General features: G+C 47.7%; 3 protein-coding genes across 5 annotated transcripts in view; all 3 read right to left on the bottom strand.

The window, feature by feature from the left end:
- LOC112883892 (iron-sulfur cluster co-chaperone protein HscB, mitochondrial) overlaps positions 1-405 on the bottom strand; it is a 6,234-nt gene extending 5,829 nt beyond the window's left edge. For all 3 annotated transcript variants that reach the window (XR_003226988.1, XR_003226987.1, XM_025949152.1), the window contains exon 1: positions 1-405. This exon is cut by the window's left edge and continues 184 nt beyond it. Coding sequence is in view for 1 of the 3 variants with exons in the window: in XM_025949152.1 (XP_025804937.1) it covers positions 1-124 (124 nt within the window). In the remaining 2 variants the exon portion in view is untranslated.
- Positions 406-32,977: 32,572 nt separating this feature from the next.
- LOC112886991 lies at positions 32,978-38,672 on the bottom strand. The gene is made up of 3 exons (XM_025953054.1): positions 38,368-38,672; positions 33,848-35,906; positions 32,978-33,588 (listed from the first exon to the last, which is right to left on the bottom strand). Exons 1-3 carry the CDS (start codon positions 38,625-38,627, stop codon positions 33,142-33,144), a joined length of 2,766 nt encoding a protein of 921 aa, XP_025808839.1. The 5' UTR covers positions 38,628-38,672; the 3' UTR covers positions 32,978-33,141.
- Positions 38,673-39,855: 1,183 nt separating this feature from the next.
- LOC112885504 lies at positions 39,856-57,701 on the bottom strand. The gene is made up of 5 exons (XM_025951109.1): positions 57,332-57,701; positions 57,141-57,250; positions 56,863-57,064; positions 56,713-56,799; positions 39,856-40,071 (listed from the first exon to the last, which is right to left on the bottom strand). Exons 2-5 carry the CDS (start codon positions 57,230-57,232, stop codon positions 39,856-39,858), a joined length of 597 nt encoding a protein of 198 aa, XP_025806894.1. The 5' UTR covers positions 57,233-57,250; positions 57,332-57,701.
- Positions 57,702-72,089: the final 14,388 nt, after the last annotated feature.

The following is a 72,089-nucleotide window of genomic DNA, read 5'->3' on the forward strand; positions in this document are numbered from 1 at the left end:
AGGAGGAAGAGGGGGTAGAGGAAGATGGGGCGGCGGGTACAAGGGGCGCCGGGGGTCGCCGCACGCGACGGGAACAGGCGGCGGCGAGGTGGCGACGGAGCAGTCCGGCTCCGCGGCGCCACATGGTCTTCTCGCGGCGTGGGTTCTGCCTCTGGGCGGCTGCGGCTGGGCCCGGAGGTGGTGGTGGTGCTCGGACCGCGGTCTCCGCTAGTGAGGTGGACCCGACGCCGGCCGGAGGTCGTCGGCGCTCGCTCGGGTGCTGACGCGATATGGTATTTTGGGGGGCTGCGGCGGCTGGAGTTGGAGAACGGGCGTGCGCCGGCGGGCGGCGTGCGTCGCCGCGACGGGTGGCTGCGGGCTTGGAGGAGTCGAGACTCGAGAAGGAGAGCGGCGGCGGCGTTGAGGCTAGGCCAGTTTGTCAGCCTGTTGGGCCTCGATTTCTTCTGGTTGGGCCTTCGATTGTTCACCAGTAAATCAAATTTTGCTCAGTTTTCTTTTTCTTCGGCTTGATTTGGACATGTGATTATTTCTTTTTTTTTGAGGGAAAGAATATGTCTTTATAACTTGCAGCAAATTGCATATTTAGCCCACAATTGGAATTTGGCATTTAGTAAAGCAAATATGCGGCTGACTTCCAACGCTCTTGTAGAAATATTGTCATCTAGACTAGAAGGTGTACCGATGGTTAAGAAAATGCTTCCAATAAAATTTTACTAATAATGTGTTAGTGGAATCTACCAATATCAATTATTCTACTGGAGAGTGTAAGATTCGCAATCGTGAAGCTATGCCTTCCTCGATAAAATTTCACAGAAGGCAATGGATCGAAATAATCTAATAAAGCTACAAAATGCGTCGTCCAATGTCTTGTTAGCTTCAAGATGGTGTTTCCACCTTCATTCTTTAATATTGTATGGTGTTTCCACCTTTATTTTTTAATATTATGACATATCTCCTGTTCATATTTTGAAAGAGATAACCATTCTAGACCTTGTATTTCTAAATAATATGTTCCCTTTTGAGAGGTTCATGGCAATCCTAAAGAAGTACGTTTGCAATCATTCTCGCCTAGAAGGATGCATCGCTAAGGGCTAAAAAATAGAGGAGGTCATTTTGTGTTGACTTTATTGATGATCTTAGTCCAATCGGGTCCCCATGTCATGCCATGAGAGAGACTGAAGGGAAAGGGCACACTAGAAAAGAAATCTAATATGAACAATCATGACAATGAAATCGGCAAAGCAAAATTACGATTCTACAGAATTCATCCCTAGTGGGTCCATATATGGAGGAGAATATGAATATTGTACGGTCTGAAAGCCTGGCCAAGTCTGAGGCTAGGATCACACATCATCATATAGATACCTTTGCTGTTTGGGTCAGATAAAAATTCATGGTTGACGACACAATTGATGAACAACTACAATGGTTGGCTAGAGGACCATCGATCATAATCATGCAATACCAAGGGTATGAGATAAATGGGTATACATTTTACACGAGAGCCCAAGACGAAAAGAGCACGAACCTGTGGTAGAACCAACCTGAATTATACCAGCTCAAGTACGCGAGTCCACTCCAGAGGGCTCCGACGTACTTCAAACGGTATAATCCTTTGGCCTGTTGGGTAGCGTCCCGATAAACCACCGATACAGGATCAAATAAGGTTACCTCACACGAAGGTGAGTCCAGAGATACAGTCACCATCATATTTTACATCACAGGGAATTACATTACAAGAGTTTCTAAAAGTAGTACGAAATTTCAAACATTAGAGAAATTATTACAAACTGTTAAAGCTATGGATTTTGGCAGCGGAAAATATACGCGATGATTTACAACACGTCATCAAGACGGATGTCATGCTAAGCCCGGGCACAACATCACTTGGTATCACCAATGTTGGCCGGGAACGGATCCCATTCCACGGACCAACCATCTGGAAGAGCACGGGGCCAAGGCAGAGGAAGAGTAGATGTCTTCAAGGACATTACCTAAAAAGCATATAACTAGCAAGACTGAGTATACTAATACTCAGCAAGGCTTACCTGGGATTGGGTATACTTTAGCCCGTAACTAGACTCATGAAGGCATTGCAAAGGTTCTGGGTTATTTTTAGCTGAAAAGAAACTAAGAGTATAACCTACTTTCAAGTTTTAGCTTTCAGATTCTAGCTTGATTAGCCATTCTAGATAAGCACCTATACTAAACAAGCAAGATAGATATTATCATCCATCAAGATTATTCCATCAACAATTACATTTTTTACTCTATGTAGCAGAAGGAATAAGCAGTCTCAATCCTCGTGAGAAGCGGACGATTCTGAATCGAATTTAACCTTGCAAGGTAAACCTAACACACACGCTTGGAACATCCAAAGATCGTTCCGAAGCAACCGTTTGCCTTTCATTCCGGGTCGTGGAGCAGGTCCACCACAAGCGACTGTAGGACCGTACGCACACCAATTATGCAGGACATACGTTTGTAGCGTGACTACATGATCCCGTATTCCTGTCTGCCATGCAGAACGTACTCCCGCACGTCGGTGCGTGGGAAAAACCAAATTACGAGTGGTGGGAGGTATGTCCACTTGCCGGGTCGATTGGTTACTAGGCTTACCGCTTACCATATTTCGCGGTATGTGGTTAGTGCTTTCAAACGCTTAGCCACCACTACCACACATTTCGACCTTAACCACTTTTTAACAAAATAGACAGGGTAAAACTTTAGGTCATGATACAGCACATGACCCTGTCCATCATCCTTATAGTGGTTGCAGAATTGTAAACAAGCAACTCCTATATCGCGCAAGTGACAGGAAATCACCCGACTTTTACCGGTCCTATTTAGCAGAGCATCTAAGCGATAAGGACTCGGGTACAATACATTGGATTCCTAAGATCTTATGCAACTAGGGTTTCATTGCAACTCCTAGACGTAATGCAAGATATATATTATAATAATGAAATTGTAGTAATTTGAAATATTAGGATGTGCATCGGGGCTTGCCTTTACTGGTGGGACTGAAGTCAGGGATGTTAGTACTATTATCTTCCGAACTTGGTTTGGGGCTTCAGATAATCCCCTGGTGACGTTCCCCTGGTCTTGAGGAATATTCTCCGCAGACTCCTGGGAGATCTTGTAGGTACCGTTTGCGGAAGTAATTGTATCTACATGCAATGCAACATTACATTTAAGTGTGCACATAAAACTATCTTAATTCACGATAAAGTTGCAATCCAACACTCATTTAACACACTACTCACATAACACTCAAAAAGATCAGAAACTAACTTGGGTAGAGCTTTAGTTGGACAACTGATTAAGATTGGCTATTTGTTGACGACTACAGCAGAGTCGATTGGAAACAACCGGGGTTCAGCCAATAGAATTGGCAAAGGAGGGAGCTATCTACTTTGCCTTAGGAAATCGGCTGATTTCCGTTTGAAGGAGAACTTGGCAGAAACAGTCTCTGTATATAAGCAGAAGAGGTTAGCCGATTTGAGTTCACCTGGGGTCAAATCGGCTGATATGGGTAGGAATGTTAAAAGTACAGTACTTTAAGAACAGACAAAGGAAGGATCTTGCCGATTGGATTATCAGCATGTTTTTTGTCTAACTGATAGTTGGTGCATTGGTCTCAGTCTTAACCAATGAGGATGCATCAGGTTTAGCCGATTGATGTGCTTTGGTCGTGCCTAACAGAGGCGTGTCTACTGTGTTAGCTTACTGATCTAGGGTTGTGTACTTTGGCCTGTGTAGCCGATTGATAGGTGCACCGGTTTCCTATTTGATCGATGAAACCATCGATTACTTTAGCAGAGGGATGATTCCTAAAGCAGCTGTCTTAACTGAGATGTGCTTAAGTGTTATTCTAGGTAACTAGATGTGGTTGTATTGGCTCAATTACGTCAACACAACAATTGAGTGACGTATAGCCGATGGGGTTATCTAAGTTAGACCTGTTACAAGAACTAGGTGTAACAGAACACTAATATCGAACTAGATTGATGAGACCGTAAGTGCAGAATTACACTGAAGAGGATGTAGCTGATGGGTCGGTGCTGATAGAGATATGTTCTACAGATATGCAGCCGATTGGAGTGTGGTTGAGGGTATGTGACCGAAAGATATATAGCCGATTTCCTAGCTGATAAATCGGCTGATAGAAGTGTGTGGATAAGGATGGAAAAACTAAGAATTGATCGGCCATATTTGACCGATAGGGAAAACAACTAGAATCGGCTTGGATCGGCCGATAGCAAGAACTATAAGATCGTGTGTGCATCTCCGATACATCAACTATGTGCAGCCGATGTAGGACAGAACAAAAGAATTGTATTGGCAGTAGCCGATATTAAAAAGGTAATAACCGTATCAGCTAACCAGCCGATGGTAGAAGCATATCAAAAGAAATGCATCGGCTGACAGCTGTTACCCAGAAACATCATAGACTCAAAGGAAATGGATGCTTAGCGGCTGAGCTGATAGCCGACGCTGAAGCATAGCTGCAGAGATGTATTGGCTAAGCAGCAGATACACACGAACTAACAAGGATCCTTATACGAAAAGGACCTTAAGGAAACGGCAATCAAAATAAGGACAAAGTCTTGATGGCAGGGATATGAGCACTCGTGTGAAAGGATTAACTAAATATCACACATCTCCATTTGAGATATACATCCTATGATTTACCTTTCAGCTATAACACATGCATACAATATAAGGTTCAATAAAGCACTCATTCCCTAATATTTAACCTAGACCACAAATCAAAGACTTTCAGTTCAAGAGCACAACATAAAACTTATAGATGTTCACTGATTTGAAATAAAGAAAGCTCTGGAAAATTTACAGAGAACACCCTAGAACTTTCTAAATCGAAGCAATTAAGTCCCTGGTCGGGGAAAACAGAGAATAGGAAGAAAACGACGATGTTCCGGCAAAGGGCTCGCCGGCATTTGGAAGATTTAGTGGATTAGGGCAAACCTTGGGGTAACCTTAGTTGTGGAGGAGAACAGGTGAAAAGTGAATTCCCGCGGTGAACAGGATTAGCGACGAGAAGAGCTCGACGGTGGCGAGGTTCCATGGGTGACGAAGAAGCTCGCCACGAAGGGTTGTAGTGGGTGAAGAATGGCCGGAGGGATATTCCTCACGGTGACCCATGGCGATGATAGTTTGCTTTGCCACCGCGATGATGTTTTAGCGAAGGGATCCGAAGAGGCTCGATAAGAGGGTCCAGGAGTTTCTTCGAGGTGTTGTGGTCTTGCTTGGGCAATCGACAAGGGGTAGGAGCTGCTGGATGTCGTGGACTTATGGGAGAAGATGATGGAGCTGGATTGGTTCGCTATGCTGACTCCTCCGCGAACATCAGAGTCCTCCTGCTCACGGGCTGAGCCTCCTCTGCTCACGCACGTGTGCTGCAGAAACACGGTCGGCACACTCGCGTAGCCTCCTGCAGGATCATCGCGCCTGGTCGCATCTCCTGCGCACTGCTCCCGTTCTGCTCTCACACCACTGGCCCTTAACCTGCTCGCGCGTGGCCTGCTGCACATGCCTGCGGAATCGAGCCGAGCCGGCCACTGGCAAAACACTTCTGCTCGCACTCGCGAACGCGCCGGTTCAATTCCGCTCGGACCTCCTGGTTCTCCAACTCCGCCGTCCTCTCCACCTGTTGTGACGCCATCAGGGCCGGCCTACCACCGCCGCTGGTCTTGCGTTGCGCGTCGAACCCGCGCCGCGTTGCTCCTACCCTGACCTCCGCATGGATGAAGGGAGCTTGCCATGGCTCCCCCGAGCTCGTCGCACCCGGTTGCCGCCTTCGCTTTGCCGCCTTCCTTCCGGCTCGTCACGCCATAACCGCTCCTCCGCCTCCGCGAGGACCGAGGTCTTCTCGCACCTGGCCACCTCCAAATCCTCCACGAGCAGTTCGCCGTGCCGCCAGATCTCAACCACTGCTTTCTCCTCAACGGCCTCCGACGTCCACCACGCGCGGCTCTACTGCCCCCTGGGCGGGTCCGCCCCGAACCGTCGCGCTGTAGCATCTCCACATCCGCGCGCGCGCCTGCACACTGCCGCCGGTCCCGAGCTCCGCTCCAGCGCCCGCGCAGCGTCGCACTTGCCGCAGCTCCTTCACACGGGGGCCTCATTGTCTCCCTGCTGGTCCACGCCGAGCCGCCAGTACTGCGCCGCACCTCCTCCCGCGCTCGCGCGCCTACGCGCCATCGCCTGCCACGGCCTCGCTCTGGCGCCGCACGCGCCGTGCGCCTCGTGCCCGCTTACGCCGCCTGCTCGCGCGCCTTGCCGCCAGCCACTCGCCCCCGCTCGGCGCCGCCCGAGCCGCTCGCTCGCACCTGCTGCCGCGCCGCTCCCGCTCGCGCCACCCGAGCCGCTCGCCCGCGCAGCGCCCGCTCGCCCGCGCCGCGCGCCTCCGCTCGCGAGCCGCCGCCGCCCGCGCGCCGCGCCCGCTCCGGCCCCGCACGCCCGCCCCGCACGCTAGCCCGCGCCCGCTCGCGCCGCGCCTGCGCCGAGTCGCGCCGCCGCCTTGCGCACGCTCGAGCCGTTCTGCTCGGGGCCGCCGCGCCTGCGTGCCTGGATCCGAGCAGAGGGAGAGGGAGGGAGGAAGGAAGGAAGGACTCGGATGGAGCCGCCGCCGGTGGGGAAAAAGAATGGCAGAGAGAGGAAAAATAGAGGAGGAAGAGAAAAAGAACTTCCCAAGGACTTATGCGTAAATTCAGAAAATTGCAGGGACCTTTCTGTAAAGCATAAATTTCTCATTAATCTAAAACCCTAATGAAGAAATGCCCAAAATGAAAGTTGGAGAGTTTTTCAAACTCTACAACATTGCTTTAGGGCTCAAATTCAAAAACTCAAAACTTATATCTTTACACGTGAAATTTTGAATAAAGGTTGGATTTGAATTACTTTTGTCCTAAAGAGTATAACTTCATAATATTTAGGACCTAAATGCAAGCCTTTATGACATGTCATGATGACGGGATAGACACGTCATAATGATTGGATAGACATGTCATGATGACTTGCACCTTTTACACTTTAGCCCAGAGTAACTTTGAAAATTACTTTTGTAATTCAAATACTTGCATAAAAGGACTTGTACTTTTATAAAATTACATAATTACCCTTAATTTCACAACTTTACCCAAACTTTTACACAATTCAATATATACATTTCAAATGAAACTTTTTGGATAAATGTATATATTTTACAGAGGATAAAGTAAGAAAAACATGTTTGCAAAACCACCCTTCACTTATTTCGAAATTACCTCCTATCCAATTACATTTTGCAAAAACAACCCTAGTTTTTCCATAATTACAAAAATACCCCTTTTACTTGCACTTTAATTTTTCAAAAACTTCACATAAACATACACAAGCCTTACACTAACAAGCACATACTTCACACTAACAAATTATATGCCTAGTTTACAAGTACTTGAGCTGTCACAGCCTTTCCCCCTAAAAAGAATCTCGTCCCGAGATTCAGGATGAAAGACTCTTAACGGGAGAGAAGCAAATCACCCATCAAAAGTGGCAAGAAACAATCACACCAGAGAAGATTGACGTTGATGGTTAAAGCTATTGGAATATGACAAGATGAGTATAACGAGAGCATGGATAGATTGTACATGGTTGAGTTTGACGAGAAAAGAAAGAGAGGGTGATCAAGTTCTCATAGAGTTGAGATCACAACATGAGGACAATAAATGTCAGCGACATTCATCACAAAACTTATGGATAGCAAGTGGGGATAGTTCAGGAGATTGATAAGTGATGTTTGAAACACCCCTGCTCAGAGTTTATTACCTGAATGATTTGGATGATGTTGATTGCAAAACATGCCTATTTATACTGATGCAATCAAGGGATAATGACAAAATGCTCCAATTCAGAGTGCAATGCTCGATATATAACCATGAATGTGATGCACTGTTGAGATGTATGATTACTATGATGGTGCAACATGAGGATGGAGGATTCCATACACGACCAAAATGGTGAATATGACACAATGTAATTACCATGATGCAATGTTTACACCATGATGCAAGGATGACGATGCTTGCAATGTATGCATGTAAGAAATGCATAAAGTATGATGCATACCCTCATGAGTTAGTGACGCACATGACTCGCACCCTGCAAACGTTCTCTCGTAACTAACACCTGGGTAGTTCTATATCCTTGAGTGAGGATCAAAAGTTAGGACACTAGTAAGGTTGCATAAAAAGAGATTGCAGTGGGATACGTCACATACACCTAGGCACCAGTGCGCCCGTAATGGCTCAATCATGTGGCTGCAACACATATGAGGCCTTAGGTTCCGACACGGCATTATGGTTATATGATTAAACACCACCACAAAAGAGGAATAACAACCCTGTAGTGCCAACAGCAATAAGATATGCTGACTCCTCCGCGAACCTCGGAGTCCTCCTGCTCACGAGCTGAGCCTCCTCTGCTCACGCACGTGTGCTGCAGAAACACGGTCGGCACGCCCGCGTAGCCTCCTGCAGGATCATCGCGCCTGGTCGCATCTCCTGCGCACTGCTCCCGTTCTGCTCTCACACCACTGGCCCTTAACCTGCTCGCGCGTGGCCTGCTGCCTTACATGCGCACATGCCTGCGGAATCAAGCCGAGCCGGACACTGGCAAAACACTTCCGCTCGCACTCGCGAACGCGCCGGTTCAATTCCGCTCGGACCTCCGCGTTCTGCAACTCCGCCATCCTCTCCACCTGTTGTGACGCCATCAGGGCCGGCCTACCACCGCCGCTGGTCTTCCGCTGCGCGTCGAACTTGCGCCGCGTTGCTCCTGCCCTGACCTCCGCATGGATGAAGGGAGCTCGCTGTGTCTGGCTGCACCGTGGCTCCCCTGAGCTCGTCGCATCCGGTCGCCGCCTTCGCTTTGCCGCCTTCCTTCCGGCTCGTCACGCCATAACCGCTCCTCCGCCTCCGCGAGGACCGAGGTCTTTTCGCACCTGGCCACCTCCAAATCCTCCACGAGCAGTTCGCAGTGCCGCCTGATCTCGTTCGCTGCTTTCTCCTCAACGGCCTCCGACGTCCACCACGTGCGGCTCTACTGCCCCCCTGGGCGGATCCGCCCCGAACTGTCGCGCTGCAGCATCTCCGCATCCACGCGCGCGCCTGCACGCTGCCGCCGGTCCCGAGCTCCGCTCCAGCGCCTGCGCCGCGTCGCACGTGCCGTAGCTCCTTCACACGGGGGCCTCATTGTCTCCCTGCTGGTCCACGCCGAGCCGCCAGTACTGCGCCGCACCTCCTCCAACGCTCGCGCGCCTGCGCGCCATCGCCTGCCACGGCCTCGCTCTGGCGCCGCACGCGCCGCGCGTCCCGTGCCAGCTTACGCCGCCTGCTCGCGCGCCTGGCCGCCAGCCACTCGCCCCCGCTCGGCGCCACCCGAGCCGCTCGCCCGCACCTGCTGCCGCGCCGCTCCTGCTCGCGCCACCCGAGCCGCTCGCCCGCGCAGCGCCCGCTCGCCCGCGCCGCGCGCCTCCGCTCGCGAGCCGCAGCCGCCCACGCGCCGCGCCCGCTCCGGCGCCGCACGCGCGCCCCGCATGCCAGCCCGCGCCCGCGTGCCTGGATCCGAGCAGAGGAGGGAGGAAGGAAGGAAGGAAGGACTCGGATGGAGCCGCCGCCGGTGGGGAAAAAAGAATGGCATAGAGAGGAAAAACAGAGAAGGAAGAGAAAAAGAACTTCCCAAGGACTTATGCGTAAATTCAGAAAATTGCAGGGACCTTTCTGTAAAGCATAAATTTCTCATTAATCTAAAATCCTAATGAAGAAATGCCCAAAACAAAAGTTGGAAAGTTTTTCAAACTCTACAACATTGCTTTAGGGCTCAACTTCAAAAACTCAAAACTTATATCTTTACACGTGAAATTTTGAACAAAGGTTGGATTTGAATTACTTTTGTCCTAAAGAGTATAACGTCATAATATTTAGGACCTAAATGCAAGCCTTTATGACATGTCATGACGATGGGATAGACACGTCATAATAATTGGATAGACATGTCATGATGACTTGCACCTTTTACACTTTAGCCCAGAGTAACTTTGAAAATTACTTTTGTAATTCAAATACTTGCATAAAAGGACTTGTACTTTTATAAAATTACATAATTACACTTAATTTCACAACTTTACCCAAACTTTTACACAATTCAATATATACATTTCAAATGAAACTTTTTGGATAAATGTATATATTTTACAGAGGATAAAGTAAGAAAAATATGTTTGCAAAACCACCCTTCACTTATTTCAAAATTACCTCTTATCCAATTACATTTTGCAAAAACAGCCCTAGTTTTTCCATAATTATAAAAATACCCCTTTTACTTGCACTTTAATTTTTCAAAAACTTCACATAAACATACACAAGCCTTACACTAACAAGCACATACTTCGCACTAACAAATTATATGCCTAGCTTACAAGTATTTGAGCTGTCACAGAACCAAAATAGTGGTGTGCGTATAGATGCAATAGGCAATGATAGCAAAAAGGACAGCTATTATGGTGTCACAGAGGAGATATGGGAACTAGACTATGGACCTTGAACATTTCTTTGTTTCGCTGCCAATGGATGAATTGAGCTGGAGGAGGCATCATGATAGACCGATATGGGATGGCAATAATGGACTTCAAAAAGACTGGATATAAAGACGAGCCATTCGTCCTAGCCAAGGACGTGACACTAGTGTTCTATACGAAGGACATGTCAAGCAAACCTAAGAAGGACATGTCAAGCAAATCCAAGAATGATGAGCCAAAACACCATATGATTCTTTCAGGAAAAAGAAAAATCATTAGAGTTGAGGATATTTCGGACAAGTTAGAAGATTTTGAACAGTTCGATGAACTTCCTCCATTCTCAGTTGACCCCAGCATCCTGTTATCCAAAGATGACACTCCTTACTTACGCCACGATCACAACCAAGGGACGTTTACCAAAAGGAAGATTATCAATATTCAATTAAATAATGATGAGTAGTTTTGTGTAACTATTATGTTCTATTTGGTAATTTATGTAATGTATGTTGTGGTATCTCTCGAATAACGATACTATTCGGACAATTTGGATTCAATATGTTGAATTAACTGCATAAAACTATATTTCATGTGACCAAGTGATGTAAAGTACAATAATACTATAATTTTGTATGGTCAAAATATTATATATTTCCATTTTTTGTGCCTATATTTAATTTATTACACAAAAAACACATTTAAAACATTTATAAAAGATAATTTGGACTCAATAACTGCATAGAACTATATTTCGTGTGATGAAGTGGTGTAAAGTACAATACTATAATTTTGGATGATCAAAATATTATATATTTGCATTTTTGTGCCTTTAGTTAAAGTTAATTTATTAGACATAAAAAGTATTTAAAACACCTATAAAAGAAAAAATGATACAAATAGGATTTTGGTTGTTTAGTATCCGGCCTAGCCTCCGCCTCCCGCTCGCCACGCGCCATCCACGCCATCGCTCGACCTCTCGCCTGCCGCACCGCATATAGACCGTAAATTAACTAGTTCTCAAGCATTGAGTAGCATAGTACCTCATTAATGTTGCTCAACGTAAATTTATCTATATAGGCACTGAATTAATACGTGGGATATGGAAGCCTCTACAGAGCTTGAACCGCGCAAAGGATTATTCTTCTTACAAGCTGCTCCCTACTATTTGCACATGTCAAACATCATTAATCCAAAAATGATATGATTAATCTCTACTACTTGTTTTACCTATGCACACATCCAGGTCACGCCCGGTGAAGAAGCTTGTGCTAGCTAGTTCCATAGTTCGTATCTCTGAGAACATGCTTGTCGAATGATAGATTGAATTGGAAAAGTGCAAAACATGTTAGAAGTAGGCATGGCATGTATATGTTGTATATAGAGGCTGAAACCTAGTCTATTACCATTACATCTAACATTGAAGATCTGTGATTAGAGATGAGTAGTGACCCATGCTAGAGTGTAGCACGGAGAGCAAGTTGTGTTGAGTAGTTTGTCATCCTAAACAACAACATGGTTGCCTGTGAAGCCTCATGTTTCACATCGCTATTCTTTTGTTTTGATTTCTTTTGATTCCCTTCTTTAGTATTAGATGCTATCTTTTCATCACGATACTAAAGCAGTACTTTTGGGGGCCTGTGAAGCATCATGTTTCTGCAAAGTCTAAAATCCCCAACATTTTTGGTCATAGATAGAGAAGAGAAGAGATAGGTATTCCAGCCGCTATGGGTAGTAGTAGGACTAGTGATATGTTTACCAATCTCCATTGTCAAGCCTCTTCCTCCTTGTCGTCTAAAGTACTGATCTTGCTCCTCGCATCTTTGTGTACCAATAAAGGGTTTGTTTGGATAACCCAATTACCTCCTAATTCATGTAGATTGAAGTGCAAATGAACTAATTTATTTCCAAGTCATTATGTATGGGTTCGAGAGAATTATCTCCTATATTTAGAAAAAAGTCTAAGTGTCCTTTTTCATGCTTGGACATACTACATCTAACATGCCACCATGGAGGAGCGGGGAGAGAAGATGCTAGCGAACTTGTGTGATGGTGGAAAAGTGAAATCAGAGACGAACGGATACAGATATCAAAGTTTGAGTGGATTGGAAGGCATGTCAGATGCCAACTCCACTACCCTGCCACAGGAGAGAAAGAGCTCCTTAGATTTGGCCACCATTGTAAGGAAAATGTGTCCATTTGTCCGTTAATTGTAATTTTGGTAATTAGGTGACAACAGTCATTGGAACTATTGAGTTTGTGAGCATATATTTGTAGACTTTTAGGTCCCATGTATGAAGTGATCCAAAACAAGTGATTCATATCATAGCAAATACAGGTCATAACAAAAATCCCGAGATGATGTCTAACTGACCGGAGATGTTGTCCAAAGTACCGTATGAACCGTTACCCTTCAAATTACATGCAGCAGATCAATGAGTTGAAGCAGAAGCTTAAATTCGTCTCATTTGAAGGCAGCGGACTAATGAGCATTCGTCTCATACCACTACCGGAGACAGGTTCTTTGCCGAGCGTCCGCCGCACTCGGCAAACAACAGAATGCACTCGGCAAAGGCTTTGCCAAGTGCCGCACTCGGCAAAGAGGGCTCGGCAAAAAAATCATCGGCAAAGGCTTCTTTACTGAGTGCTTTCTGTCGGGCACAGCCGAGTACCGCTCTCGACAAAGAAAAGGTGCCGTGACGGCACCATTTGCCGAGTGCCCGCGATAAGGCACTCGGCAAATCCGGTAAAAAATATTAAAAAACAGCTCGCCGTCGGTGCCTCTTGCGCCGCTCGCCGTCGCCGTCGAAGGGCCACCGCTGCTCTCCGTCGCCGTCGTCTGCCCGGGTAGAGCCGCTCAAACCCTAGGGTGCCACCGCGAGGCTGCTCGACGGCGGCGCGTCCACACTTCGGTGGACGCGCGTGCCGGTGAGAGGATTCGCCGGTGGCGCCGTCATTCGCGTCACCGTGCCGTGCCGAGGAAGGAGCTCATAGAGGAAGGAGCTCGCCGAGGGCACCGTGCCGTGCCGAGGAAGGAGCTCGCCGAGGGCGGTGCCCAGGAAGGAGCTCGCCGAGGATGAAGCCGTGGGGGTGGTCGCGCACCAGCAGCGTCGTGGAGCTGCTGCCATGGGCGGACGCAGCAGGGGGGCAGCCGGGGCGAGCGCACCCCCTACACGGGTACGCCCCGTCGCACCACCTCCCGCTGGAACGTGTATTTGCCCTGGAGACTCGTACGGCTCCTGCTGCTTTGTTTGTTGGGTCATAAAAATTGTATTATTGCTTGTTGGGCCACAGGCCAAGCCCCAAAAGGCACTAGCCACGATCAGCCCAGCGGCCAGCCGCGTATAAGCGTATTCGATCCGTATTCAGCCACGATCGCATGATTGATAGCAACTTAGTGAAACACAGGTATATTATATTTTTCCATTGTTTGCCACTATACATACCATTTTAAATAAACTTAATTTTTGTCCACTAGCGCCCCCTCAATTTTGTTCCTGCATCCGCCACTGGCTGCTGCTACTTGCCGGAGCCGGAGCTGTGCATCGGGAGGAGCCTCCGCGCGGTTGCTTCATCGTTGTCCTCCCTGCGTGAGAGAGGAACGGGAGTCTTGTGTGTGTGTGAGAGAGATAAGGACGGAGCAGGAGATAAGAACGAGAGAAGAGACTTGTGAGAGAGAAAAAAATAAACGAGTGGTTGTGCTTCAATGAGAGAGGTGAGATATTTTAGGAGATGAGAGAGATGAGCAGCCCGTGCGCCTCATTTCAAAAAAAATTTCTGGCCGGGCGATGTCCAGCACACGGCCACTCGGCAAATCTAACGGCCGTGAGTTACCGTTTTGTTGCTGACGGCTCTTTGCCGAGTGTCCCTCTTTGCCGAGTGTCCGGCACTAGGCAAATTAAATTTTTACCGAGTGTCGATGTTTGCTGAGTGTCTGGCACTAGGCAAAATATTGTTTGCCGAGTGTTTTGTTTTACCGATATATTGCACTCGGCAAAGATATTTGCCCTCGGCAAAGACTTAGTCTCTGGTAGTGTACCCTACTCAGTAGGATCCAGATGGTTTGGTTCAGGCTTTAGTACCGGATGATTCGATACTATATGAAGAGGTAGCAGATTAAGTGCTAGACTATTACGCAGAGATAGGGATGGCAATCGGGTCCACGGGTTCGGGCGCCCGTCGGGTTTCAGACCTGACGGGGTGGGTTTGGGTGCTGTTTTGCACCCATGGGTCCGCCCGAACCCGACCCGTCTAAATTCGGGCGTGGGTTCGGGTTTTAAATCGGATCCATGGATGCCTATCGGGCGCCCGAAAAGAAGCCTTTTAGAAGTTTTGATCCAGCCCAACAAGAGTAACCTTGACCCCGGCCTACCCTCTTCCCCCAATTCCCCATCCCTCACGCCTCTGTACTCCTGTCTCCAGACTCCAGCAGGCAGATGCCGCCGCCCGCCAGCCCCCAGCCGCCACCGCCCAGGCGCGCCGTGCGCACTAGCTTCGGCCCCCTGCTCCGGCGCCCGGCGTGACGGCGTCCGGCCCCCTGCTCGTTACAACATTTATGTTATGGATTTAATGATTTATGGTCAAGTGCTTGTTGGAAAAGTCATTTATGTTATGGATTTATGTGACTGTATGAATTTTGTTACCAAAATTTCTTTGATTTTTGCTTCATCACATATTTGATTGCAAAACCCGACGGGCACCCGCACCCGACCCGAAACCCGACGGGTTCGGACGTGGGTGCAAAATTCCACCCATGGGTGCGGGTGTGGGCTTAGTTTTCGACCCGATATCATTTTCTCATGGGTCGGGTTTTTGGCTCCACCCGACCCGAACCCGACCCATTGCCATCCCTACGCAGAGATGATGTTTGCGCTAGAAAGGTTTTCTCAGAGATGTCTTGAGCACCAGATAATCTGGTACTAGTAGCAGAGCAAGTATCAAACTAATGACGTAAGCAAAAAGGAAACTTGGGTAGGGCCAACTGCAATGTTGTTAAAAAGCGGGTACCGAATGATCCGATATCTACCCAACAGTGCACCGGATCATCGAGCACCACTGTACTTTTGCTAGTCGTTGAAGCAACAACTCTATTGAGTTGTTGGGCTATATATCCCCTCCGCTCGCCCATTTGAGTTTGCTAGAATCTAGAGAAAGCACATACACATTGAAAAAAGATATCTAAGCCACCATAATGCTAAAGTGATCATATCGAAGGCAATTAGCACATGGTCAGAGAGTGTTTAGCTCTAGGCTAGGCTTGGAGTGAGAGAGAGCGAGGTATTCATGGCTTGTATTTGGTTCGTGGAGTAAACCAACCTAATAACTTGTATGCTTGGTGTGTCGGCCATTTGGAATCTTAGTGGCTCGTTGGCAAGTCATCAGCCCTCTAGTTTAGTGCGGAGTGGCGACGACAACCTCTAGAATGGGGGATAAGGAGACCCCTTCTTTGGTGGAGAACCTCCCTAGTAAAGATGGCGTCAAGGTGACCTGTAGAGAGGTAGTGATGACCCTTGCCTTTGTGGCAAGCATCTCCCTAGCTTGGCAAGAGCCTTAATTACTAGCGAGCCAAGGGCTGGATTGGCAGAGATCTGGTGACCGGAGGTATATCCTTGGTGGAGCTCCAACATGGACTAGAGATGGTATTTGCCTACCGATACCACGGGATAAAATCACCGTGCTTAGTTTGCATTCTATCTAACCTACTCCATTAGTTTTTATATTTGATGCTTGCAACTTGTATTAGAGGTTGCTCTAGGTTGCTCTTCTTTTGGGTGGGTGGAAACACTACTCTGGGTTGCTCTTCTTTTGGATGGGTGGAAACACTAGATGAACCTTAGTTGTACATTTAGATAGCATGCTTCAGTTATGTGTTGAGCAATTTAGTGGAGGCCTTAAATTAAGGTTTTAGTTTGCCTAATTTACCCCTTCCCTTTTATTTAATTTAGGGGATATGAGCACGGTTCCTTTCAACGGTGCCTCCCCTCTTGTTAATTCTCTCAGCTACTATCTATCCACCCATCCAGATCTGCCTTCACTAACTGTAATAAGGTGATTTGCACCGTTGACATGGATGGAGGAGGAACCCTGCAATTGAAAGAGGACCATTAGTGTGCTCAGAGAGAATATAAGGAGGGGACATTTTTGTCATATGATCAACGGGCATTCGTCTAGTGCATACTCCAAGTGCAAGTTTCATGTTCTAGAAGAGAGACCTGGAACAAAGGTCTGGTCGCTCAGTTCAATATTGCAGTGTGGTCTAATTTGAAATATACAATTTCATACACGTGGAGACCTATTCTCATGCTGGCTTGAACATCTAGATCCTTCTTCAATAGAGTCCTCGCACCTCACCGACTTACTCTATCATATTCAATCTATCCTTTAACCAGCAGATGCACACTGCAGCATCGAGTCTATATATAGTCATCGAGGCAGGCGAGCTACTCCAGGCCACTGGTTGCTTCCTACTTCCTTCCTTCTTTGTTGGCAAGGCAATCTAGCTAGCTAGGATGATGGACGACGGACAAGCACAGGTGGTTCAGGGGCAGCTGGCCTGGTCAAGGACGCAAGGTACTGGGTGCATCTCGAAATTTCAAGCCCATTGTCGCATCGCAGCCAAGAAGATATCATGTTGAACCACGGAGTTCCACGACAGGTACTCCGTAGGGTATGCCAAGATACACCAACTTCTAAATAGTATATCTTCACACACGCCAAGACTATCCGTTCATTTCCACACTTACATATTCAAGAATTGACAAGGCATTTCATAAAGTAATCAAGTGTGATAGGAATGCAAAGAGTAGGGGTACATAAAATAGGCCATGCAGGTTCATCTTGATAAAATTACACAAATAGCGACAGCATATTTAGCAAGCAATGTCTAATAGGTATTCAGATCGTAGATGGGTGTGAACCTGGCGTCTCTTCGAAGTCCTCCTGGGCTTCCGAATAGTCCTGACCGTCGGTCAACTCCTCGTAGTCGGGTCCTATTCGTAAATACGAGTAAAAGTAGGGACCAAAGTGCAAAAATGCACAAAACTCTTCAAATAAGATCCAAATCACCACAAAACCTATTCTAACGGGTGGTTTATGATTTTAGAGGAATTATGGAACTGGTTTCATAATTTTCGGAGGTCCGGTCGATTTATTATGAATTTTCTAGGGAAAAACCTATTTCTGAAATTAATAAAAGAAATTAGGAAAAAAATCAGTCAGTAGTGACACGTGGCAGTATCAGAGCATGGCACGTGGTATGCTGACATCTGCAGCATGACGTCACAGGTGTGTCAGGGCCTGCTAACGTCAGCAGTAGGCCCTGCTGACGTCATCGTTGACCGGTCACCATTGACCGGTCCACGATCAACGATCAGGGGATCAACGGGTCCCACTGGTCAACCTCACCTGAGGCTGACGGGTGGGGCCCTCGGTCAGGCCTTGTAAAAGGAAAAAGAAAAAGGGTTGGGCTCGGTTCTAGGGCCAAAAGAGGTGCTGGGCCGGCTCGAGGCCCAACTAGGCTCGGCTTAGGCTTCTTGGGTCGGCTCGGCCTACGGCTCAGCAGGCCGACTTGGGCTTATGGCCTGGCTACGTGCAGTAGGCCGGCTCGGCCTACAGACTGGCCCACGGTCTACTCCCCTCCTTCTCTCTCTTACTGGCGACACGGGCCCATGGGGCACCGCCCTGCGCTTCCCCTGACAGGTGGGACCCGCCTGTCGGTCACCCACCGGATCTGGTGTGGCCGCTAGATCCGGTGTGGCTCAGACAAATATGGCCCCGTGTGCGTGTGTGCCAGGGTGCGTGTGTGCGTGAACGCCCGGAGGGTGTTCGGGGAAGTGCCTCAAAGGCTTGGCTGCGACGCGAACGCGACGTGGTTGCCGCGCACGGCAAGGCTGTGGCGGTGGCATGGCGAGGCGGGGGCGTGGCCGGGCCTCGCGGTGCGGGTGTGCACGCACGCGCGGGGGTCCTGGCTTGCCAGGGCCGCGCCGTGGCCATGCCGTGCGCGGGGCACTAGCATCCCGGGCCCGCGACACGACGCGGCAGCGGAAGGCGACGGCGGCTGCGGCTGCGGCTCGTCGGGGCGGCGCGTGAAGCGTCTCCCCCATCAGGGAAGACGTAAAAGTGATGCTTTATCAGTCCCAGGAGGCTGATAACACTTTTATTACATCAGATGGTACATCACCGTACAACTCTACGCGGTAATGGGCAGTGAAGCGCCACTATCGCGAGGATTACAACTAAAACCCACACTACTACACTAGCTACGAAAAGAGGGTCATCAGAGTCTTGCGCCATGCGGGAGTCCAATGGTGGCCCTAACCACAGGCAAGACTGGGTGCAGGACGAAACCCTACTCGACTTCTTCGGGGAGGTAGTTTGGATCCTCTGCTGTAAAAAGTAAGAATGGGGTGAGTACAAACGTACTCAGCAAGTCCAATCACACCCACGGAGGGGGAGTATAACAGAATTAAATGCACAGGGTAATCCAAGGATAAAGTTATGGTTTATTTGCGGAAAACTCGGTTGTATGCAAGGGTTCGTTTAAAATATTTTCAAAACAAGTTTTCTAGTACCAAGGAGCATATTATGTTGATCCACACAAGATCCAAGTTTTAAGCTGCTACCGGACTCCCCGTCCGCCGTAGCACACGGCACGACTGCCGGACACTTTCCAAACAACTCACACCAGCCCAATCCTTTCCCTGAGAGAAACACTAGTTATGTGACCACACCATAACTTGCCCAATACCGTGGGCACGGCTATTCGAATAGATTTTTAACTCTGCAGAGGTGTGCAACTTTACCCACAGGTGGGTACCACAGCACGATCACCTTAGTGTCGGTGCAGATCCCAACAAAGCCATTACCCACCTTAGCTAGACCTGACTAACCACCACGGGATCCATCAAGGGGTCATTCGACCCATCTCCGAGGTTTAACCGGGGCATAAGTCACACAGAGCTTATCCCTTCTCCTTGATCACCCGTTGCTCTCAGCTCTCCTGATGGCTATCAGACTAACTAGTGGGGTTATGCTAAGCCGTTGCCCATTCAACGGTCAAGTGGTTTGCACGACAGGAAGCTAGGTGAGATTACACATCAACTCGGTCCTTAGGGGTGACAAGACGGATATCTCCCTTCCTTGCTCAACCACACAGGTACGAGCACACCAACGGCAAATCACATAGAAATGCCATCCATCCCGTCTAACTCGTCTTTCAAAACCACATTTTATCCCTCCTGCACACGCACACGTTTTCTTTATAAAATCCGGTGGTCAAGGAATGGTTATCACAAATCAAGGGGTGGCTATCCTACCATGTTTCCAGCCAACAAAACACATGCAATTTTATAAAACAGGCAAATGGGTGGTGTTGACAAAAACTAGGACACAGACATGCATCAAAGGGCGGAATCGAACTTGCCATCATCAAATCCTTGCGGGAGGTCCTGATCGAAGCACTGTCCCTCGGGTTCGGGGTCGCAGAACTGGTCCTCGTTCGCTTGGTCACAGTCGGGAACTCCCTCATTCACTCCGTGTCCTACGACGCAAACAAACAGACACACAATCAAGCGAAAGAACTAAAAGCTTTTATCATTGAGCTTTAATCGGAAATAATTTAGTTATGGAGATAGGGGTAATATCTTTGGGTAGTTTCTTAATGGCATGGTTATAACTGTACTAAAAAGGGCGTGATAATGTTTCGGGTCGATCGGAGGTCATTTGGCGCATAAAATGATGAGTTAAAAAAGGGGTTCAGGAGTTAAACAAGGGTCCAGGGGCTTATTTGTAAATGGTTATGGAACGGAAAGGTCTTGGTTATAATTTTTTTAGAAACATTTGGGGCATAACAGAAAGGTGGACGGGTTTATTGGATATTAGATTTGTATGGCGAAGGGTGTATTTCGGATTATCGGACAGGACAGGGTTTCTTTTGCAAAAGAGTGTAAAGGGTGGAAGGGATTTTGAGGGAATAGAGGAAAGGGGAGGGCCTGGGGGCAAATTCCCCCTTTCTTCTTCCTCCATTGGTAGAGAACAGAGGAGGGGGGGTGGAGGTCCGGCGCCCGGCCGATTCCGGCGGCCCGGGGCGTGGCGGCAGCCAAGATTAGGGGCAAAAGAGAGAGGGGGAAGAGGGGATCCCATCCCCGGTCTCACCTTGGACCGAGGTGGAGCGAGGGGGCGTGCCCACGGCGGGCGGCGGGCGGCGGCAGAGCCGCGGGCGGTGGCGGCGCTGGGGGCTAGGGAAGGGGGCGCGCGGTGGCGAGGGCGGTGGTGGTGGCCAAGAGCTGCGCTAAGGTCCTATTTATAGGCCGGGGAAGGCGGTGGAGGGGTGGCCGCGACGGTAGACAGTGCGGAGCGCCATGAATGGCGCTTCGGCCGTTTGTTGGCGTCGCGACGCGGCGAGCGGAGAGGGCGTCGAGGCGTCGTCGGGCACGTGGGGAAGGGGCTGTGCAGGCACAGGGCGACGGCGTGAGCGGCGAGGGCGGAGCGCCAGCGGCGGGCGGCGCGGCGTGCCGTGCAGCCTCGGGAGCGCGTGCGCGAGTGCGTGGGCCGGGGCGTACACGAGCTAGAGCCCGCGTGCGCGGGGAAGGCGGGGAGCAGGGACGCGCGTGGGCGTGTGCGCGAGCAGTGTTAGCGGCGGGTGTCACGGCGGCTCGGGGCGGAGCGCGCACGGCCGGCCGGTGTGCGTGGCGAGCGACGGGCGGCACGGCGGGTGACGCGGTCACGCGATGCACGCGCGGGGCGCGCGCGTGGGCGCGGGCGGCCGCGCACAGGGGCAACGGCGCGCGAGGGAAGGGAGGCGGCCGGGGCGCGCGTGCGGGAGCCAAGCAGGAGGGGGTGGCGCGGGCTGAGCAGCGCTCGGGAGCAGAGGAAGGGAAGAGAAGGGAGGGAAAAGAAAAAGGAAGAGAAAGGAAGAAAAGAGGGAGAGAAAAAGGAAAGGGGGGAAAAGAAATGGGAAAGGAGGGAAAAAGAAAAGAAAAAGAAAAAGGAAAAACAAGACAAAGAAAAGAGGAGGGGATCGCGTCGGCGCCGATCGCGGCGGGTGATCGCGCGTGGGTGGCAGGCCACCGAGCGGCGCGGGATGGGATGGCGACGAGGAAAAAGAGGGTACGGCCATTGTAAAGGGGCTGGGTCAACAGCTGGAGCCGAGTGTCTGGTCGGCGAAGAGTCCGGGAGGCAATTATGGTTTCAAGGTTTTGAACAAAAACATCTTAGCGCGTAATTAAATTTGGTAAATTTTTAGGGCGTTACAAACCTACCCCACTTAAAATGAATCTCGTCCTCGAGATTCGACTGGCTCCTAAACAGATGGGGAAACTCCTTCTTTAGGGCCTCTTCACGCTCCCAAGTTGCTTCCTCTACTCCGTGTCTGCTCCATTGAACCCTGCATATCCGTACTTCGGAGTTTCTTGTTCTCCTAGTGACAGTGTCCAGAATTTTGACCGGTACTTCCTGGTATCGCAGGTCTGGTTGCAGGTCTATTGCCTCTGTTGGCACGTGTTCTACTTCGGGTACTCTCAAACACTTTCTTAGTTGCGAGACATGAAACACTGGGTGTATATCTGCCATTTCTCTTGGTAGCTCCAATCGGTATGCTACGGCTCCGACTTTCTTCAGAACTCGGTACGGTCCAATGTACCGAGGGGCTAGTTTTCCTTGCACTTGAAATCTTCGGGTTCCTCGAATAGGTGAGACCTTGAGATAAGCAAAATCCCTTGGGTTGAAACTTATTTCTCGCCTTTTCTTGTCTGCGTAGCTCTTTTGTCGGGATTGAGCCGCTTTCAATTTCTCGCGGATCTCCGCTACTTTTTCCTCTGCTTCTTTTATAAATGTGGGTCCCACTAGGGCACGTTCTCCAACTTCTGACCACATTAGTGGAGTTCTGCACTTCCTTCCATAGAGAGCTTCGAATGGTGACATTCCCAAGCTGGCTTGGTGACTATTGTTGTACGAGAATTCTGCATAAGGCAGACTTTGCTCCCAATCCTTTCCATAGGTCAGGACGCATGCTCTCAGCATATCCTCCATAATCTGATTTACCCTTTCAGTTTGACCATCCGTCTGTGGGTGATATGCGGAGCTGAAATCCAGCTTGGTGCCCATGGCTTGATGCAAGCTTTTCCAAAACCTAGAGGTGAATTGGGTTCCTCTATCTGAGACAATCCTGCTAGGCAGCCCATGTAACTTTACTATGTTTTCCACATAAAGTTTTGCCAGCTTTTCTCCACCGTAATTAGTCCTTACGGGTATGAAATGAGCCGATTTAGTGAGTCGGTCCACTATCACCCATATAGAATCGTGTCCCTTCTGTGTTCTAGGTAGACCCACTACAAAGTCCATTCCTATCTCATCCCATTTCCAAACCGGAATGGGTAGGGGTTGCAATAGTCCTGCTGCTTTTGATGTTCGGCCTTGATCCTTTGACAAGTATCACAATGAGCCACAAATCATGTGATATCCGCCTTCATCCCATTCCACCAATATTTTTGCCTTATGTCCATATACATTTTGGTGGATCCTGGGTGGATGGAGTAGGCTGAGTTATGGGCTTCGTCCATGATTATCCGCCGGAAGTCTCCATTCTGGGGTACACAAATCCTATTCTCGTACCATAACGTTCCCTTATCGTCTACTCTGAAACCCGGTGCTTTACTTTCTCCAGTTTGTTTGCCGATCTTTATTAACTCCTGATCCGATCTTTGAGCCTCTCTAATTCTATCCTCTAGTGTTGATTGGACGTTCAGCTCATGGCTGGAACCTCGAGGAACAATGTGCACATTTAATCGTGCCATTTCCTCGCGCAGATGGTCATCTCTGGGCCCATAGGATTTCCGACTTAAGGCATCGGCTACCACATTTGCTTTCCCGAGGTGATAATGAATTTCCAAATTGTAGTCCTTGACCAACTCCAACCATCTTCTTTGCCTTAAGTTCAAATCTGGCTGGGTGAAGATATACTTCAGACTCTTATGGTCGGTGTAAATTTCACACTTATTTCCAATCAAGTAATATCTCCAAATCTTAAGGGCATGCACTACGGCCGCAAATTCCAAATCATGGGTTGGATAGTTCTGCTCGTGAGTCCTGAGTTGGCGGGAGGCATATGCAACGACTTTCCCGTCTTGCATCAGCACACATCCTAATCCTTGTCAGGATGCGTCACAATAAATGACAAAATCCCAATGAATGTCTGGCAGGGTCAGCACTGGGGCGGTTGTCAACCTTTGCTTTAATTCTTGAAAACTTCTTTCACAAGACTCTGTCCAGGCGAATTTCTTCTCCTTCTTAAGAAGTTCCGTCATGGGTCGGGCTATCTTGGAGAATCCTTCGATAAATCTCCGATAGTACCCAGCTAATCCAAGAAAACTCCTGATTTCACTAACATTAGTCGGTCGCTGCCAGTTGGAGACTGCTTCGACCTTCTCTGGGTCCACTGCTATGCCTTCCGCGGTCAGAATGTGACCAAGGAAAGCTACTCTCTCCAGCTAGAATTCACACTTGCTAAACTTGGCATATAGCCTATGTATTCTCAGCTTTTCCAATACTACCCGCAGGTGTTGCTCATGTTTCTGAATACTCTTGGAGTAGACAAGTATGTCATCGATAAAGACTACAACAAACTTATCTAGCTCATCCATGAATACCTTATTCATGAAGTTCATAAAATAGGCAGGGGCATTGGTTTGTTCGAAGGACATTACGGTGAACTCAAACTGCCCGTAACGGGTGACAAAAGCTGTCTTAGGGATGTCACTTTCTCTCATCTTGAGCTGAAAATATCCCGACCTTAGGTCGATCTTGGAAAAGTACTTGGCTCCTTTTAGCTGATCGAAAAGGTCATCAATCCTGGGGAGGGGATACTTATTCTTAATGGTAACCTCATTCAGTGCCCGGTAATCTACACACAACCTCATACTCCCATCTTTCTTCTTGACAAACAGAACTGGGGCTCCCCAGGGCGACGAGCTTGGTTTGATGAAGCCAATTCGTTGCAGTTCTTCTAGCTGCTTCTTTAATTCTGTCAATTCAGAGGCTGCCATCCTATAGGGTCTCTTGGCTATGGGGGAGGTCCCCGGGATAAGGTCAATGACGAACTCTATATCCCTGTCCGGTGGCATACTGGGAAGTTCTTCGGGGAAGACATCTGGGTATTCGTTTACTACCAGGACTCCTTCTAAGGGCTTGGCTTCTATGGTAAACACCATCGGGTTAACCTCACTTTCCCGGGTATGGCAGATTACTCATATTCCTTCGGGGTTGGTTAGGTGTACCACCTTGTCAGTACAACCTATGAGACCATTGTGTCGGTTTAACCAGTCCATTCCAAGGATCACGTCTATTCCCCGAGACTTAAGTACTACCAAGTCTGCTAGAAATTCTACCCCACTTAGGTTGATCCTTACCCGTGGACAACCTAATTGACAATTGATGTCGCCTCCAGGCGTCCGGGTTAATAGGGGTGTTTTTAGTAGTACTGTAGGTATTTTGTGTTTCTCCACAAAGCTTGAGGATATAAACGAGTGCGATGCTCCAGAATCAAATAGTACTGTTGCCAGAGCTGAGTTGACTAGGTACTCACCGAGCACTACGCCCTAAGCTTCTTGAGCCTCCTGCGTGTCGATGTGATTGACGCGGGCTCGTCCAAATGATTGCTAGGGCTGCTTCATCTGTTGACTGTTGTCGTTGTTGCAAATGGGCACTCGGTTGGCTCTGGTCAGGGCTGGCCTGGGTCCATTCACCATGTTGGAGAAGGCTGATGTAGCCGGTTTATTCTTGGTATAAGGGCAATTGGCGATGAAATGCCCTGTCTCATGGCAGTTAAAACAGGCCCTAACATTGTTGTTGTCGGAGGCGACTAGGCTTGTATTGCTCTGCGGGGCCCTCATGGTACTCTGGCTCCTAGGCTGTGTGTCAGGGGCCCGTGATCCTGTCACTTGCGACTGAGTCCTATACTGCATTGGGGCCTAAGACCTTGGTGCAGTGTAGCTGAAGTTCCTCGGCTTTTGGAATCGGTCCTGTTGGTGGGCCTTACTTTCCAGAAATTTGCGTTTGTTATCCTTCCTTTCTTCGGTTTTGGCCCTTTCCGTAAGGATGGCCTTGTTCATCAGGGTATTGAAGTCAGGATAGATCTGAGGGGTAAGCAAGGTCCGGAGTTCTAGGTTTTTAGTCCCTTCTTGAACATGTCTTGTTTCTTGTCATCGTCGTTCACTTCCTCCGGTGCATATCGGGCTAATTCTATGAACCAGTGGGTGTACTCTTCCACCGTCATGCTTCCTTGCTGCAGTGCGGGGAATTCATCCGCCTTGCGCTTCATGGTGGCCGAAGGGATGTGATAACGGCGGAACTCCTTCACGAATTCCTCCCAAGTGATGGTAGAGGCATCCTCGGCTGCGGTACAATAATTCTCCCACCAAGCTAATGCGGTTCCGGTGAGTTGGTGAGCCGCCAGAAGGACTTTGTCTCGGTCCTGGCATTCAAATGGTTCGAGTTTCCTCTGAATCACTCGCAACCAGTCATCTGCATCCAAAGGGTTGCAGGATCCGGCAAAGGTGGGCAGCTTGGTTCTTAGGAAAGCTGTCAGCTTGTCATTCATGTTCTGCCCTCGTGGCTGTCGGTTAATGAGGGCATTGGCCAGTGTTTCCAGTATAAGGGTCTGGTTGTGGATTACCTGCGCCAAGTCTCCGAGGGGTGGGGATGGTGGTAGTTGCTCTCCTCCTTGGTTTTCTCCTTGGTTCTGGCTCACTTCTTGTTCTCCCTAGGGAAGATCTTGTTCAACATGCTGTGCTCCGGCACCAGCGGTTGTAGGGTTCCGGCTACGAGAGGCCCTCGCGACGTTCCAGGGAGTCACCTGTTGATTGGGTAGATTGGGGTTACGATTATGTGATGTTTAAGTTGTTTAATTCGTATATAAGGCAGAATCTACCTCCTGCCGGTAATCACATAAACAGCACACAACAGACCAGCACACATCATCACAACAAGCACAAACAACTTTATTACTGCAAGGGGTTACAGCTTGGGGGTAAAGCTAGGTCTCGTACTACTCGTCCGGGGTCATGCCTAAGGACACAGCTCAAGCAAAAGAGGCTGGGGGTACATCACTAGGGCGGCATCGGTTATTTTACTCGCGAGGCGTGCCTTCTTCCGGGGCGGGGTGTGTGGTTAATCCTTGCTCGCCATCCTCTGGGTTCCCATCTGTCAAGGGTTGCGCTGCAGCATCCCTTTCAATGGCAGCAGAACTTTCAGGGTTCTCGGGTGGGGCTTGTGTGTTTCCAAAGAGGGGTCCCCATCCTATGACGGGCGTCCCGAGTAAAACATGGTCTTCTCCAATTGCCGGGACCGGTGTTCCACTTTGGGTCCATTCTTGCATACGCCGGTCTCGGCCCTGCCTGAGGCTCTCTTGGGCGACTGCTTCGCTGCTGACCGCGGCTGCGGCCCTTGCCTCGGCTTGGGCGGCTCGGATCTGCTGCAGTCTTACTGCGAGCTCCGCCTGCTCGGCTCGATGGGTCTATTCTCTCAGAAGGTTGGCTTGCTTATCAAAGAGTTGGTCCAAGGCGGCTAGATAAGTAGCCACTTGGTATAGAGGACCTTCTTCATGGCGACGTCGTTCCAGACTTCTCATGCGTGCTTCCCAAACTAGGGTTCTAATGGCCGGCGGGAAGAACCTCACTGGTGTGGCGGCGAGGTGTCCTTCAAAAATCCAGCATAAATAACGGAGTGCTTTCCTGACGGTCAAGGGGTAGGTGTCTTGATGTCTAAACCCTGTGGCAGTCACTCGCCAAGGCTGGATGTCGGGGTAGCGGTTGCTCCTGGCGATGACCAGGATTACCCTGCAGCGGAGGGTACCATGGTGTTCGTACTCTCTGCTGTAGTACCTTGGGCGTTCCGTAACGCCAAGGCCTTCCAGGGCATCGATCAAAAGGCTGGGAAAGCCATGTGCAGCTTGCAATTGCCCTGGGTCCACCCTTCCTCAGCCATCTGAAACAAGCACAGGGTAAATAAATCTTGCACAGGTACAAAGGGATAGGTAACATTCATTATTGCAACATGGAGGGGGTACAGTTTCCAAAGGTACGTGGTTACTAGGGTAGGGTTCTAGCTCAGAGTACTACTCCTATCATGGGGATTCTTCCCCGACCCTGATAGGGCGCTTCTTTATTGGGAGGCTTCGATCCATCACCTCATCTTCGGTCTGAGTACCTTTATCCCAATGGGTTTCCTCGGGTTCCTCTTCTTCCTCTACCCATCCATCTAGTTCTCTGCGGTCTTCATATTCCTGCATCTGGGCTTGGAGGGCGGCTAGGGAATACTCAGCGCGTGCGGCCCTCACTCGTTGCTCTTCCAGCTCTTGGGTTGCCTTTTCTGCCCTATGGATTAGCTGCTTCAGATGCGCCGCCTGTTCGCGGTAGAGTTCATCCAAGCCGGTAAGGTAGATGGATAGGTGGGAGACCGTATCTTCTAAGTCTTCTTCTTCTCTCCCGAGTCCTCTCATCCGGGCAATCCAAGTGCGTCCTCTTCCTTCGGTAGGTGGGAAAAATCCCATAGGAGTCCGCTGAAGGTGGTGCTTGTAGATCACCCGTAGTCGTCGCAGGGCTTTACGGGCGGCCTTTCGATAGGTGTCAAGGAAGCGAAAGCCAGAGGTGGAGATGAACCAGGGGTCCACATCAGGGTAGCGGGTGCTTTTCCCCACAAAGACCATCATGTCGCACCGAAGGATGCCCTGGAAGGTGTATTCTCGGTAGGCATACTCTGGTGGCTCCATAACTCCGATGCGTTCCAGGCTGAGCATCAATAACTTAGGAAGGCCGGGTTCTGCGTGGCAGATTCCGTCAATCCATCCGTTGTTAGCCATCTGGAACAGGGCAAGGACCAGCGGTGAGTGTTTGTGTAGGAAAATAGCTAAGTCAGAACAAATCCTAGGGCCTGAAAAAGGGTCTCGCTTCTAGGGTCACGTCCTACGGTCAGCCTACGGCTCTGATACCACCCGAAGTGTCCCCCCATCAGGGAAGACGTAAAAGTGATGCTTTATCAGTCCCAGGAGGCTGATAACACTTTTATTACATCAGATGGTACATCACCGTACAACTCTACGCGGTAATGGGCAGTGAAGCGCCACTATCGCGAGGATTACAACTAAAACCCACACTACTACACTAGCTATGAAAAGAGGGGCATCAGAGTCTTGCGCCATGCGGGAGTCCAACGGTGGCCCTAACCACAGGCAAGACTGGGTGCAGGACGAAACCCTACTCGACTTCTTCGGGGAGGTAGTTTGGATCCTCTGCTGTAAAAAGTAAGAATGGGGTGAGTACAAACGTACTCAGCAAGTCCAATCACACCCACGGAGGGGGGGTATAACAGAATTAAATGCACAGGGTAATCCAAGGATAAAGTTATGGTTTATTTGCGGAAAACTCGATTGTATGCAAGGGTTCGTTTAAAATATTTTCAAAACAAGTTTTCTAGTACCAAGGAGCATATTATGTTGATCCACACAAGATCCAAGTTTTAAGCTGCTACCGGACTCCCCGTCCGCCGTAGCACACGGCACGACTGCCGGACACTTTCCAAACAACTCACACCAGCCCAATCCTTTCCCTGAGAGAAACACTAGTTATGTGACCACACCATAACTTGCCTAATACCGTGGGCACGGCTATTCGAATAGATTTTTAACTCTGCAGAGGTGTGCAACTTTACCCACAGGTGGGTACCACAGCACGATCACCTTAGTGTCGGTGCAGATCCCAACAAAGCCATTACCCACCTTAGCTAGACCTGACTAACCACCATGGGATCCATCAAGGGGTCATTCGACCCATCTCCGAGGTTTAACTGGGGCATAAGTCACACAGAGCTTACCCCTTCTCCTTGATCACCCGTTGCTCTCAGCTCTCCTGATGGCTATCAGACTAACTAGTGGGGTTATGCTAAGCCGTTGCCCATTCAACGGTCAAGTGGTTTGCACGACAGGAAGCTAGGTGAGATGACACATCAACTCGGTCCTTAGGGGTGACAAGACGAATATCTCCCTTCCTTGCTCAACCACACAGGTACGAGCACACCAACGGCAAATCACATAGAAATGCCATCCATCCCGTCTAACTCGTCTTTCAAAACCACATTTTATCCCTCCTGCACACGCACACGTTTTCTTTATAAAATCCGGTGGTCAAGGAATGGTTATCACAAATCAAGGGGTGGCTATCCTACCATGTTTCCAGCCAACAAAACACATGCAATTTTATAAAACAGGCAAATGGGTGGTGTTGACAAAAACTAGGACACAGACATGCATCAAAGGGCGGAATCGAACTTGCCATCATCAAATCCTTGCGGGAGGTCCTGATCGAAGCACTGTCCCTCGGGTTCGGGGTCGCAGAACTGGTCCTCGTTCGCTTGGTCACAGTCGGGAACTCCCTCATTCACTCCGTGTCCTACGACGCAAACAAACAGACACACAATCAAGCGAAAGAACTAAAAGCTTTTATCGTTGAGCTTTAATCGGAAATAATTTAGTTACGGAGATAGGGGTAATTTCTTTGGGTAGTTTCTTAATGGCATGGTTATAACTGTACTAAAAAGGGCGTGATAAAGTTTCGGGTCGATCGGAGGTCATTTGGCGCATAAAATGACGAGTGAAAAAAAGGGGTTCAGGAGTTAAACAAGGGTTCAGGGGCTTATTTGTAAATGGTTATGGAACGGAAAGGTCTTGGTTATAATTTTTTAGAAACATTTGGGGCATAACAGAAAGGTGGACGGGTTTATTTGATATTAGATTTGTATGGCGAAAGGTGTATTTCGGATTATCGGACAGGACAGGGTTTCTTTTGCAAAAAAGTGTAAAGGGTGGAAGGGCTTTTGAGGGAATAGAGGAAAGGGGAGGGCCTGGGGGCAAATTCCCCCTTTCTTCTTCCTCCATCGGCAGAGAACAGAGGAGGGGGGGTGGAGGTCCGGCGCCCGGCCGATTCCGGCGGCCCGGGGCATGGCGGCGGCCAAGATTAGGGGCAAAAGAGAGAGGGGGAAGAGGGGATCCCATCCCCGGTCTCACCTTGGACCGAGGTGGAGCGAGGGGCGTGCCCACGGCGGGCGGCGGGCGGCGGCAGAGCCGCGGGCGGTGGCGGCGCTGGGGGCTAGGGAAGGGGGCGCGCGGTGGCGAGGGCGGTGGTAGTGGCCAAGAGCTGCGCGAAGGTCCTATTTATAGGCTGGGGAAGGTGGTGGAGGGGTGGCCGCGACGGTGGCCGGTGCGGAGCGCCATTAATGGCGCTTCGGCCATTTGTTGGCGTCACGACGCGGCGAGCGGCGAGGGCGTCGAGGCGTCGTCGGGCACGTGGGGAAGGGGCTGTGCGGGCACAGGGCGACGGCGCGAGCGGCGAGGGCGGAGCGCCAGTGGCGGGCGGCGCGGCATGCCGTGCAGCCTCGGGTGCGCGTGCGCGAGCGCGTGGGCCGGGGCGTACGCGAGCCAGAGCCCGCATGCGCGGGGAAGGCGGGGAGCAGGGACGCGCGTGGGCGTGTGCGCGAGCAGTGTTAGCGGCGGGTGTCACGGCGGCTCGGGGCGGAGCGCGCACGGCTGGCCGGCGTGCGTGGCGAGCGATGGGCGGCACGGCGGGTGAAGTGGTCACGCGATGCACGCGCAGGGCGCGCGCGTGGGCGCGGGCGGCCGCGCACAGGGGCGACGGTGCGCGAGGGAAGGGAGGCGGTCGGGGTGCGCGTGCGGGAGCCAAGCAGGAGGGGGTGGCGCGGGCTGAGCAGCGCTCGGGAGCAGAGGAAGGGAAGAGGAGAAGGGAGGGAAAAGAAAAAGGAAGAGAAAGGAAGAAAAGAGGGAGAGAAAAAGGAAAGGGGGAAAAGAAATGGGAGAGAGAGGGAAAAAGAAAAGAAAACGAAAAAGGAAAAACAAGACAAAGAAAAGAGGAGGGGATCGCGTCTGCGCCGATCGCGGCAGGTGATCGCGCGTGGGTGGCAGGCCACCGAGCGGCGCGGGATGGGACGGCGACGAGGAAAAAGAGGGTACGGCCATTGTAAAGGGGCTGGGTCAACAGCTGGAGCCGAGTGTCTGGTCGGCGAAGAGTCCGGGAGGCAATTAGGGTTTCAAGGTTTTGAACAAAAACATCTTAGCGCGTAATTGAATTTGGTAAATTTTCAGGGCGTTACAGCGCGGCAGGCTCCTGCACAAAAGTGGCACCAAGGCCGGAAGGGAGAGGTGATCCTAAGGCTGGACTACGGAAGGTTCATCGGCATCGCCGGTAGCAGGGGGAAAGAAGGGAGTGGGCGGCGGCGGCGCTCACCGAGGGCTTGCTAGCAGGATCCTTGGCACAGCGGCGGGCTGGTGCAGGCGGGTCGGGGCCATGCAGGGTGAGCAGCTGCGTCGGGGTCATCGTGCGGGCGCAGGCATGGCGGAGCTCCGGTGCGGTGACGGCCTTCCTCTCCTCGCGCAGCTTGACGTCCTCCACCTCCTTGCGCTGCTCCTTCTCCTCCTTTTCTTCTCCTCCTCCTCTGGTGTGGTGACGGCGATAGGGAAAAGGGCATGGGGCGGCTAGGGTTTCAGGCGGTGGCCTCGGGGGGTTCTTATGGGGCGGCCCTAGGGTTTGCGGTACGGGCTCGGACGCCGAGGGTGGCAATGCCCGGCGTCCGTGCCATGGCCACGCAGCGCGCATCTGGCGGCTGCGGTGCGGGATTAAGGTTTGCGGCGCGGGCGGTCAGGGCGCGCAGGCGGTTGCGCTGCTCTGTCGCGGAGCGGGTGGTGCGCGCGGGGTCGGCTGGTGACGCGAGCGGGAGCAGGGGCACTGGAGAAAGGGGAAGCGGCGATTACGACGCCTTGTCGCGAGGCGGGGGCGAGAGGCGACGCGGGGCTGAGCGAGCGAGCGGGGTCACGGACGAGCGGAGGAAGAAGGGAAAGCTGGCGGGTGGATCCCGCTTGTCAGCCGCCCGAGTGGGAAGGTGAAGGGGCGTGTGAGCGCGTGAGCGGGTGAGGCCGGTCGGTGGGCTAGGCTGCACTGGTGGGCTGCGTGGAGTGGGAAAGAAAGGAAGGAGAGGGGGAAAAATCCGGGCTGGGCCGTGTGCTTGTGAGCCGGTGGGCTGTGCATGCGTTGGGTTTCGGCCCAAGGGGTGTTTAACTATTTAAAGCCTGAATTTGAATTTGAATGGCCCTTTCAAACTCAAATTGCACACAATTTCAATATCACAAACTTGGAATCCAAATAGAAAATCCAACATTTTATATATAGCCAAACACTTCCACAAAAAGTTTTTGAAAACTCAAAAGTTTGCACAATATATGGCGTTTGGGGAAATTTTGGGATGTTACAGCATTCATCTCTCGATTAGGTAACATGCCTTCCACTCCAACAATGTTTGCAAATGAATACATATAAGAATATAAGCGATATGTAAATGAAGAAAAGGACGCACATGCAAGCCAGCAGATATTATTATTGGCAATTATAAAGAAACCATGGTCTCCCACTTTTACTGGCCCCAACAAAACACATATTACATAGTATGCATAATATAGCCCCGACCTACATGCATGTACCAACGATGATTAATCATGCCTTCCTGCCTAATTGAGTTCATGGACTTGGTGTTGCAGATGCAACCAACTCTTTTGCTCTAGCCACTAGGGTAAGGAGAGGTAAGCCGCCCTCTGTAACCACCCCTACATGACCAGAGAAGACCCTATACTTCTCCACTTTAGATGGGGTCCTCTCCACCATGGACAGTGCCTCCATCATACCTTTTTCTCTGAAAATGGTTGCATAGCGAGGACATGATTCCAATATGCATATTGTCATCTCAACAATGACCCTTCTCATCCTTGGGTATTCAAGACTCGGTTTCTTACTGGAGTTGAGTGTAGCCACCAGGTTTTGGATAATGTCAGCTAATCCATTGTATTGTGACGACTCCAGCTCTTGTGCAAAGCATTGAGGGAAGACCTTACAGATCTGTGAAGCCAAGCTGATCAGAGCCTCCAGTTTCTTGCCCTTGAGCTCGCGATTCATCATTTTTGTGAAAACCTGTAGCATTGATAAGTCAGTTTTTTCTTTATTAATTGATTCAAGTCAATGAAATAATAACACATATATGTGATGTCAGACGACCGTTGTTATATATTTATATAGTAGCAGATACACATGACCTCTAATACAAGACAAACCCTGCTCTGGTATGCACGTGGAAGATTGAAATTATTGTCATGACTGCAAAATAGATAAAAACAAATTGCCAACAAACGGTAATAAGAATTTCTTTCTAATGATAACTCAAAAGACTCACCACTGGCAAGAAAGATGACAGGTGCTTGCTGGATCCTAATTGGCTTAGCTTCTCTTGAGAGAGAGCACACACATTTTGCAGCAAACTTGCTGTAACATATATGTACTCTTCATACATGAGCATATCTTTCAGATCAATAAAGTTGGGCCCTATTGCCTCCAAGATAGCAGAGAAATTTCTAGCATTCCCCATTGACAGCATTGACAATGCTTCCCCTGCCACTTTTCGCGTTGATGGTGGTTGATCTCGACCAACAAAAGCATTCACCAACATAGTGACGAACACTTGGAATGAGCCAATCTCCCGTCTTGCTTCCATGTCGACTGCAAGTTTGGCAAGGATACCCATCACTAGCTCCAATTGGTACTGGTTACTGCAGCTGTCCTCCAAGATCTCAGCGAGGTTACTTAGCAGGAAGGGCTGCTCCGAGATTTTCTGCCGGAGTACCATACCAATTTCCCCATTGGTGCTTGCAAGCTTGATGATCAATTTCAAAGATGAAGTAGTCCATAACTGTTTCTGTGTTCCAGGGATGTTTGTAGTGTCTATGGTGTAGCTCATGAACCCTATGATCTTTGCAAAGAGTCCTGTTGCCCTGCTGATTTCGGCACAATTGTCAAGATCATGAGCCAGCTTTTCAAGAATTTCCAGTGCCTGAGAAGGGAACGAATCCTTGGCCATCCAAAATTCCTCATCTTCTTTTGGGATTGAAATCAGATTCTTCATGCACTGCAAGAATTTTTTTGGGGTGCTCAGGACATTGTTTCCTGTTACTTGTACTGGGAGAGCCTGTATTCTTGAAGGTGACAGATAACCAGGTACCTCCATGTTAATGCACACTTCTGAAGCTCGAGCATCATTATCAAGGAGAGAAGACACCATTTGCACTGTTCCAGGGATGCCCACAATCCTGAGATTGCCAGCCATCTTGGCGATGACCTCAGCAGCAAACAGCCTTATACCTTCATCTTCTGGCTCTGTCCAACCCAGCATGCTGATCAAGGTGCCAACCGAGTTCTTGCTTGTTGTGACTTCTGAGACAAGTAATCCAGTGCTGTTTCTGGTAATTTCTGTTTTCTTCAGAAGAGAGTACAGAATTCGGACAGCAGCGAGGTTCTGGGCGCGGGAGTTGGAGCTCAGGGAATCAACCGCAAACCTGACAAGCTTCAGATCCTCCTGAGAGAGGATGCCATCTTGCATGCACTTGTCATAAGCATGCTCATAGTAGAGGTTGATAGACTTCATTTCTGGCTCTCCGCCAAGTCCACATCCTTTGGCCAGCAATCTTCTAAACCAGAAAGAAAATGCTGTCTCCAACATGCATGCCATAATGTATGATATACCTTGAAGGAACACCATGATGTAAAATATCTTTAGTGCTGGGATAAGGTGTTCGTTACTGCTTGCTTTGTGATGGCCGTTAACCTTGAAAAGGCGCATCGATGATAGCACAATACGTGCTATAGCCACTGGAATCTGGATGTTTCCAAGGAGTGCTGTGGATAATAGTATCAAGAGACCTAAAGTTTTGAATGCTACAACAAGAGATATAGCCACCCAGAGCGGGAAAATTACAGTGCACAACATCTTCGTCACCAGAACAAACTTTTGTTCATGGTTCTGGAGGCTAAGCACTAGTAGGTTGTAAACTATCCAAGAAGCAAAAAGTGGCATCAGAGGCAACAGAGCGTTTGCTGGCTTGAGGTCTCCCAAATATACTATACCAACAGCTAGGAGAACGAGTGCAACTATGGGAATACAGCGAAAGAAAACAGTAGCAAATATATTGCGCCCTGAGGAGCTCAGGCCTTCGATGTATGTGGAAAACTCCAACTTGCTCACCAGCGCCAGTAATGCTGCTAGTGCCAGAGTTTTGTTTGGTCCCAGTGGAAAGTAGTGATTGGTGATAATTACTAGGGCATTGGAGAAGCATACCACCACAATCACTGCATTCAGATAGTACAGTACCCCACTACCTAATACCACTCTTTTCAGTCTGACACCACCTGTTGTCTTGAATAGCAATTGGTCATCCGATCTGCTTTCGCGGCTAAACACCCTGCACACAACAAACATGAAGTGATCTGTTTACGTAATCTTGTGGGCAAGGAAGAAGAAGATATACAATTCGTTATCTGAACGTCTTCAACAATCTCGTCACATGGCTAGTTAGAGTGGATGAGAAAATTGAAGAGAGCAATAAGACCGCCATCACTACTAGAAACGATTTGTAAACGCATACTCTTTTTAGGGGCGGCTGAAAATGCGACCCGCTCTTACAAAACAAAAGGTGGTTACTATAGCTTTCGATCTGCTCCTGGAGAAGCATTTTTAGGGGCGGGCAACGGGACAACCTGTTCCTAGAAATGGCCACAATTTATAAAGGCGTGTGACGCCATCAGCCGCATCTGAAAATGAACTTTTCAAGGGCGGGTGACAGTCCCACTCACCCCCGGGAAAAAGTTTTCCATGTGCCTAACATTTTCTACTATCTTAACCCTTACATATACTGAAATATATTTGGCTTATTTTTTTAATTTATAGTTCACTTTAGTGTCGAAGTCTCATTGTTTATATATTTTGCTACATTCTATGATTTAAACGAATTTTTAGCATAAAAGAAAGAAAAATCAGTAATAATACCGAAAAGAGATTCAAAACTTCCGTAAATTGGCATGGCGTCATAGAGTAGAATGTACATTCTTCATATACTTATTAACTCCCCACGTTAATATCTCATATGACTTAAGTCATACATTAAGATTTCCACACTCTTAAACTTTATATGTACTGAAATATGGTAGGCTCATTTTTCTCTAAATTTATAGTTCACTATAACCTTAGTGTAAAAGTTTTATTTTTTATATATTTTGCTATATTCTACTATATAAAAGATTTTTTGGAATAAAGAAAATGATTAGCAGGCCCAGGTGACACCACCACATGTCCCTGCTAACCGTTTCCATAATCATTTTCACAGACGGGCCTGGCGTCACCTACACCTAGAAATAATTAGCAAGGGCGATATAAAATCAATCTAGGTCAAGATTTTGGGCAAATTTTTTGCATTACTTGCGGGATGCCATCAGGGTGCCGAAAATTTCAACTCTTCTCGCGCTCCTACGACTCCACCGCCCGCCCTCTCCCTGTGGCGCCTCTTGCCGCGGCGCCCTCCGCCACTGACCCTCACTATGGCGCCCTCTCCTGGTGGTGCCCCTCCACGCGTGGCTGCCCTTCCCACCGCGCCACTGCAGCCATAACCTCCCAACGGCAGCACACTACAGCGATGCCCTCCATGCGCCGCCCTCCCCGCACTTCCATCCTCCATGCGGCTGCCCTCCCCGCGGCGATGCCCTCCATGCGCCGCCCTCCCCGCACTTCCATCCTCCATGCGGCTGCCCTCCCCGCGGCGATGCCTTCCCCGTGGCCGCCAACCCCGCGGCGATGCGCTCCCCGCGGCCTTCCGCCCGCACAACACCCTCCTCATGGCGTGGTCCTCCCCGAAAATTCAAAAACAAATTGCTGAATTTTTTGGTGGCATGGGTATTTCTAGGGGCGGGCAACGCCGTCACCCGCCTCTGAAAACAAATTTTCAGTTGCGGGTGACGCCATGACCCGCCCTTTTGTTTCCAGAGGCATGTGACTATGTGGCCAGGACCTGGAAATAGTTTTAGAGGGACGGGCACGTTACCTACTCCTATAAACAGCTATTTGTAGCTGAGAAAAGTAGAAGCAGGTAGCGCATCCGCCCCGATAAATGCCGTTTCAACTGGCCCTACAAACCGTTTTTGTGATAGTGCATTGGTCAAATTTAGATTGCTTTGACTTAGGACAAACCAGAATGCCTTATATTCAATGGACGGAGGGAGTTTATATATTTAAGAAAGGAGATAGTACACCATTATATCCAAAAGAATTCATATTTCGGCTTGCCAAGGGGATCCCTTTCAACCATTGGTGGCACTATATAAACCATGGCTAGCATCCACGATGGTTCAGTCCAAACCAACGATAAAATAGGGGAAACTTTATATTGTCTTCACGTTATTGTCTAGCAGGCTATGTAAACCTAAGGCCAGTCTAAGGTTTTACGAGAGTTTCATCCATAACGTCATATCAGCAAATTTGTTGATATGGCAAGATTATTATGACGAGAGAGAAGGGGAGTTTCCTAAAATAAGAAACAAGTTTCATCCCTATGAAACTCACCCGGTTCGGTTACCGAATTTTTAGTCTTAATAACTATACAATGAAACATATGTCTAGGAGGAGGTGTACAATGAGGTGGTCCTCCATCTCTCACTTCTCAAATTCTTCCCGTATGAACATAATTATCTTAAATATGAGAAACATGGTCATATCGATCACGCCAAAGTTAATAGGATGTTGGACCATCTCATTTTTTGTCTAGGAGGAGGTTACCCCTCAAAACCAAACACGTACCCTATCGTAGGTACTAATCAATTGCCACGAACATATCTCAAGCAATGTCGTACTGACATGTAAACATTATTGGATACCTGAAAGCCTCCAGGAAGACAATCGCCGTCGCATACCAAAAATCCTGGCGCAGATCAGTGGAGAACCCACCGAGCACGACGACGGTGGCCCATGTGAACGCCAGCGTGCCGAGGCCATTGCCCATCCTCTCCACGAGTGCAACGGCGCGGACGAAGCTGTTGAGCCGTTTCTCTGCTGCCGTCCATGGAAGGTCGCCGCTCGCCGGCGTTGGAGAAGCTTCGGAGTTTGCTGCTGGCATAGGGACGGTGACTGCAGCCATCCCTCTCTCGCGAGTTTGAGCCAAGCTTAAGGGAGCTTAAGGTTTGTGCATCTGCATGGAGGGCATTCAGCCATAGGACTATAATTATAAAGACATGTAAAATCTTGTAAGATTAGACAAGGACGTATCTAATCCTTAGGGTGCCCGAACGATCCTTAGCGTACACTTTCATCAAGGAATGTCTGTCTCCTTTTGCCTTTCTAGTACATCCACAGCGCTGGCATGCGTGCGGTGCTGTCTTAAGCATTTTGTCTTTCCTTTTTGCACCTATTCGTAGAAGCATCTATACTACAGGAGAAACTCGTTCACGGTCTATACTACTACCTTTACTAAGACCACTCCAGGTCCCCAAACTTATCCCATAATTTCACCTAGATCACCAAACTTTCAAATTGTCCATTTAGATCCCTAAACCGTGTTAAGTGGTCCATCCGAGCTCCCAAATATACCACGCTAGCTTCCGACGCCAACGTGGCATCGTACGTGGTTCCATGCTGGCAAATATTTGCAAAAATCCCCTTGCATAGTCTTATCTTCTCTCATTTGCTCCTCTCTCTTCCCTTCTCCAATCTATCTCTCACTCTCCCTTTTAATAGCAAGTCAAGGGCGGGCTCCTAAGGCTAAGCCATAGCCACTAGTGGCTGGGCCGGCTGGTCCACTCCCCTCCCTTCCTCCTCTCCCAGCAGCAGGGCAAGAAGGCGGCGTCTGAGCCACCACTGTAGGTTGAAGCGCGGAGGAAGCAGTGGTGCGCATCTTGTTCAGGGTCCCTGGTCTCTGCTGCCACCTTCCACTCGTCCTCCTCCCAGACTTCAGCTCCTGCATAAGAGGAGGACAGCAAGAACGGGCTCTCGAAGGCGGAGCTGATGCGGCACGACAGGGTTGCCGTATTAGAGGCTTGGAAGCCGCTTTGCTGCTGCCGGCGCAGTGGCATGCCCCCTCCACGCGCCACCCCTTCCCGGCCACGCGGAAGGATGGGCGTGGTTCCCTCCCTGCCTCCCATTCCCTGCCACCCGCCTCCCCTCCCTGCCAGGTCCCAGTGTTTGGCCGCGGGCGCGACCGCGAGAGCCGGAGCCGGTGTTTGGCCGCAGGCGCGACCACCGAGACTAAGATTTGGATGCCGAGGGGTAGAGAGAGCAAGGCCGAGGGCGCAACTTGCCGTGGCGGGGGTGTCTAGGCCAGCGGAGCTGGAGATCCTGATCACGTAGAGCACTGTGAGGTAGAAGCAGCTCTAGGGCTTGGAGCTGTTGCCAGTGGCGGAGGTGAGGCGAGCCGGCGTGCCAATGCCTGCGTTGAGGCAGCGCGTGCAGAGCGACATCAAGGTGATGTCGGTGCCGTAAGAGGCGTTGAGCCCTACGACGGACACGCCGCCCGAAATCTTAGCGTACTCTGGGGCAGTGGTGACCCCGGCACAGTAGTCTAGGGTGATGGCTGTGGCAGAACCAACCTGAATTATATCGGCTCAAGTACGTGAGTCCATTCCTGAGGGCTCCAACGTGCTTCAAACGGTATAATCCCTTGGCCTGTCGGGTAACATCCCGATAAACCACCGAACACAGGATCAAATAAGGTTACCTCACACGAAGGTGAGTCCAGAGATACAGTCACCATCATATTTTACATCATAAGGAATTACGTTACAAGGGTTTCCAAAAGTAGTACGAAGCTTCAAGTTTAGAGAAAACATTACAAACTGTTAAAGTTATGGTTTTTGGCAGCGGAAAACATACACGATGATTTACAATGCGTCGTCAAGACAGATGTCATGCTAAGCCCGGGCACGACATCACTTGATACCACCAATGTTGGCCGGGGACGGATCCCATTCCAAGGGCCAACCGTCTGGAAGAGCACAGGGCCATGACAAGGGAAGAGTAGGGTCTTCAAAGGCTTTACCTGAAAAACATATAACTAGCAAGACTGAGTATACTAATACTCAGCAAGGCTTACCCGTTCATGGTATACATAGCCATGTAACTAGACTTATGAAGTCTTTTAGCTTTGGGTAGAGTTTTCAGCTGAAAAGCTTCAAAGAGTAGATCCTTAATGTCAACTTTTAGCTTTCAGGTTCTAGTTAATTATCCATTCTAGGTAAGCACCTATAACTATTCAGGCATAGTAGAAACTTTAGCCAAACATCATTTTTGATAACCATAACATTGCTCTTGTTACTCTATGTGGTAAAGGGATCAAGCATTCTCAATCTTCGTGAGAAGCGCACGATTCTGAATCGAATTCAACCTTGCAAGGATAAACCTAACTCACACGCTTGGAACACCAAAGGGTCGTTCCGAAGCAACCGTTTGCCTTTTCATTCCGACTCGTGGATCAGATCCACCACAAGCGACTGTAGGACCATACGCACTTCCAAAGTGCAGGATATACGTCTGTAGCGTGACTACAAAACCCGTATTCCTGGTTGCCCTTGCAACACGTATTCCCACACGTTGAACTAAGTAACCAGAAGAAGCAAGACGAGTGGTGGGAGGTATGTCCACTCCTCGGGCCGATTGGTTACTAGGCTTACCGCTTACCATATTTCGCGGCATGTGGCTAGTACTTTCAAACGCTTAACCCGCACTACCACACGCTGCGACCTTATCAAATTCAACAACACAGACGGGGTATCATCTCAACCATGATACCTCACAAAACTCCCGTCCGTCATCCTTATAGTGATAACAGGAATGTAAGCATTACAACTCCTATATCGCGCAAGTGACAAGAAATCACCCAACTTCTACCGGTCCTATTAGCATAGCAGCTAGTCGGACTCAAGTGCTAATATCCAACACATTGGTTCCTAGGAGAATGCAACTAGGGTTTCAAGCAATTCCTAAGAACTTAATGCATAGAATTATACAATAGATATAGCTTGCAGTGTATTTAAAATAATGGGTTATATCCGGGGCTTGCCTTTACTGGTGGAGCCGAAGTCAGAAATATCAATATCTTCCGAACTTTGGTTCGGGGCTTCAGTTAATCCCTTGGTGATGTTCACTTGGTCTTCAGGAACATCCTCTGCAGACTTCTGGGAGATCTCGTAGGTACCGTTTGCGGAAATAGTTGTATCTACATGCAATGCAACATTACATTCAAAGTGTGCACATAAAGCTATTTTACTTCACAACAAAGTTGCAATCCAACATTCATTTCACATATTACTCGTATAACAATCAAAAGATCTGCAACTAAACTTGGATAGAGCTTTAGGTGGACAACTAATTAGATTCGGCTATTTGTTGAAGATTACAACAGAGCCGATTGGAGCAACAGGGGTTTAGTCGATAGAATTGGCGAAGGAGGAAGCAATTTGCACAGTATTAGGAAATCTGCTGAGTTCCGTTTAGAAGAGAAATCAGCATGAGCAATCTTTGTATATGAGTAGAAAGGATTAGCCGATTTGGTTCACCTGAGGTTAAATCGGCTGATATGGAGAGGAACATTGAAGGTATAGCACTTCAAGTACAGAAAAAGGAAGGATCTTGCCGATTGGATTATCAGCATGTCTTTGGTCTAACTGATGGTTGGTGTATTGGTTTGTCTTAGTCGAGGAGGGTGCATCAGGTTTAGCCGATTGATGTGTCTTGGTTGTGCCTAACAGAGGCGTGGTTCTGTGTTATCTTACTGATCTAGGGTGGTGTACTTTGGCCTGTGTAGCATATTGATAGGTGCATCAGGTTCCTAATTGATCGATGAAAGCATCGACTACTTTAGCAGAGGGATGATTCCTAAAGCAGTTGTGTCTTAACTGAGATGTGCTTTAGGGTTATTCTAGGTAACTAGGTGTGGTTGTATCAGCTTGATTACGTCAGCACAACAATTGAGTGATGTACAGTCGATTAGAGTGTGGTTGAGGATATGTGACCGATAGATATATCGCCGATCTCTCAGTCGATAAATCGGCTGATAGAAGTGTGTGGATAAGGATGGAAAAACTAAGAATTGATCGGCAATAACCGATATAGAAAACAACTAGAATCAGCTTAGATCAGCCGATAACAAGAACTCTAAGATCGTGTGTGCATCTCCGATACATCGACTTATGAGCAGCCGATGTAGGACAGAACAAAAGAATTGTATCGGCAGTAGCCGATATTAGAAAGATATCAACCGTATCAGCTAACCAGCCGATGGTAGAAGCATATCAAAAGAGATGCATCGGTTGACAGCTGTTACACAGAAACATCATAGGCTCAAAAGAAACGGATGCTTAGCGGCTGAACCAAAAGCTGATGCTGAAACATAGCTGCAGAGATGTATAAGCTAAGCAACAGATGCACATGAACTAACAAAGATTCTTATACGAAAGGACCTGAAGGAAACGGCAATCAAAGCAAGGACAAAGTCTTGATGGCAGGGATATGAGCACTTCATGGGAAAGGATTAACTAGATATCACACATCTCTACTTAAGACATACCTTCTATGACTTACTTTTCAGCTATAACACAAGCATACAATATAAGGTTCAATAAAGCACTTATTCCCTAATATTTAACCTAGATCACAAATCAAGACATTCAATTCAAGAGCACAACGTAAAACTTGTAAATGTTCACTGATTTGAAATAAAGAAAGCTTTGGAAATTTTACAAAGAACACCCTAGAACTTTCTAAATCGAAGCAATTAAGTCCCTGGTCGGGGAAAACAAAGAACAGGAAGATAACGACGATGTTCCGGCAAAGGAGTTGCCGGCATTAGGAAGATTTAGTGAATCGAGGCAAACCTTGGGGTAGCCTTAGTTGTAGAGGAGAACGGATGAAAAGTGAACTCCCGCGGCGAACAAGATTGTCGATGGGAAGTGCTTGATGGTGACGAGGTTCCGTGGTGACGAAGAAGCTTGCCAGGGGATTGTAGTGGGTGAAGAATGACCGGAGGGGCATTCCTCACGGTGACTCGTGGTGACGGTGGTCGGTTGAGCGATCAACGAGGGGTAGGAACTGCTTGACGTCGTGGATTCATGGAAGAAGCCGATAGAGCTGGATTGGTTCACTATGCCGACTCCTTCGCGAACCTCAGGGTTTTTCTGCTCACGGGTTGAACTTCCTCTGCTCACGCACGTGTGCCACGGAAACACGGTCGGCACACCCGCGTACCTTCCTGCAGGATCGCCGCGCCTGATTGCATCTCCGGTACGCTGCTTCTGCTCTGCTCTCACACCACTGGCCTTCAACCTGCTCGCGCGTGGCCTGTTATCTTGCACACGCACTCGCCTGCGGAATCGAGCCGAGCCGGCCACCAGTAGAACACTTCCGCTCGCACTCGTGAACGCGCCGGTTCAATTCCTCTTGGACCTCTGGGTCCTGCAACTCCTCCGCCCTTTCCACCTGCTGTGACGCCATCAGGGTTGACCTACCACTGCCGCCGATCTTGTGCTGCGCGTCGAACTCGCGCCGCGTTACTTTTGCCTTGACCGCCTTGCCGCTGCGCAGCTGCTCCTTCCGAGTTCACCGCGCTATAACCGCTGCCTTCGCTTCACCACTTCTCCTTCCGGCTCGCCTCGCCATAACCGTAGCCGCATCACTACCGTGGCCTCAGCCGCCCCACGCCGAGCACTCGACATGGTCGAACCCTGAAACGAAGCCCTGGACACCATGCTGTTTGCAGACAAGCTGTCACTGAATCCGCCTCTGCTGCTCCTCTGCTCCCTTGCGCGTGCTTCTGCCGCACGCACATCCGCTCCCTGCTACTCCTCTTCCTCCTCATCTGCTGGATTCGTGCTCGCCCCAGCCTTGTCGCGTCTCAGCTCCATCCGTGCACGCCCGTGCCGCGTGCGTCATTGGCTCGTGTCGCCCATGTGCCGCAGCTGCTGCTCCGCCGCCGACTAGGCATTGTCTCCCATCCACCGCGGAAGGAGCTTCCGGCAAGGGCTCTCACTAGCGGCCTCTCGTTGTTTTCCCCTCTCATGGCCGAGCCTCACTTCACCGGAGCAATTCAAAGCCAGTGAGGCACCTTCATCCAATTCCTGGCACCACCCGCTTCTTGGGCACTCAAGGATCTGTTTAAGTTCCCGAGCTGAAACCATCACCGCAGCACCCTTTTCCTCTTCCTCCTTGTGTGCGGTTGTACTGCCGCTTGCCGGCCTGCGCCGCCCACGAACCTGCCGCTCCAGCGCCTGCACTCCAGCGTGCACCACCAGCACTGCATCGCGCCTCCTCCTGCGCTCACTCGGGCCGCCGCTCCCGCGCGCCCCGCATCTGCGCTCCGCGCCGCCCGCGCGCTCCGCTGGCGTGCCCGAGCCGCAGCTGCTCCCGCTTGCTCCTACGCCGTGGCTCCGCCTGCGCGCCGCCGCTCTCCAGCGCTTGCTGCAGCCACTCCGGCCGAGCCGCCGCGCCTCCGCTCGCGAGCCTACCTGCACCGCGTCCGAGCCATGCCCCGCACCGGCTCGCTCCCGCACTTGCACGCCCACGCGCCAGCGCGCCTGCCTGGAGCCGCCAGCACCGCTTGCCCGAGCCGCCGCCCCAGCGCTTGGGCCTGCACCTGTGCCCGTGGAGGGGAGAGAGAGATGGGGCCGAGAGGATAAGAATGAAGCCAGGGAAGGGATGCCGCCGGTGGGGGAGAAAAACAAGATGGGCGCTAGGGAAAGGGAGAGCAAAGTTGGAGAAGTGGAACTCTCCCAAGGACTTATGCGCAATTTAGAAAAACTATAGGGACCTTTTTGTAAACCATAAATTTCTCATTGATTTAAAACCCTAATGAAGAAATGCCCAAAACGAAAGTTGGAGAGTTTTTCAAACTCTACAACATTGCTTTACGGCTCAAGTTCAAAAACTCAAAACTTGTATCTTTACACATGAAGTTTTAAACAAAAGTTGGATTTGAATTACTTTTGTCCTTAAGAGTGAAATTTATAACATTTAGGATCTGAATGCAAGAATTTATGACACGTCATGATGACAGGATAGACACGTCATAATGATTGGATAGACATGTCATAATGACTTGCACCTTTTACACTTTTAGCTCTGAGTAACTTTGAGAATTACTTTTGTAAATCAAATACTTGCATAAAAGGACTTATACTTTTATAAAATTACATAAACACCCTTATTTTCACAACTTTACCCAAAATTTTTACACACTTCAACACATACATTTCAAATACAACTTTCGGATAAATATATATTTTTACAAGACATAAAGTAAGAAAAACATATTTGCAAAACCACCCTTCACTTATTTTGAAGTTACCTCCTATCTAATTACATTTTGCAAAAACAACCCTAGGTTTTTCTGTAATTATAAAAATACCCTTTTTACATGCACTTTAAATTTTCAAAAGCTTCACATAAACACACACAAGCTTTACACTAACAAGCACATACTTCACACTAACAAATAATATGCCTAGCTTACAAGTAATTGAACTGTCACAATGGCGGACTGGGATGGCACCGGGAAGCAGCCCGGCACGAGGGACGCCACCGGGAAGCAGCCTGGCACGAGGGGACAACTGCGCATGGTCCCATGGGAGCATGGCCACGTAACCTAGGTCTAGCGGGAAAGGGCCACGAGCTCTGCCGCCGCGAAGGTGGGGCCGCCGAACTCCCCAGCGGCAGCGCGGGCGAGGGCCACGAGCTCCACCATCGTGAGGGCGCGGGAGAGAGAGATTGGTGAAGGGGGGAGAGAGGACCAAATGAGAGAAGATAAGACTATGCAAGGGGATTTTTGTAAATATTTGCCAGCATGAAACCACGTGGTATGCCACGTCGGTGTCAGAAGCTCATGTGGTGCGTCTGGGACTTCGGATGGACAGTTTAACATGGTTTAGGGATCCAAATGTACGATTTGAGAGTTTGGGTATCTAGGTGAAACTGCGGGATAAGTTTGAGAACCTCGAGTGTAATTTACTCTTTAAAATATTATAGCAGATAGTGATGAACGGAAAGCTGATTAGAAAGAACATGTAGTTAATTGGATAATATTTTTGACCGATCATGTCAGTTAAAAATAAAAATCCGTCACTGAAAATATGGAGTATCACTGTCGGTTTACAAAGTTGCACATATATGGACTAGGATGTATATAAATTTCTATGAAATTATATCTCTTGGTGAGACTACAACTTTTAAGTTAATTTTTTATTTGACGTCATCTAGATGTCGAAATATGGCTAATAGCCTATATATCGTCCACATAACTTATTGGGTTCAGTAACTTTTCATTGTCGCCTTGTTGAAATATGCTTAATAGCTCATTGCATAGGCAGCAGATATCCAAAACCACCCTTGGTACATGGCCATGCCATGGGCCTAGCCACACGTACACGCACACATATAGCGAGGATACATGCTCTAGTACCATCTGTAGCATTCCATGCCTGCTTACGCGTAGCTCCTTCAGTGGAACAAGCCCGCTTATGTATAGCCTATCTCATACACTTTTTTCCTCGCTTTTTGTAATAGGGTTCAGTTGATTCTTGTTATTTTACTTATTATATAATGCATGCAAGATGAATCCACACCACCGACTTGTGCTAAAGGTCATGGATTTGGACCACTGTTTGATAAGCCTCATGCTGCTAGGACCAGTGAACTTTCTGCTTTTTCTCTTTATTATTACTTTAAAGGTTGGCAATACGAATTATACCATTGGTCCATTAACGTGAATGGCTAGATCTTTCTGGTTAATGTAGGGACTTAGTGTAAGTATAAACGGTTTAGCATAGTAATTAACATTCACGAAAAATAGTTAACATAAAACTATCCTTGGTATTTTGGTGGCCAACGTGCTCTAAGAGAAGAAATAATTGTTCTTCATCCCACATTTTTTTATCCCCTGGCACGCAAACTAGACTTAGGTAAGATAAGATCAAGCTTGAGTTCAGGTTTTAAATGTACCAAGCACGATAACATAGCAGGGTATTCGATCCTTAGCAAGAGTCCTGAGGTGAAACATACTTTTAATGTATCAAGATGAAATATATGTAGTATAACTAGGGATGCAAGTTATATATATATATATATATATATATATATATATATATATATTGGGTTATTAGATCGATTCAAAATGTTAATAAAATGAATTAGAATAGCATTCTACGTAAAAATTTAGGAACTAGAGTGGCATGCCATCATAATTAATTAGCTGATCCAAAAAATACTATTGCGTATAACCACTATATTGAAATCATGTTATTGTTTGGTTTGCTAAAGTACAGGTTTACCTAGATGGTCAAATTAGAAGAAAAACTACACAGGAGACGAGAGAGAGTAGGGAGGGACAAAAAGTCCAAAATGCAGCCATCCTCCGATATCTTGTTACACAACTTATTCTTTGGTGTCAACTTGCAGATAATCTTGAGATTTTGCAGCGAGCAAGGCATGCGTTAGCCTTAGAACAAATATTCCTGACAGTCGTACTCTAGCACCATAGAACAACTTGCAGATAATCTACTAGCACGTACTCTAGCAGGCGGTTGAGTGGAAAAAGCGCGTGCCTTAGATTTCTCAGGCATGGAGCACCATAGAAGGTGAACCTCAGCTGTAGTGCTCGTACGCACACGCATCTTGATTCACTGCCATTTACGCCTTCCTGCTGCCACTCATTCCCAAAGAGCTAGTTTCAAAATCAAAGAAGCAGCTATCCATTGATAGTCATTGATAGCCAGCTTCGTTTATTTATACTAGCAATGTTCAATAGAAACAATATGTACAGGCTCCACACACACTATATAGGTTTCTTGTACTTTTTGCACGTTTCCCTTGTGGTCCAGCGCCAAGGGCTAAGCTAGACTGTCAGCAGAAGCCTCATCCTACAAAGAAACAGTCATCCATACTGGCTCATGCATACCGACAAAAGTACACCGACATGGACGAGGCTTGTTACAGTTGTTCGAAGGTACCTGACGGTACCATCCAATCTATTTTCTATTTGATATGAATTAAAAAATAAATTAATATTGGTACTGCGGCTCCACCTATTTAGGTACCGCCCTCGTAGATTTGGTACTTTTTTTCAGGTACCTCTTATATCTCAATTATTAATCATACCGCGATGAACGGCTCTAATTTATACAATTATAGTAAAATTTTTCAACATATATAAGAAATCTATGTTGGCTCGTAATACGAGGCACGAACAATAAGAGCATCATCAGTGGATGAATCGGTTCATAGGTCATGTAACAAGATTTTCTGAGTCGAATCTTGACTGAACAGTAGCATAGGGACCCACTTTAAAATAAAACAATTCTATGGATCACTCCTCACCAACCTTCTAACCAGCGTGGGCTTCCCTTTTCAGATTAAAAAACTTCAATTAAAGAGGGGAATGTTGGGGTTGTTATCTGAATAATCTTAACCTCTAGCAAGTGAATGAAATGAACGTTTCAATGGGAACATCATAGCTATATGGATTAATCTAATGTGTTCCATAAGTTTTGGTGTTTACTTAAATGCAGGATCCTGCTAGATAAATTTAGACTAAAATTGTCAAAGTGCTAGTTTGACCGAACTCACTTGGTTTGGCCAAACTAGGCCTCAGCCCTCTCGCGGTGATCTTTGACCATGTGAAAGGAAACTAACTTGAAATCACTATGGAGGATCGATGTTGTTTTCATCCAAGGGATCCCATAAATAACCTATAGATCCATGGGCCCATAAAAGAATAACAAACACTGAACTTACCCATCTACCCACGTGAAGAATGTGCCCCGGCCATCCACATAGCAAAGACGTAGTATCGGCGGGCCAAAGCACCTTGGGTAGGGTTGTTCGAACACAATTGATTCAGTCCAACCAACATGAATCCATCCGCACATCCCACCTCAGGAGGCAGTCAGGACCGTGCAACACTCGGGCGGGGTGGTGGATCAGAGACTCGGCCGAACTAGATCCACAGCCAACCACCTTGCCCTTCACCAACAAGTACACGGCCCCCTATCATAAATTGACATGATAAACATATAAATAAGAGTTCACAACTCATTTGAAAACACATAATAGAAACTCTTGGGTGAAGCTCCGTGCGGCAGGGCAGCCTGGTACGGTAACAACACCTATCGAAAACCTTCTGCAGCACGCAGCGGGAGCAGAGCATCAATCCTTCTGCTATCCCTTTAAGCAACTTCTTCCTTAAGGAAACCACGGCGTGTTAAGCACATAGTGTGTGCAGCTTCTTGGAAACGGCACGTGCCTGAGATTTCTCGAGCACGGGGCACCATAGAAGGTGAACCTCAGTTGTAGTGCTCGTACGCACATGCATCTTGAATCACTGCCATTTACGCCTTCCTGCTGCCACTCATTCCCACTACATCAGAACGTTCATCACAGCTGCTAATTTCAAAACCAAAGAAGCATCCATCCATTGATAGTGAGTATTCTTCGCTCAGAAGTCAGGATCAGAACATGTACCGAACAATGCAGTGTGCACAAAACGTAGTGGAAATTCAAATATGGATAGTGATATCGTTTATATATAGATGTTCAAAAAAAATGATGTGTACAGTCCAGGCTCCACACTATATAGCTTCTTGTGTCTTTGCATGTTTCCCTTGTGGTCCAACGCTAAGGGCTAAGCTAGACTATTGGAAGCCTCATTTTACAAAAGAAACACTCATCCCTACTGGCTCATTTGTTTGGACAAGGGAATTGTATTGATTTCAAGTAACTGTACATCAAGGTGATGCATCGGAATTTGAAAAGAATCCCGGCCTCTATCTTAAAGGCACACAACCTTACACAACGAAAAAAAAACAAACACTCTAATGATTATCAATCCGTAGATTTGAACCCCAACCATATCCCAGGTAAAAAGTTCATCACTATTTGTGCCAAACGCTGAAATGCCGCTGGAACTAAATCCTATGTAGTAGGCCTCTCAAGGATTGCCCATGTACGGAGCCAATATGAAACTGTGAAGATAATAACCTGCAAAAGAGAAGTTTGTTTACTTTCAAATAGCAGAGTATTGCGAGTCAACCACAGAGTCCAACATATAGCTACTGCTCCAAGTAACACAAGGGATTTAAATTCATCGTTACTCGATCTCAATCAGCCACCGAGCGAACATATGCATCATTATTTCTTCTTTGATGGTAGACATTGTAGTTCCGTAGCTCAGAGTTTGTGCAACAGTATAGGTAAACAAGAGGATAGTTACCATTTGCCTTTTTTTTCATTTGTGTGCTCCGAAGATGTTAGAGTTAATTTCACAAAATTACAACAATTTGTGCCTAACTATATCAAGGAACTATAACTTTTACCATCAGTGTCACAAAACTAACTACATGAGGCATCCATTTCACAGACCTACAACATTCGGTATGTGTCCACACATAACTTGGGCAACGCTTATGTGCGTGGACCCGACATTTATGTGGATGACATGGAGGTCCATGGAATGTTGTAGTTTTGTGAAATTGATCATAAAACTTGTAGTTCTTTGATAGTTAGGCACAAACTGACCCCTTTGCTGTCTGATTATAAAGGACCTGACCTGTTGGTGCATAAGGTACACATATGTTTTACTAGCCATTAGTCATTAGAGTTGATGCATATCAGCAAAATGTTCTCTACAAATTGAGTATACAACTACTAGTTTGAGCGTTATCAACTCCATATATTAGCTTACACTTTATGGTGTTGTTCACAGCCACTTAGGCCCTCCACAATGTGCGCCCTGAATGATGCCCAAAGAGAGAGCGAAGATTGATGCATCACACTGTGGGATGAGATAACAGTTCCAGGCTATGCCAGAAAAGAAAGAAAAAACTGTAGCGAGGCAAGTTCTTGCACCCGTGCTCAGTTAGTAAACCTTGCTTATTCTATAGTTGGCAGCTGCACGATGAACTCTGACTCGTCTCACGTCGCACACTCGCACCTGGTGTGCAATTTCTTGAAACAAGCACATGCCTCAGGTTTCTCACGCACAGAGTACCATAGAAGCTGAACTCTAGCTATACTGCTCATACGCACATTGTCCCTTCCTGTCCTGCCACCACTCGTTCCTGTCTATGGAGCTCCCATATCTACGTCGCTCCTCACCACGTCATGAGAAAGTTCATGCCATTGCTAATTTCAAAATCAAAGGAGGAGCCATCCATTCATAGCATGGTGGAGTGGCAAATGTGGATAGTGATACCATTTATATAGAGAGAGCGCAGAGATGCTCCACATCTGTATGGCTTCATGTGCCTTACTGCCTTTGCACGTTTCCCTTGCGGTCCGACTCAAAATTAGGCTAGTTCTGCTAGACTGTCAGAAGCCTGACACTAAACAAAACTCTCACCCTTACTGGCTTGTACATGCCAATAAAATTAACCGACACGGATAAGGAATCTATACTGGATGGTAATAATGACCACAATAGAGAGAGTAGTCACGCCGAGTTCCATTATAAACGCTGATACATGCGTAACTAGTATGAATCATGCATATATAAATTAATAAGTTTTAAAATTTTGGTAAGACCTCAGAGCACTCTACATCACAAGGGAATTGAAGCAATAGATGCAATGGAATCTTCACAAATAGATGATGTCGAAGAATTTTTGTATATGGAAAATATGATAAATCTTCACACTTGTGCAAAAACTTAGCACGCTATCATACCAAGTTTTTGCATCTATTGCGAGAATCTTCTCACTTCAAATTCTTCTACAATTAAACTTTTTGTCAAAGATATCAAGGATATGAATTACGTACTAAGTTTTAAATTCAACAAATAAGTGCGAAGGTAACATATCAAGTAGTATATTGTTTCACATGGATATTATTGTAGAAGATGTTTGATCTCATAAACTGGTGGTGGTTCCTATGGTGACAAATCTTCAAATGAAACCCGAGATGAAAAAGATGACCTAGAATTCACAATTTCTTTAATTACTCTCATTTCCTCTTGAGGCTGCTCTTCCATCATGGTTTCCGCCTGAGCTGGAAAGGAGATGCAATCTCTTTGTTCCTCTTTATAATTTAATAATTCTAATAAGAAATACGCAAGGTAAAGCGTTAGCAGCAACAAGATAAAGGCGCATGTAACATCCCGCATTTTTTTATCTTAAAAAACATCCCATATTTTTATGGAATGTTTGTGTTTGAAGTTTTATGGATTTTTAAAAATTTTGTGTGCATGTGCATCTAGTATAGAAATAATGTAAGAGTATCTTCATCTCTCTCTAATAACTTTTAGTAATTTAAAGTTGAATTTGAGTTAAGGAAAAAATATTTGATACTACGAATCATTTGGATATTAATTTGGTGTTATTTGGTTCTTTGTGTGTGAATCCAAATTTGAATTTGCGATTCAAATCTGAATTTAAAACCTAACTACACTAACTACCTCAACCAAGCCTAAAGCTAATCCCAGCCCACCAGCTGACCTAGGTCGTAAATCCACTGACCCCTGGACCAGCCCATGTACGTGTAGCCCAGTCAGCCTAGCTGCGATGGTCCAAGCCGCACATGCCGGCCCAGCACGCGCAGCCAGCTCGCCACCACCAGCCGCTCGCCCTCAATGCGTCACTAAAAACTAGGCCTAGCTTGTTAGCTTTCCCTTCCATCTCACAACAACCCCTCCGTGACCAACGACCAGAGCTGCCCCCAAGTCACGACAAGCAGGGCAAGGAGCGTCTAGAAGCTTCCCCATGCCTTGGCAGCTCCATTTTCAACCCAAATCCTAATCCCCGCTATAAATACCCGCGCCGCCAACCCAAAACCCTAGCCCCGGGGTTTTCCTCTTCCTGTTCGTCCGCCGCCACCACTAGAGCTGAGGAGGAGAGGGAGGTCAAGGAGGAGTGCATCGAGTTCTTCACGGTGTTGCCATCATCACCGCCGCACCTGTAGGTGAGCCGATCGACTAGCCCTTGCTCCTCTCCCCACCTGGTGCTGCCGGCCCTGGCCAAGGAACCCTCCGTAGCTAGCCCTAGAACCCATCCCTTTGACAATCCTTCATTCGCACCGCCTCTATTACAGAAGCCCACCATCACCTCGTTGCCCAGAACTCCGTTAGTTGCTAGCCGCCGCGGCTCCAGGATGCCGGGTGCCCACGCACCACGCGATCACGCAGCGGCCTTGGGATGCCAAGGACCTGCACACGCACACACACCCCCTACCCGGCCAAAAGGATGTTCCTTTCGCTAAGCCTATGAGCCTAGCCTCGCCACTGAGTGGTGACAAGTCAATGCTGACGTCATCATTTGGCTAACCCCTGAGGACATCATGTTGTTGTCATCATGCCACGTGGCATGCCTAGAGGATGCCACGTGTCACTGTCGGTTTTTCCTAAATTTTGGAATTGAGATTTAATATCAAAAATAGGTTTTGTTGGAAATTCATAATAAATTAATTAGAGCTCAGAAAAATACAAAACCAGTTCCATAAATCATGACCTATGCGTTAGAATAGGATTTGTGTTATTTGGATCTTCTATGACCTATGCTCGAAGCTTAGCTATCGTTTCACTTGATTTTTCCTTTCTCGTTTAGCCTAAGGGGCTTATACCAGACTTGTACTACAAATCCGTTGGATTTGTGTAATAATTAAACACATGTGATGTTTAACGTTATGTATGGATTTGATTTTCTTATGAAATGAGTTCTGTACACGATATATGTTGATTATGAGAATCTCGCAATGGTAGAGGGAGTCAGATTCTAAACGATTCAGTTCGTTTTCAGTTGGTATGAGAACCACATTTGACCGTAGCACGAGCCCTAGACATAGCCATTAGAAATAGAAAGTTCTAAACGATTCTGTTTGCTTTATATACTTTCTTGAACTATTTACTCTCTCTACTTTGATTAATTGTCCCTATTTTGACTCATTCTTTTACCTATACAGACATTACCCTTACGTGGTTTGCAGTATGGAGGCATACCCTGGAGAACGCCCGACATGAGCCCAACACCTACGCCCGCCACAGGAAGGGCATGATCCTATGGTTGGAGCGGTCGCGGAGAGGGATTGGTATCCGTGAAGATCACATCAAGCTAACAACAGCCACTGGGCAGGTCCATCCGTTCTGGTTCACCACAGCCGTTCGTGATGGCAGAGTCAAGTGCATCTTCATGTTGCCGCTCATTCCCAAGATTTGATATAACAATGTCACTTTTCCATGAGAAACTGATTCACCGTTTGAAAGCCCAAGAGAAACAAAGCAATTTTAGAATGGTGAGGTTGGCTAGATCATGCAAAGCGGAACATGATCGTCTCTTTTTTTCATTTGTCAAGCAATACATATATCCCGTTTGTTTCAGCTTATGGCCAATTTTGAAGGTTTGATTTTAGAAAATCCAAAAGTCAGATGACTTCTAGAATCCCGAATTCATAATCAGCTGGATTCGCGAGTTTGGATTCTGGGAGTCATCTGACTTTTGGATTTTCCAAAATCGAACCTTTAAAATTGGCCATAAGCTGAAACTAACGGGGTCATAGTTTGATGCACAACCTTAGTCTTTTACACCAACTCTTTAGCAAATGGGGAACTTTGGATGCATATGCCTGCAGGGGCATTAATAGACACCAATTGCTCCATAAATTCTGGCGCTATTTATGTGTGGGTAGTAGCGAGGCATGTGAAACTGGAACCTGACGTGATACCTGGGCAACAACATCAAACTACAGCCCCTGCAGTTACTAACATGGAACTCGAGTCTTGGGTACTCCTTCAGCCTGCCCTCCGTTTTGCAGGCTGAAACAATTCTTAATCATCCTGTGTGCACCTTAGTACCTCATTACTCATTTCCAGATGCCACTCATTCGAAAGATGAAAAAACAAATCATGTGAAAGTCCAACACACAAAGATTAAACATGCATCTTGGAGATTTCAGAAATATGTTTTTGGAGATGCATGTTGCAGTGTCTAATTGCTGCCGTCTTCTTTTCTAGAGAGGGAGAGAGAGAGAGTATCAAATGATGCAACATATATGAAATTGGAGAAGACTGAGTAAATATGAGTAGCTGGATTAATAAACTTGGTTTTATGACAGCTTTGGACTGCAATAGATGGAAATAATGCTGTATTTTACTGCATCGAACTCTTGAAATTCTCATTAGGGGTAGGAAGGGGAAATGTTTTCATACATAAGTGTGCATTTATTACTTGCTATTCCTCATCTTTATCCAACACAACATTACTAATGACTGATCTGCTGTTGCAATATTCACTCCAGTAGACTATCATCTCAGATAGAAATATACATGTAACTAACTATATCACTAGTGATGATTGAATGAGGGAGGAATAAAAGAAATCAAATGATATCAGAATAGCAGTACGGCATCAATTACACACACTACAGGAAAAACCGCAACTTCCGACGGCTAAACCGTCGGAAGTTAGCGCTAAACCGTCAGAAGTTACTTAACTTCCGACGGTTTAGAGCTAAGCCGTCGGAAGTCTATTGGACGGCTGTAAGGCGTCGGAAATTTTAAACTTCCGACGGCTTAGAACAAAACCGTCGGAAGTTTGAGAAACTTCCGACGGCCCGTGAAGCCGTCGGAAGTTAGCCTGGCAAACGGCAGCTGACGTCCGTTTGTTAACTTCCGACGGTTTGCCTGGCCGTCGGAAGTTTGAGACGTCTAACTTCCGACGGTTTCTGTTAAACCGTCGGAAGTTAAGCTCACCCAGCAAACAGAGCAGTTTAGAGCCCCAAAAGCAACCACAAGCATTATATACAATCAAATTTCATCCACAATTATAATTCACCATCCACAATTATAATTCACGATCAGAAATTGCATGCAAGTACACAATTCATATATCCACATACGTAAAGTTCAGAGGTTCATAATTAAAGTTCAAAAACTTCATACAAGTTCGATGAAATTTGGCCGCCTCCATCACCTGGTTCATACAACTTCATACAAATTCATAGAACAACAATGTTTCACTTAAGTTTGGTCGTCTCCATCACCTGGTTGAACTGATCCGCCACTTCCAATGAATTGATCCGCCCAATTCGATGTTGGATGAACGTGTGAGTCTCCCGGTGCCGCAAGGTTAGGTGGTGGGGTGTGAAAAGGGTATAAAAGATAAATGGACAAGATTAGTTTGAAAGATAACTAATTGGATAATATTTATTTAGAGTGACCATGTTTTGCAATGACTATGAACTAACATTTGAATCATTGACTATCATACCTGAGGTGAAGCTGATGGCCAACCGGCCTGTGCAAAAGGTGGAGGTACCAGTGGTGGCACTTGTATATTCTGTTGGCTCGCTATTTGCTGAAAGATCAAATTTGTCAGCAAGAATGTAACTTAACCTAAGTTTTAACAATTAAGATTTACCTGCAGTATTGCATTCTGTTGTGCAAGTTGAGCTTGGAACCACTGCTGCTGTAGCTCCTGTTGTCTTACTCTTTCACGCAGCCTTACAACCTCCGCGCTGTCGTCGCCACTACTTGTGCTGCGACTTGCTGACCGCGACGATCCTGCTCTTTGACGCGACGGCACCTGACTCGAGTCAATGACTTTTTCGAATAATGGATACCTACAAATAGATTGAAATTTAGATATACCAGACTTGCTGAAAGATCAAATTAGATTGAAATTTAAAGAAATCTAACCGGCCATGAGGTTTTCCACCACTACTGTAAACGGCCTCAGGATCAATAGGCGCGTTTCTCCAATCATAACCCTCTCCATGGCGAGCAATCATTTGGTCACCATATGCCGCCTTCAAATAACAAAATCACACAGTTATATAAGATTGTTTCATGACAACTCGATAGTGCTAATTTTGTAAAATTAGATATACCAGACGCTCTGTAGCCGCCTGAGAGCATAACTGATCTGGATTTGTAGGATCACGTCCTTTATGACCTTCAATGTAGACCTGAATATCACTCGGCGCTACACCTGTGCGAACTTCCTATACATACAACAAAAAATTAAAGAAGCATGTACTAATATATGAAATTAATAGAATTCATTTCAAAGAGTTCACTTACAATGCGTTTGGCCAATCGGAAGTGCCCATCACCTCCGTAGGTATGATAGGACTCAGTTCCACGATTTCCTCTATTTCTCTGGGAAATGCTTTTGAACTCATCCGTGGTCCAATAGTGACATAAGGCATGATAAGCCTCCTCACGTGTGGCCATCCACGGAATCATTTCCTGCACAACAATATTTCGTTTAGAGGTAACAAACAAAATCATACTAATTGCAACTTGCAACAGTTTACCTCGCGGTATTGCTCCTCAGTCAAGTAATATTTCCCAGTATCCCGTTTCTTCTCAAATCGTATCCCTTGAGTCCGTTCCAGATAAGAAGCTACAACCTGAATTCTGGCATAAGAAATCATGTCTTTAACCACAATGTGTGCGTTATGGTGGAACACACGTCTGGCATGATCATCATAACCTCCCTCCTCAGGCAACTTGTAATATTTCTGCAAAAATTTTACACAATCAGTAGCAATGGTATGTACAAAATTAAATCAATACATAAGAGCAATCATACCCAAAACTCAGCCCAAACTGCCTTTTGGGTATCGCCGAACGTTATGTTCACACCATATCTATAATGGTTCCAAGATGTAGCTGGGATCCGTTCACCAGAAACAAGTTCTACCATTCCAGGCCAAAGCATACGGCATATGTTACCTAAGATTTTGTTCACCTGTCTTAAATGACCAACACCTGGGAAATTAGGCTCAAACCGAGTGTCTGTGGCAATCAAAGTAACATATCTACCGAACTCAAGGCGGAAACAGTCTGTATCTTTACCACAGATCGGACAGGTTAAAAGTCCATGACAGCTCCAGCCAGCAAATATACCATATGCCGGGAAATCATGGATCGACCATAGAAATGCAGCTCGAAGGGTAAATCTTTGTTTCTTGTAACAGTCATATGCCTCAACACCTTGCCACAACTTATCTAGATCATCGATTAAAGGTTGCATCATCACATGAAGTCGTGTTCCAGGATGTTCCGGACCAGGAATTACAAGACACAAGAACATATAATCATATTTCATGCAAAGATGTGGTGGAAGGTTGTACGGAATAGCAAATACCGGCCAACAAGAATATGATGATGCAGTCATATTAAAAGGTGAGAAACCATCTGTCGCCAAACCAAGCCGAACATTTCTCGCATCACTAGCAAAATTTGGATCAAAATCATCTAAAGCTTTCCATGCATCAGTATCAGACGGGTGCACCATCAACTCTGGGTTTGCACGCACCCTCTCTTTGTGCCATCTCATGTGCTTAGCAGTATTCTTTGATAAAAACAACCGCTTCAACCGAGGCATAAGAGGCATGTAGCGAAGTTGCTTTTGTGCTATCTCTGTAGTCACCTTTTCACCATCTTCATTTACAACCTCCACAAACCTCGATTCTTGACACTTTCGACACTTCTTCAAATCTATATCATTTTTCCAAAACAGCATACAATTATTTGGACAAACATCTATCTTTTTGTAGTCCATACCAAGCCCAGACAACAATTTCCTTGACTGGTAGACATCTTTAGGCATCTTGTGATTTGCCGGAAGTATATCACCAATCAAATTCAAGATCATATTGTAACAATTGTGAGATAATGTGAATTTGGACTTAATAGCCATGAGTCGAGTCACGAAAGCAAGGACAGTCACTTTTGTGTGCTCGTGCAACGGCTCTTCTGAAGCTTTAAGGAGCTCGAAAAATTTTTTAGCCTCCGACGTGGGTGGATCCTCAGTCTCGGATGGGAGCTCCATATCTTCCCCTAAATCACGAAGCATCTCATCCATTCTATCATACTCTCCATTATCATTACTTAGAACTTGTGGTGATGTCAGCACTTCTAATGGTATTGGGACTTCTGGTGCATTCTGAGGAGGTAAAGCTTCACCGTGATACACCCACACCTCATAGTTAGGCATGAAACCATATTTTATTAGATGTGAGGATAAAACTTTCCTAGTCTGACAATGGCAAATACGGCAACGGCTACATGGGCATCTCACATCATTTCCATTCTTTGACATAGCAAAAGCACGCTTAACAAATTCCTCCGTATTAGCTATCCATTTATCCGACAAATTAGGCCAATCTTCGTACATCCATCGTCGATCCTCACCCATACTTTAAGTTAAATAATTGCAAAGTTAGAATTGCAAAGTTAGAATATTTTCTTTAACTTCCGACGGTGCTGCACTAACCTGGACGGCGGGGGTCGGGCGGCGACGGGCCGGGCGGAGCGGCCGGGCGGCGACGGGGCCGGGTGGCGCGGCCGGGCTGCGGCGGTGGGAACAGGCGGCGGCGCGACCCGGGGGCGGCGGGGATGGGCGGCAGCGCGGCACGGACGGCGGCGGGGATGGCAGCGCAGCACGGACGGCGGCGCGGCGGCGGGAACGGGCGGCGGCGCGGCGGGGCGGTGGCGGGAACGAGCGGCGGCGCGGCACGGACGGCGGCGCGGCGGCGGGAACGGGCGGCAGCGAGGCACGGACGGCGGCGCGGCGGGGCGGCGGCGGGAACGGGCGGCAATGCGGCGGGGCGGCGGCAGGTGGCGCGGCGCGGCGCGGCGGGCGGCGCGGGAGGCGGGCGGCCCGGCTGGGGGGCGGCGCGGACGGGCGGCGGCGCGGGAGGCCGGGCGGCCGCGCGGCCCGGGGGCGGAGGCGGGCGCGGACGGGGGACGGCGCGGCGGGCGGCCCGGGCGGCGGCGCCGGGGGCGGCGCGGACGGGCGGCGGCGCGGGAGGCCGGGCGGCCGCGCGGCCCGGGGGCGGAGGCGGGCGCGGACGGGGGACGGCGCGGCGGGCGGCCCGGGCGGCGGCGCGGGGGGCGGCGCGGACGGGCGGCGGCGCGGGAGGCCGGGCGGCCGCGCGGCCCGGGGGCGGAGGCGGGCGCGCACGCGGGGCGGCGCGGCGGGCGGCGGCGCGGGAGGCCGGGCGGCCGCGCGGCCCAGGGCGGAGGCGGCGGCGCGGGGCGGACGGGGCCCGGGGCGGCGCGGACGGGCGGCGGTGGGGACGGGCGGCGGAGCGGCGGCGGGAGTTGAGATTTGGGGAAAAATGAGGAGAGCAGGAGATAACGCGAGCCCGGCCCGGGTGTAACGGCGTGGCACCTAACTTCCGACGGCACGTCCTAAGCCGTCGGAAGTTCCTTAACTTCCGACGGCTGGAACTGCAGCCGTCGGAAGTTAAGAAACTTCCGACGGTTTGCTCTGCGGCCGTCGGAAGTTAGTAAACTTCCGATGGCTCTCTTGATAGCCGTCGGAAGTTAATTAACTTCCGACGGGGCCGTCGAAATTTTATTCTGGCCGTCGGAAGTTAGCCGTTTTCCTGTAGTGACAACGATGTTCTTGGTTGCAAGGGAAAGCACAACTGCCGTAGGACATATTTTCGTGTTGCCGCCCATTCCTAGGCACCATCATATATATTTACATACAACATTGACCCCTCCACACTGAGTGCCCTGGAAGTGAGAAATTAAAAATATTTGTCAAGAAGATGAGAAAATGGTCACATACATAACATTGGTAATTGCAGGAGCAGGAGGTGTGCCTAGAGATCTGAGCCTGAAAGTAGCTATAGACAATAGTACACAAGCGAACATGTCTGCATGCACAACCATGATCGTTGGATCCTCCATTCAGTGCGTCCCAGTGGTGCTAGTCAGATAACTTTTAAGAACGGATTTGTAAGTACTAGTTGTTATTTTTTTGACAAAAGGAATTATCTTCGAGGTACTAGCAGTTATGGGTGATACGAATCGTCAATTGTGAGTTTCCAATTGTACTCAATATCTCGACATTAGCTATTTTACGATGGTCAACTCAACACAATTTGATGCAAAAGCATCTTTTCTCTCTTTATTTATTCCAAAGTTTCTGCCATGGTGGCCAAATAGAATAAAAACAACGACCGGTTCTGGAGGAACAAAAGGATTATCACTGCCTTAGCTAGGTTGTCACCCCCTGTGCATTGAGTATCAACCACCATCAATCTTTAGGAGCGGAACACGACGACTTTTGGCACGCCACTGTTTCAATTCTCTAAACACCCACTATCACTTCCCTCATTTCTCTGTCACTTTCCATATCAGCAGATATTGATGCGAGGATGTTCTTTATACAGCCGTGCCTAATGAAGTGGATATTACACTTCGCTGTGGAGAGAAAGAAAGAGAGTTGGGAGCGAGATACAAAAGCTCATCGTTCTACTCCTGCAACCGTTGCGTATTTGATGAGAAACTGCACAAAGGAGGCATACCATGTAGCTAGTAAGGTCACATCAGTGAACTTGAGCTTTAGCACCAATCAGCCTACGCAGGTACTCTGTGGAATACAATTTCCTGATGCCGCTCGTTCACAAGCATTTTATATATGGTGCTCCATCATCGATAGAAATCCATCGACTCCAGCTTCTAAAAGCGAGTTGGAAGACGAGCTTTCTGGTTCTGTGTGTTTCTTGCTGACAATGCAGAATTCCTAATCTCATGACGAGGACCGCAGGTGTATGCTGGGATGCATGCAATTCTGCTCTTTTTATACAGCAACCAGAACCAGTGAAGCTCACGCACTAGCATCTTTGATGAGCATGTGGGGTCTGTACAGACAGTAGCAAACAACACCATCCTGCAGCAGGCACGTGGACACGTGTCCTCTGGTATATATGCTTCCATACTTATATCTATACATTATTAATCCACGTGAAACTGCATATATATTACGCATATAAATAAAGCAAGCCACTGCCAGCACGGACGGATCCTGCAGGAAGTTCCTGGATAAAACAGAAATTACTGGATCAAAGCAAGCTTCCTGACGAGCATACACGAGTAAATTGGGTTTTAGATGTGATCTCCACATAGTCGGTCAAGGACCAACTCATCCGCCTACCACGCGCCCTGATTAGGGGCGCACCAGCCATTCATTGGTTGTGGCTCCCTCTCATGCAGATGCTCGCTATAAATAGAAAGAAGGGGAGCTGCCAGGGCAAGCGGGCCAAGAGATTGCCATGCCACTGGGCTCCACCGATCTAGAGAGGCGCTAAAGCAAGAGAAAGGTCGCCACAGCGGCGTCGTCTCCTCTGCCACCACTGGTGCTTCCTCCTCAACACCCCTACACCGACACCGCCGACGTCCTCGCCGCCATCACCACAAGCTCCACCACCGAGAACACCTAAGGTCCTCTACCTCTCTCTTCCTCGTCCTCTACCTCTCTCTTCCTCTCTCCAGTTCATGTGTACCCCAAATATAAACCATGCTTTTATTCACAAGATTAATGGAAAGATCCGTCTAATCTACACCTAGATGTTCCTAGAGTTCTAACATTGGTATCAGACGCCTCGATCTAGCGTGTAGATCGAGTTGGGGAAGAAAAAGAAAGAGAAAATTTTGATTCCGACTCGAATCGAAAGAAGAAAAGAACAAATGAACCCCAAACCCTAACAGTGAAAGCAACCTCACCTCCACGAACCCCACCACGGGCGCGCCGTCACCATGAGAACACCCTGGCAGAGCTTCCTTGACAGAGCCACGCTGAGCCGTTGAATCGCGTCCGATGGATGAGATTGAGGCGGGGCTGTGGGACGAGCTACAAGCTGGGCTGAATAGGCAGCCCAGCCGTTGGTTTTTGTGCCCCAGGCCTAAAAGGGGGCGCCGAGCTAGCTGTGATGCTGGGCTGGACGCGAGGAGGCGCTGGTGGCCGAGCCCACAGCGAGCAGCCAAGCCGAGCCGAGCCGTGCGAGTGAGCCGGGCCGCAAGACGGCCGAGCCGAGTGGCTGTTGGGCCACCAAGCACGAGCCGGACTGCACGCACAAAAGGAGCATGGGCCACTAGCAGTCTTCGCAGGCTGGGCTGAATGCACAGTAGAAGGTTTTGTTTAGCTTTATTCTTTTTGGAAGCTATTTTTTGATGAATTATGGCCCGTTTTTATCTCTATTCAATTTTGAACCAACGGGATAAATTTTTTAGAGAGTAGGTGAGAACGTAGAAATGCTTCTGCATAAAATTATCTTCCTCTATTATGATGTTTATCTCCCAATTAAATTTGAACCAACAGGAAAATTTAATTGGAAGAGTAGTCATAAACTCTTCAGAGAGAAGATAAGTACACAGACATGCATCTGAATATGTATCATTCACCTAGTTTTTGTTGCAATGATTATTGTTTATCTTCTAATTAAATTATAACCAACGGGAAAATTTAATTGGAGGAGTAGTTATTTTCAAGTTAATTATGATATTGTTATTTTTCTGATGAAAGTTGATATAGCAATATTAGAATTTTATTTATAAGCCTTATGCATTAATTATATTTCTGCCGAACGGTGATGTAGAATTAATGTAGAAGAAAAAGATGGACAACTATTGATTTCCATCAACACTTGAAATGACTCGGCTGCAAGCCAATGGGCCGTTTTGCTGGTGTACGTGAAGGGAAAGGCTTTGCGCCAGAATGAGTTTAGCAATTCTCTCACTAGCTTCCGCTATTGTTAGTTTATTAATTTTCTGATTAAATTAGAACCAACAGAAGATTTAATCGGAAAATGAAGTATAAATGAATGTTTTTGTCATTATGGTTAAATTTTGTTGCAATAAGTAAGATGCATGTTTAATTTGACCAACGTTGAATTAAACAGGTGTGTTACATAGTATTCGGATTTATTTCTGAATTTGATGTCTTGCATGTTCAAGCACTTCCTGTGTCCTGAGAGCTAATTCTGGTATCTACATCCCTTACGAGGATTATCCCGCATGGCAGGAGAAGTTTTGGCATTGTACTTATGATGTTCATATCCTGCATGGCCGAAGAAGGCATGTGCTATTAGTGCATCCCGCACAATGAGAGAAGTTTGAGGTAGCTCTTATGCTATCTTAGAATCGACCGTGCACTACTATTGTATCATAGTCATTAAGCACTCAATGGGTTAAGGCCATAAGGGGAACAATCCCAAATTGCACCATTGCTAAGTCTAAGAAGGTGGAGAGTCAATTAAACTGACTCTTTACAAGCGTATGCGGGCACTCTAATTGAGTAGCTCGTTGTGTAGTAATCTAGTGTTGTTAGAATGCATATTTTTTGAATGTATAATATGACCACTGAGATGGAATCATTAGACTGGATCAAAAGGAAAGGGAAAAATTAAGGCTTGACAGGTTGAATCCATCAACCGAGCTGAGCACATCAATAAGAAAATTCAAACCTTTCCTTGTAGTACATATTGAACTCAAATGAGTTTCAGGACAAAAGGAAGTTGGACACAGAATTAAAGAAAAGAAAAATATGCGAGCATGACTTGCAGAAGTATCGTTAATAAAGGACTTTGTTAAGTTCTTGAAGTGGAATGAGGAAAGAGTATGAATGAAGTAAGTAATAAATGTCTCCTCATTCATGAGAATTCTGAATAGTTTTTGAAATTCATGGTATTGCAGTTTGTGCCATATTTCGAGCGGAGGGTTGTGAGATTAATTAAGAAAGATACTCTCCATTGCAAGATCAATTAAGAAAGACACTTTATATTCCCCTATACTTTAAACTGAATGCAACGCATAGTTTGCATTGAATGCAAGAGTAATCTATTAACAATGACTTTGACCGTCGGGGGAGTACAACGGTCATGATATTGATACCCCTATGCAAAGAAAATAGCTAAATTCCTGAATCTTTTTACAGTTCCAATAGGAAGAAAGCGTGGTTGGCCGGTATTCATACTGGACGAGCCTTAAAGTAACTGAAAAAGTAAGGCGGTGCTTATAGCGCCATATGAGGTTTTAACAGATTGAACCCAAACAAGAAATTGAAGATACATCATCTTTACAGAAGATGGGATGGGGGATCATGGTACCCCGAGAAGTTAGCCTTGAGGAGAAGCGGATATATGCGCCCACTCCAATGATTCAGAAACCGTTGTTAGTTCTGCTGTAGCAATAAAGAATGAGGAAGAATGAGGAACCTATCCTTCAGGAGCTGATAGAAAATATTGTCGTATACGAGGAAGAGCTACAACAGCCCCATATGGAAGATGTGCCAAATGTTGAGGCCCCAGAAGGCCTCAAAAGAGCTAGAAAATCAGCCATCCCTGATGACTACAAAGTTTATATTTGCAAGGAAATTCAAATGGAGGGTGATCCCACCTCATTTGAAGAAGTCATGAGAACCGCTCGCTCGCAGAAATGGCTTGAAACCATGCGAGATGAAATGAGATCCATGAGTACCAATAAAGTTTGGAACTTAGAAGATATTCCTAAAGGAGCCAAGACAGTAGGCTGCAAATGGGTCTACGAAACAAAATATGGCTCCAAAGGGAATGTGAAAAGATATAAAGCGCAACTTGTGGTGAAAGGCTTCACACAAAGAGAAGGAATAGATTACAATGAGGTTTTTTCTCTAGTCTCATGTAAGGATTTTTTTAGAATCATAATAGCGTTAGTGGCGCGTTATGATTTAGAATTACATTAGATGGATGTACAGACGGCATTCCTCAACGGGGATTTGTATAAAAAAGTTTACATAACACAACCCAAAGATTTTGTCATGGAAGAAAAGAACGTATGAGGTGCCGCCTGAAGAAATCCATTTATGGATTAAAACAAACCTCCAGATAGTGGCATTTAAAAGTCCGATGAAATGATAAGGAAGTTTGGGTTTTAAAGAGAATGAGGAGGACAATTGTATTTATACAAGGCTCAAGAATGGGAAATTCATTTTCCCATCCTGTATGTGGATGACATCTTACTCGCTAGTAGTGATGTTAATCTACCTTTAGAGAAGAAGAAGTTTTATCCTCGAATAATGATATGAAAGATTTAGGTGAAGCTTCTTTCGTTTTAGGAATTGAAGTTCACCGAGAAGAAAAGAGGTATTAGGACTATTGCAAAAGGTATACTTAGAAGAGGTTCTAAAGAAATACAGTATGCATGCAAGTAAACCTGCGCCTGCTCCTATAGTCAAGGGTAATGGATTTGGAAAATTTCAAAGTCCTAGAAATCAAGAAGTGATCGATCAAATGAAATGTGCTTCAGCTGTCGAAGCTTAAAGAATGCTCAAGTAAGAGTTTACCCTGACGTAGGTCAACTATCCGGTAAGTTTTGGCATAAGTCCAATCTAGCTATAGATCACTGAAATGGAGTTAAGAATGTCTTGCAATTTTGCAAAGTATGACAAGCCTCATGTTAAGTTAAGGAGAACAAGTACTCTCGAATAGTTGTGAGTACAAAGACGGAACTTTTGCGAAATGTGTAGTAAAATCCACAGTAGTTGCTAACATTCGCATTTTGAAGTTTTATTGTGGAAAAGCTCCAAACAAAACAAACAGACAGACAGTTGCAGCATCATCAGTGATGCAATCATGAGGCCACCAAGCATGCACTTAAAGTTGATAAAGTCATACCCAGAATTAAGTATTTCGCTCCGATGACAACAAGTCAAGTGTGCTGCCAAACATATTGATATCAAGAGATACATTGTCAAGGAGAAAATCTAGAATTATACTGAAAGTATTGAATGTATAAGGACCAAACAAGTGCTTGCTGCTTGTGGATCTGCTCATGAAAGGCTTACCGCCCAATATGCTTAGAGAACACTCAGTCGACATAGGTCTATGGTAGAGCCTATGATTTCTGGATTACAAAGGGGCCTAATGTCTGTTCCGAGATGAAGAGGTGTATTGTAGTCGTTGCGTCAGATAGCATGGAAGTGACTGTCATGATGCAGCGTGCTCTATATATCGATTCATTAAGTTATAGACGTGAAGTGTAAGTAGTAAGTGTGGAAGACGGAGATCAAAAGGGGAGAATGTTAGATGTGATCTCCAGAGAGTCGGTTAAGGACCAACTCATCCGCCTGCCACGCGCCCTGATCGGGGGCACACTAGCCATTCATTGGTTGTGGGCCCCCTCTCGCGCAGTGCTATAAATAGAAAGAAGGGGAGCCGCTAGGGCAAGCGGGCCAAGAGATTGCCATGCCATTGGGCTCCCCACAAACTCTAGCTCCACCGATCTAGAGAGGCGCTGAAGCGAGAGGAAGGTCACCACAGCGTCGTCGTCTCCTCTGCCCCCACTAGTGCTTCCTTCTCGACACCCCTACTACGACACCGCCGACGTCCTCGCCATCATCGCCATGAGCTCCACCACCGAGAATACCTACGGTCATCTACCTCTCTCTTCCTCATCCTCTACCTCTCTCTTCCTCTCTCCCGTTCATGTGCACCCCAGATGTAAACCATGCTTTTATTCACAAGATTAATGGAAAGACCCGCCTGATCTACACCTAGATGATCCTAGAGTTCTAACATTGGGGTGTAGTGCACAGCAAGTCTCACCTCATAGGATGAAACTAGTGATTAAATTAGTATTTCGATCTCTCATTGATAAGCTGGTGGCTTTCATCAACCATGCTTGAACCATTGTTAGATGTGTGCCTTCGTGAACCCCCACTCATTCACATGCATATGCTCATCCACTGGAGAAATATATTGTGCCTGTTGAAAATTTCAATATGAGAGAAGTAGCAAGCTACCAATGTTGATCCAATCGATTTCACGCAGCTCAGGATCAGAAAAGTGTGCCGATCAATGCGTTACATTGTGCATTAGAAAGGAGAATGTGGAAACTGGATAGTGAAGCCATTTATATGAAGAGCAGAGAAGACATTTATAATAGTTTTTTTTTCAGAACTTTGTCAGAATATATATAATATGCGCTTTACAACTCTATTTTCACAAGGACCTTGGACCTTTTCTATGTCGATGTCCTTGTCTGCCCACAGGCACCATGTGCTGCTTAATCATATCTCCCAACTCCCAAGGTTGGAGGTTACATGCATGCGCTTAACCCTCGTCTCGGTTAGAAGACATCAACATTGTTTCTTTTATAGGCAAAAGAAGGAATTCCTATTAAGCATAATGTTTATCGGTATAACAGAAATATTGCAAGTTTGAGGAACAAAAGAGCGCCAGGGTTTCTCATAGATACTTTTACGAAACCGTGGCCTTTTGCATTGTACTCATTGAAACTTCATGCTTCTTGTGGACTTGTCAAACTCTCTGGCTGTTGATTTCTTTCATAAATTTATATTAGACATGCGTAGATTCCTAGTGAAAATGTTCTTCCATGATATTGTAATTTCTGATTTGAGGGCACAAATTGATCACTGGGAAGAGTGTTGTGTCAGCTTCTCCCATCACGGAGAAAGGGAGGAAGCAGATCCATGCATGAAAACTTGAATTCATAAGTTATACTAGTGAAAAACACTTGAAAAGTTTCACTGGTGTAAATTAGAACGGAGCAAAGAAGTCACTACTCTACAAAAAAACTGTGTATTCAATAGATTAACAAACAGCATCCTGAATAAAATTAGGCAGCCCAATTTCCAATCAGACAGCACTCAGTGGTCTCAACTCGTAGACACACAGGAACGGATTCGTCCATCATCTTCCGGTCGTAGATGTTTCCTGATGTCTCTGATTCCGAATGGTTTACATGATTCATGAGAGAGCCAAATGTGCCATCCGCTCACCCAAGAGAACAAGTAAAAGAGCCTGCACGATAAAGCAGCAAAGGATGTGATGAAATATATATACGCATGCAGATTAATTAGTTTTAAGCTATTTGCCAGAGCTTAGAGTACTCTGTGCCGTAAGTGAATTGAAGCTATAGATGCGATGGGATCTTCACATTATGAAATAATTTACAATATTTGTCGCCTCACATCAGTATGCATTAATCAGAGCGAGGACCCTAGCAGACATACGAAAAGCACAAATCCAAACATGCATAGGTACACGACGATTCACATCTCACTACCGGAAACAGAAGCTTTGCCGAGCGCCGGAACCTTTGCCGAGGGTCAAAAAACGGGCACTTGGCAAAGCTTGTCTTTGCCTAGAGCACCACTCGGTGAAACAAAAAACTCGGCAAACAGCTCTTTGCCGAGTGCCGGGCACTCGGCATAGAAAAGCTCTCGGTAACGACAACTTTGCCGAGAGTTGGGCACTCGGCATACCAAGGCACTCGGCAAAACACAGCTACGTTGTACAGGCCGTTATCTTTGCCGAGAGCCCTACACGCGACGCTCGGCGAAGATACAATTTTGCCGAGAGCGGCCCGTAGGCTCTCGGCAAAGGAGAATTTTGCCGAGAGCGGCACTAGGCGCTCGGTAAAGGATACTTTTGCCGAGAGCCTTGCAGTGACTCTCGGCAAAGCATTTTAAATTTTTTCCCACTTTGACCTCAAACTTTTTCTTTGTTGTTCCTGCATTATCCTAAACAAGATATGGAAGTTTGGTCAGTTATTGAAACTTATTGCTATATTTAGCAAATTAATGTCATTTCATCAAATTTCTTGGGATAATTCAATTTGAACTACATGTCATTGAAATGATGTTGCAAACTGTGTGCAAAAATTATTATTAATGTTTTTAGCGTACTATGACACCTTCCCTACGAAAATATAAAAATTTTCAAACGTCTTTTACACGAAAGAAGACCTCAAACTTCCGTTCAAGTTGTTTTTTAATTTTATAAAATGCAAATTTGGTGTCATGATGCCATATGCGTAGGTTGTGATAAAAATTTGAAAAGGATTCGCGAAAGTTTTCACATATGACGGTTGTAAACTGGAAGTTACTCGATTAGGTTTCATATCATATGTGAAGCACGAATAGGTTTTAAATATTGCATTGGTCAAACTTTTGCGAAATACTGTGAAAATTTTATCATAGACTCTCTGTGTGGTATCTTGACATCTTGAGAAGTTTCATGATTTTTTGACATCAATTGCATCTAATAAAACTAAAAAACATAATTACTTTGCCGAGAGCAGAAACTAGGTGCTCGGCAAAGTAGTCCTTCGCCGAGTGCTTCTGCCTGGCTCTCGGCAAAGTGGTCCCTTTGCCGAGAGCTACTGTTTGGCTCTCGGCAAATGGTCCCTTTGCCGAGCGCTAAATCCGGCTCTCGGCAAACGGTTCCTTTGCCGAGAGCTAGGATCCGGCTCTCGGCAAACTGTGGGTTTATCCCCACGAAATTACCATTCCCGCTCTAGCTCGCACCCCATTTGCTCCTGCCATCCCAGGCCGCATCCCCAGCCCCGCCGCCATCCCAGCCCCGCCGCCCATCCACTACGCCGGGCGCCGCCGCCATCCCCGGCCCCGCCGCCATCCGCGGCCCCGCCGCCCATCCACCACGCCGGGCGCCGCCGCCATCCCCGGCCCCGCCGCCATCCCCGTCCCTGGCCCCGCCGCCCATCCACTGCACCACGCCGGGCGCCGCCGCCATCCCCGTCCCCGGCCCCGCCGCCCATCCACCACGCCGGCTGCCGCCGCCATCCCGGGCCCCGCCGCCCATCCCCGGCCCCGCCGCCCATCCACCACGCCGGGCGCCGCCGCCATCCCCGGCCCCGCCGTGCGCCCATCCACCACGCCGGGCGCCGCCGCCATCCCCGGCCCCGCCGCCATCCCCGGCCCCGCCGGCCATCCTTGCCGAGCCCGACCCGCCCCCCGCCGTCCCCGCCGCCCATCCTCGCCGAGCCCGACCCGCCCCCCGCCGCCCATCCTCGCCACGCCCGACCCGCCCCCCGTCGCCATCCTCGCCGCGAACCTGCCCCCTGCCGTCCCCGTCACCATCCTCGCCGCGGTTGACCCGCTCCCCGTCGCCATCCTCGCCGCGGCTGACCCGCCCGCACCGCCCCTGGCTCCCCCGACGGGCGGCCCTGGTCCAGCTCCCCTGCCCCGGCCTCCTTCCTCGGTGGTGGCCGTGCCCCGACGACTTCGGTCCGGTCCCTCCTCGCTGCGCCCCGCCCCGGCCAGTGCTCGCTGCCCTCGGTAAGATTTCTCGTAGAATGGTAGCCAATGCAAAACTGAAGAGTATATGTCTAAGATATGTCTAAGATATACATTATGTTATACTTTTTATGTAAAAATTATCGAAGTTATGTCCAAGATCTGTCTAAGATATAAAGATCTGTCCAAGATCTGTCTAAGATATACATAGGCATTAAAACATATTTTCTTTAAAATTATCTATACATTATGTTATACTTTTTATGTAAAAATTTTCAAAGTTATATGTGATCATCGTAGGTGGCTTCCTTAAAAACCATCTAGAGTATACTACATACTGTGTGGTATGTACAAATCCATTGAATATAATTTTTACTTACTAGTTTTACTTAAATTGGTGCATTAGAGGATGGAGGACCGTGAGTGGATGCACTCTGGGTGGTTAAGTCGGGGTCAGGTCACCGATGAATGGATCGACAAGACCGATGCATTTTTGGAAATGGTGTTTGGCGAAGCTGCTAAAGGAGCGGATAGAATGTTCTGTCCATGCAGCAAATGCGAAAACAGGAAGAGACAAACGAAGAAGGTCATGGGGGAACATCTCTGGAAGAATGGATTTACGACAGACTACAGTCGGTGGATCTATCACGGTGAAGCCGGTCGTATTAGAGAAGAGGTGGTGAGACAACGCGTCGAGGATTATGATGCTGATGCCGGGGTAGCGGACATGTTAGATGACTTTCACGGTGCACAGTTCGCTGAAGGCCGTACAGAGGAGGAGCCAGAGGCAAGTGCAAAGGCGTTCT

The sequence above is a fragment of the Panicum hallii genome, chromosome 3 (assembly GCF_002211085.1).
Source record: "Panicum hallii strain FIL2 chromosome 3, PHallii_v3.1, whole genome shotgun sequence".
NCBI lineage: Eukaryota > Viridiplantae > Streptophyta > Magnoliopsida > Poales > Poaceae > Panicum > Panicum hallii.

Coding starts and splice junctions, on each gene's coding strand:
- LOC112886991 (XM_025953054.1), bottom strand. CDS start 38,627: ATGGCTGCAGTCACCGTCCCTATGCCAGCAGCAAACTCCGAAGCTTCT. Junction 35,907..38,367: donor GTCTTCCTGGAGGCTTTCAG/GTATCCAATAAT, acceptor TGTTGTGTGCAG/GGTGTTTAGCCGCGAAAGCA. Junction 33,589..33,847: donor TGTCATCTTTCTTGCCAGTG/GTGAGTCTTTTG, acceptor TCAATGCTACAG/GTTTTCACAAAAATGATGAA.
- LOC112885504 (XM_025951109.1), bottom strand. CDS start 57,232: ATGATTGCTCGCCATGGAGAGGGTTATGATTGGAGAAACGCGCCTATT. Junction 57,065..57,140: donor GGTGGAAAACCTCATGGCCG/GTTAGATTTCTT, acceptor ATCTATTTGTAG/GTATCCATTATTCGAAAAAG. Junction 40,072..56,712: donor GGCCATCAGCTTCACCTCAG/GTATGATAGTCA, acceptor GATATAATTCAG/GTTGGTTCTGCCACAGCCAT.